Source organism: Capsicum annuum, chromosome 8 (genome assembly GCF_002878395.1).
Source record: "Capsicum annuum cultivar UCD-10X-F1 chromosome 8, UCD10Xv1.1, whole genome shotgun sequence".
Classification (NCBI taxonomy): domain Eukaryota; kingdom Viridiplantae; phylum Streptophyta; class Magnoliopsida; order Solanales; family Solanaceae; genus Capsicum; species Capsicum annuum.
This window is the reverse complement of record NC_061118.1, coordinates 55,872,474-55,942,212: the sequence shown is the minus strand read 5'-3', so window position 1 is coordinate 55,942,212 and position 69,739 is coordinate 55,872,474. Positions and strand designations below refer to the sequence as shown.

Here is a 69,739-nt window from a genome sequence, read left to right as displayed (position 1 = left end):
CCCCAACTAGTCCTGTACTTAAGGACTCTTAACCCTCAGAATTCAATGTACTTTTACACACTACAACATCAGCTATAGAAAAATCAGACAGAGCAAAAATCAGAGAAAAAGAAAACATTAGAAACAAAGAGAAGAAGAAAAGCATTGAATCTGAGTTTCGTATTTTCATTCGAGTTTCGTTTCCGGTAATAACGTTCAAGTTTCTTCCTTAGTTGATCAACAGGTTCTTATTCGGTTTTGTATTATTTATACTATGATTTTTGTAGTGAATCAAATCATGTTTAAAGTTATGTTAATGATTCCATAGTTTAACACGTGATGTTATTTATTTACTGTATTAAATAAAAAATGTATGCTTAATCAGTTTAACAGTGATTTTTAATTATTATGTTATGAATTGTCTTCTTATCTCCTTGTGATTTGTTTTCGTTAGTGATAGATATTAAAATTTCAAGATGAAACAACAACAACAAAAAATTTTTTTAACGTTTTTATTTTAAAATATCCATTTGCTATTTTATTTTTGTTTAATTTTAAGTATTGTTTTTAGTGAATTATATAAAAGATTATATTTTAATTAAAAAAAAAAAAAGCTAAGGCTGTAAGAGTAACAATTAGAATGGATACACTACCATGTCCACATCCGATGACATCATTGTTCATGCACATCTCCATTTTGTTTTTTTTTCTTTCTCAAATTACTCCACCAACTTTCTTTTCCGTTTAATATACTAAAAAATAAATATTTTCCCTTTACGTGTTTACTTTAAAAGATCATGAGAGAAATTATTGTAATTATTATTCTTAGTTTAATTTTTATTTTTTGTTAAAGTGAGTACTTTTTGAAATACTTTTAGTTATAAAAATTCAAATTTTCATAAGTATCATTAGTATACTTTCTGTGATTTTATGTTCGATTTGTCTCATAACGTGTAATTGGGATTTACTTTAATTTAACTAAAATAGAAATTGAAGATTTTAATAAAATTAAAATAATGTAGTTAGTTTCGGATTTGTAGTACTATTTAATTTATTATTATTATTATTATTATTATTATTTTATTATATTACTTTATTTCGTTTCATGTCATTAACAAATTTTGAGACTTATTTTTGTTAAATTAACTAATCACCCTAAATGAAATTTTACTTAAATTTATTATTAAGATTAAGTAGCATTTCGAACAGATGAATTATTACGAGTTTACAAAAGAAAAATCAATGCCTTTAACGCTAGGCAAGGTTAGGCGCATTTGAAATATTTGTCTCAATTAAGAATGCGGCATACGCGTCTTTCTGAGACAATTTAAAAATTTAAGGATGCAATAATGCAACTTGACAAATATTTTTCTAAAATTAATTTTCACCAATTTAATACGAGAGTTTTAGACAGATTTTAGATATTAAAATGAGTGAATCAAGGCCTTCAATCATAATTTATCAAATAATTTAAGTTAAGTATAAGTCGATAAAAGCGACCGTGCTAGAACCACGGGACTCGAGGGGTGCCTCACACCTTCTCCTCGGTCAACAAAAGTCCTTACCCAATCTTCTATTTCCGTAGACCATAATAAAGAGTCATTCCCTTTTGACTAGGGATTCAAAAAGGTGACTTGGAACACCATAACTCAATTCCAAATGGCGACTCTGTTAATAAACTAATCCCTATTCAAAATCATCACTTTAACTGGAAAAATCCTTCGACTCGACCCTTGAGCGAAAAAAAGGGTGTGACATCTCTAGCGACTCCGCTGGGGACTTAACTAGAATTCTAGTTTTTATATTGACTTATACTTGCTTTAATTATTGTTATATTGTGTTTGTTGACCTTATGTGCTACTTGTCGCTTATTTACCTCTTTGATATTGATTGAACTGTATTATATACTGTCTTCTCTTGCGCACCCCCTCTGAGTCTCTAAAATAGGATAGAAGGAATGCAGCGTATGCATCCTACTTTCTTTTTGAGATAGCCAAAGTGTCAAGGCACCTGGTGAAGGATTATAGTCACACATGTTAGGCGGGATTCAAATCGACAACGAAGGCGGTGTTGCTCTGCTACCGACCAAGTTGTCCCTCCCCGACTCGAGTGTCCGCTCGGGTAAGCCAGTCCATACACCTATCCCTATTAGGCTTAAACTTAGAAGAACTGAAAACTCAGAATCTGGTTATCCCTATTAGGTGCTGCTTTATTTGCATCATATGCATTTGACTTAGCGGGACTCAGAACAGGGGCCGGGTTTGTCTAAGACAGGTGACCTACTTTATAAAGACCAACATGTGCATCCTACGTGTTCTTTGACATTTGTTTGGAATCTGATTGTTGACCGGCTTTTAGGCAACTTTAAAATGCAAGAGATTAAATTATCCTCACATTTAGTGAATGATTTAAAAAAAATATTTTTAAGAGAAAGAAAAATTTTAGTAACACAGTTTTACGGTTCTCACATCTTTGTGAGATACGTAGGAAGTCCTTCCCAGGATACGACCCTATATTTTGAAAAATTATTCATAGATTTATTGAGGAATTTTTTGAAAATATGATTACTTTCATTATTATTTTTCTAATTCTTAAGTCCAATTTTTATATATCTTAATAGCCCTGAATCTTTATGGATCATGAGGCTAAATTTTTACAAAATAAAATATATCTTAACAGCCCTGAACCTTTAGGGGTCTTGAGGTTGAGTTTTGTACGACATAATTTTCAAGAACTACGCGCACCAGATTCTCATTTTATTGAGATACGTAGGCAGTCCTCAATGGATTCGGTGATCTTTTAAAAAATGGTTGTTTTTTCTTTTAAACTAAAAAAAAGAAGTTATTTTCAAAAATGAAAAATATATTATTTAATAAATAAATAAATTTCTCATTATTAAAAAAAAGTATATTTCTTTGTATCTCCAATTTTCGAGAACTACGCACACCTAATTCTTATCTTAGTGAGATATGTTGGCAATCCTTCTGGGGTTCGGTGATCTCTTCAAAAAATAAGATAAAGAAAAAAGAGTTTGTGAAAAAAATATTGCATTCTAACGCCTTTGTTATTTCTTATCACAGTTAGTTTAAGATGATTGGTTTGTCATATTTTGGTTGGTCCTCCACATCATACCAAATCTAAATGAGGTTTAGTTATGTCCAACAAGTATATAGAGAGTGACCTCATGAATCAAATAAAGGGTCGAAAAAATGAGAGTTTAAAGGAAGAGAATTTAATACTAAGGCAACAAATAATGGAAATGTACCAAGCTTGGGCCAGTGGGCATCCTCCTCCTCCGTTCCCCACTATTAAATACTGTGGCAAGTCTTCAAGTGTCAACCTTCTTCAAATCTTTGAGATATCGAAATTTAAGGAACATGATGAACATGAGGATTCTGTGAAGCATTTGGGACGATACTGCAATCGATCAAGGGAAATTGAAAAAGGAAAACGCATTTATTGACATGCCAGGGCCAAAGCAAAGTTTCAGAGGTTCAACTCACCAATATTGTCAGCTTCAATTCCGAGCTTATATATTAGATCCACACAACCACATGCAACAAGGTTTCTTTCTCCAAAATCCAAGAATTTCATTCCACTTCCTCAATATCCTTTGAACAATTTACAGTCGTACGCTCATTCGTCTTTCTATCCACAATGGCATGCTCCGGACCCTCGGTGTCGTCCTCGACACTCACAAATTTACCAAAGAGCCTCTAAATCCAAGTTTTATCCGAGGTCAGAGTTTGCAATGAGGAGGAAGGCAAAGGATAATTTCACACCAATTGGAGAGTCCTATACCAGTTTGTTCCAGACATTAAGGCATTGGGACATGATTACTCCCATCCCTGGGTATATTCCCGATCAACACTCTAAACCTTTTGATCCTAATGTACGATGTGCTTATCATTCTAATATGCAAGGTCACAGTGCTGAAGATTATCATATTTTGAAAAGAGAAATAGAGAAAATGATCCAAGAAAAATTAATTGTGGTGCAAAACGTTGGCACCTCAATCATCCCACAGAGTTCTTCGCCAGCACGTGGTACTGCACGATATGTGGGAAACAATGAGTCAAGTATGGGGACCTAGAACTTATTTGTTGAAGGGAATGTGTCTGATCGTGGTGGAAACTCTAGTCATGTTGATATGCAAATCAATGACTAAGTTGTTAGTCTGAGCAATTGAGAAGTCACCCCTCTCTCTACTAGGAAGAGGTCTAGTAGTTTGTTTTGTTTTCTTTTATATTACTCAAATTATTTTAGGGTTGTAGTTTAGGACCTATCTTGTCTGATTTTCTTATCGTTTTTGTTCAAACCCTTCTATTTTTCTGTCAATAAAAATGTGTGTCCCTTTTGTTTTTAATTTTCAATATATATTGTCTTTTTTTTTCTTCAAAGAGCTCTTTTTATGGTGATTTTGGTAATATGATAAGCATGTTGAATTTTCAGCCAGATCTTAAAACCCAATCTAATTCTGACATTCGATCAAGAACCTAGAGTTGAAAAATAAATGTAAGAAAAATAAGTAAAGTGTTGAGATGTTTTGGGGACCTAGTTACATCCTCACTTGAATGTTTTGAGGCAATCACTTTGCGAATAAAAAATGACTTGATCTTCAATGAGAAGTTCAACTCAAGCTTTTTTGAATGAGATCAATCAAAGGATATATAGTTTCTATTGTCAGAAGAAGCAAAAGGAAGTTAGCTAAAAAAGAAGAGTCAGTTGTTGTGAAGAAAGTACAATACAAGTAGACCTGTATGGTTTACAAGTTTAAAAGAAGTGACACACGTGCATGTGTTTAGTCACGATCAATATTGAAAAGATGCGTATAATTTTCATGTTCCATTCCTAGATTGTATGTTATGTACTTGTGTTTTTATGGATTGATATGACGAAGACATTTCATTCTGCTATCTAAATATTGTGTCATCCTTTGTTATCCTTTTTGATCTTTTGTTTTATTTCTTTTTTATCCCTCTTTTAGAATCAAAATAGAGTCTGAAAAAAAAATTCAAAAAAAAAAGTGTCAAGAAAAAGAATAGAGTCAGAAAAGTCTCAAGAAAAAATGGAGTCAGAAAAAATATCTCTCTCTAAAAAAGAAGAAAAAGAGAGAAAAGTCAAGAAAAAAAAAGAAAATCAAGCAAAAGAACAAGATTTCTGAACTACGTTTGACCTGATTCTTACGTAGGCAGCCCTACTCTGGGGTTCGGTCCAACCAAAAGAAAATTCAAATTACCCAAAATAAAATAAAACTGGGGCAAAATTTATTTTCTTTTAAAAAAAAAAAAGATTCCAAAAGTTGTATGTTTCACCCAATATTATGTAAATTTTTGAGCCACATGCCTCGCTTTCTTTCTAACCTTTTTCAAAAGTCAAGTTACAACCAAAGAAAGACCTTCAGATCGATCTTTGAGAATGTCAAGGCTAAACATATTATGGGTGCATGATTTTTCATATGTTGGGCATTATTTAAAAAAAAAAAAGTAAAAATGAGAGAGTCTTATTGGTGAAAACCGGTTTGGGCACTATAAGGCGACAGTGAGCTGAAAAAGAAATAAAAATGAGACAGGCATTGGCAAAAACCCATTGAGGTGCCACTAGTCGAAAGAGGATTATGATCTAGAGAGAGCATATTCAAGATTGATTTCATTTCAAACTCAATAAGTGGACAAGAGTTGTAATGATTAGTATGGGTAGATCAGGTTATTTAATTCAAAATGCATGTCATGATTGCTGGAATCGGCTACCATACTCAAATAAGTTTTCTTCTGTCGTTTAAAAAAAAAGGGCTATTATTTTTTTCTTTTCTTTTTATTTTTTAATTTTTAATTTTTGGTATCTTTGTCATCAAATAAAAATTATTGTCATTTTTCTCATGTCTTTGAGTCAAGTCCGTGTCATAACAAGTGAGAAAAGATTTTAAAACTGGCTACTAGCTTCTTCAATTGCACAAAGCAAGATAAAAAGCCAACACGTGAAAGAGACATGATTGTGAGCCGAAATAAGGCATGCAGAAAGTTTTATCAACAGACGAGTCTGGGAACTCATGGAAATACCAGGGTTCAAAGGGTTTATTTGAGGAACATGGCAAAGCAGAAATACTGTGTTTGTTTCAAAGTCACTTTTGATAATATGAGTTTTGGTCAATGATGCATCAAGTTGGTGAAGAATGCTAATGGTTGGAAGCAAGGTTAAATATGACGAGGGCAAGAGTGATTGCCACGAAAGCTAAAGCCACAAACCTGCCACCATATTTTTGAACTCACAAAATTTTCTTTGATGAAACAGGAAACATGTTTCTTTCAAATCAAGAACTTCAGAGTATAATATCAAGGGTTGCAATGCCTCATTTCCACAGATGCAGGAAGTAATGTTGCTACAAAGGTTTGATAATCAAATTATGGTAAAAATTCAATTCTTAGGAGATGCACTTCCTAATCTGGATAATTCAAGTTTCATTTGTTAGGTGAAACACTTCCTAACTTGAACCATCACTCCTAAAAGACGCACTTTTTGGTTGAGTCATTTCATTCAACCCCAAGGACATGCACTTCCTAGTCAGGATATGTCAGTTTTCATGTGTTAGGTAACACACTTTCTAACCTAAACCTTCACTCTTAGAAGACGCACTTTCTAGTCGAGTCACTTCATTTAACCCTTATGAGACACACTTCCTAGTCTGAATAAGTCAGTTTTTATTTGTTAGGTGAAACACTTCGTAACTTGAACATTCACACCTAGAAGATGCACTTTCTAGTCGAGTCCTTCAATTTAACTCTTAGGAGATACACTTCCTAATTTTGATCATCAGTTTTACTCGGACGAGACACATTTCTTTAGCAGGGCTTTGATTCACACTCTTTCTGTACTTTTCAAAAACTGTAATCAGATGATGCTCACAAAATTTTCTAGTACAAATTGGGGAAAAAATTTTGTTCATGTTTATTGAATTTTACTTTCTGCTCAGGACCCTCCTGAAGAATGGGATAGGACCCTCCTGAAGAATAAAAATTTATTTTTTATGATTAGGATCCTCCTGAAGAATGGGACAGGACCCTCCAGAAGAATGAGATGTTATTTTTCTGTTTTACCTTTTATTTTGAGTTCAGAAACATATTTTGAAAAATCAGAAAAGGAAATCCAAGAGATCGCCTGAAGAACAAGTTGAAGAAAAGAAAGAGTTGTAAATCGAATGTTGAAGTAAATTTCTATTCGAGTTTTTGGTGACGTCGATCATGCTTCTTGTAGTTAGTTCATTATTCAGGAACACATGTTACCTTCAAATCAATGATTTCAAAGCCTAAACATCAAAGGCCATAATTTCTCAAAGCGGCATTCGTGGGGAGACGAACTTCCTTATTTGGTAATTCAAGCAACATTTGTAAGGAGACGCACTTCCTTGTTTGGTAATTCCTTATTTGGTAATTCAAGCAACATTTGTGGGGAGACACATTTCCTTGTTTGGTAATTCAAGTGACATTTGTAAGGAGACGCACTTCCTTGTTTGGTAATTCAAGTAACATTCATGGGGAGACACACTTTCTTGTTTGGTAATTCAAGCAGCATTTGTAAGGAAATACACTTCCTTATTTGGTAATTCAAGCAATATTTGTGGGGAGATATATTTTCTTGTTTGGTAATTCAAGCGACATTTGTAAGGAGACGCACTTCTTTGTTTGGACAATTCAAGCACTATTTGTAAAGAGACGCACTTTCTTGATTGGACAATTCAAGCAACATTTGTAAGGAGACACACTTCCTTGTTTGGGTAATTAAAGAGACATTTGTTAGGAGATGTATTTCCTTATTTTGGATAATTCAAGAGGTATTTGTAAGGAGACGCACTTCCTTGTTTGGGTAATTCAGGCGGCATCGATAAGGAAACACACTTTCTTGTTTTGGTAATTCAAGCGGCATTGGTAAGGAGACACACTTCCTTGGTTTGGTAATTCAAGTGGCATTGAGATATACTTCCTTGTTTTGGTAATTCAAGCGGCATTGGAGCCCGCCTGAAGAACAGGGTGAGGAAATAACAAATCAGGAGCTCGCCTGAAGAATAGGGTGAATTTTTAAATTCAAGTCCCGAAGATTAGAATCAAAATTCTAAAGATTAGAATTTTCATTTGTATTTTTCATTTTTTTTGTTAGTCATTTGAATGTAAAAGGCAAAAGTCGTTAACCGAAAACTCGATGAAACTCACTCGACTTTAACTTTTTCTCTCACCATGTTACCTTTGAACTATATGTGACCTGATTCCCTTATAATCCGAGATATGTAGGCGGTCCAAAACCAGAACTCGATCACATCTTTTATTTTATTTTATTTTATTTTATCTTTACTTTTAGAATAATCAGAGAGTCAAAAATCATCTCTTTGTCTATTTTTTTGCATGAAAACTCTATGAGATTTCAAACAAAGAGGGGCAAAATGTAGACATGTGATTTTGACACTTCCCGAGTTTAATATATATATTTTTTGATATTAAATATTTATATTTGGTCTAATATTATTTAAATTCTTATTTTTATTTTAATAAATTTTTAGTTAAAAAATACATTTAATTTTGAGATGTTTTATTTTATTTTATTTTATTCTAATTTCTTAAAAATAATACAATTTTTTAAAAATAGTTTTCTTTTTAAATTTTAAACAAATAAGTTAGTAGTTTTAATACTATCTTAATTATATTTATTTTCTTAAATATAAAAATTAATTATTTTTTATTTTTTTATTATTTTTATTGTCTTTTATTGAAAAAAAAAAAAGAAAAATAATATTTCAAAACTTAAAATTCCCCTATCAGATAAGTAATTGTTCCCTCCCCCCTCCCCTCCCCCCCAACAAGTCCTGTACTTAAGGACTCTTCACCTTCAGAATTCAACGTACTTTTACACACTACAACATCAGATATAGAAAAATCAAACAGAGCAAAAAATCAGAGAAAAAGAAAACATCAAAAACAAAGAGAAAAAGAAAAGCATTGAATCTGAGTTTCGTATTTTCGTTCAAGTTTCGTTTCTGGTAACGACGTTCAAGTTTCTTCCTTAGTTGATCAACAGGTTCTTATTCGATTTTGTATTATTTATACTATGATTTTGTAGTGAATCAAATCATGTTGAAAGTTATGTTAAGAGTTAATACATAAAAATGACCCTAAACTTGACATCAAATTATAACTTTGACCTTAAACTTTGATAGTGTACAAATAGGACCTTTAACTATTCAAAACCTGAACAAATATGACCTCCGATTTTGCAACCCCATGAGTGAGTCTCACTCGCACCTACATGGAAAGGTAATCCAATCACACGGTGCTATGTCGTTAAAAGGGCTGACTTGGAGAGAGGTCATATTTGTGCAGTTTTGAATAGTTAAAGGTCATATTTGTGCCCTGTCAAAGTTTTACTTTTTGTGTTAAAACGAAGTCGTTTTTATTATTATTATTGTTAATATTATTATTATAATAATAATAATAATTTTTTTATTTATTTCTATTGTAGCAACACCTAACTTTTTTTAATTTAAAATTATTATTATTATTATTTTATTTATTTCTATAGCAGCAGCACCTAGCATTTTTTTAATTTAAAAAAAACAGCCACTAGCAGGGATCGAACCCGCACAATAGGCTGAAGGAAGCGCCCAAGAAGAGCAAATAACACCACTGGGTTATCTAAGTGTCTTGTTTCGTGTGGATCAACATTAATATACGTACATAAATGTACATTTTCTATCTTATATATATACAACGTAATTTTTTTACCAAGGGGGTTCGGGTGAACCCAATGGTAACCACGTAGGTCCGCCCCTCGTTAATTTAATAACACTTTAATAACGTTAATTTAATAACATTTTAATTACATTAATTAGATAACATTAATTTAACATACTGCTATTACTATCCTTAACAACATTAATTTAATAACGTTTTATTAAAACTATAATTTTTTTATTATTAGTATAGTTTCATCTTTAATTTAATATTTAAATAAATAATATTTAAATATATTATATAACTTAAATTCGTCCTCTGCTTTATAATATATATACATACCCGCTCAATTTTTTCATGTGAGGCCGACCCACCTAATTAATAAATCTTTAATATTGCTCTTTTTCCGCAATGACAAAAGAAATTAGATGTCATTTTTATCTTTGAGCCAAAAATAATGAAAAAATAATAGTGAAGAGTCATTTAAAGGTCATATTTGTGCAGTTTTGAATAGTTAAAGGTCATATTTGTGCACTGTCAAAGTTTAAGGTCATATTTATGTATTATGCCCTTAGATTTTAAGCTGGACGCGCCCAGTTTTGCGTGTTGAACATGCGTTTTGTCACGTAGGATTGGAGGTCATATTTGTGCAGTTTTGAATAGTTAAAAGTCATATTTGTACACTGTCAAAGTTTAAGGTCAAAGTTATAATTTGATGTTAAGTTTAGGGTCATTTTTATGTATTAACTCTTATGTTAATGATTCCATAGTTTAACATGTGATGTCATTTATTTACTGTATTAAATAAAAAATGTATGCTTAATCAGTTTAACAATGATTTTTAATTATTATGTTATGAATTGTCTTCATATCTCCTTGTGATTTGTTTTCGTTAGTGATAGATATTAAAATTTCTAGATAAAATAACAACAAAAAAAAATTAACGTTTTTTTTTAAATATCCATTTGCTGTTTTATTTTTGTTTAATTTTAAGTATTATTTTAGTGAATTATATAAAAGATTATATTTTAATTAAAAAAAAAAAAGAGAGAAGGCTTTAAGAGTAAAAATTAGAATGGATGCACTGCCATGTCCACATCCGATGACATCATTGTTCATGTACATTTCCATTTTTTTTTTAATTTTATTTTTTCTTTCTCAAATTACTCCACCAACTTCCTTTTCGTTTAATATACTAAAAAAATAAATATTTCCCCTTTACGTGTATACTTTAAAAGATCATGAGAGAAATTATTGTAATTATTATTCTCAGTTTAATTTTTATTTTTTGTTAAAGTGAGTACTTTTCGAAATACTTTTAGTTATAAAAATTCAAATTTTCATAAGTATCATTAGTTTACTTTCTGTGATTTTATGTTTGATTTGTCTCATAACGTGTAATTAGAATTTACTTTAATTTAATTAAAATAGAAATTAAAGATTTTAATAAAACTAAAATAATGTAGTTAGTTTCGTATTTGTAATACTATTTAATTTATTATTATTATTATTATTATTATTATTATTATTATTTTATTATATTACTTTATTTCGTTTCATTGTCATTAACAAATTTTGAGAATTATTTTTGTTAAATTAACTAATCACCCTAAATGAAATTTTGTTTAAATTTATTATTAAGATTTAAGTAGCATTTCGAATAGATGTATTATTACGAGTTTACAAAAGAAAAATCAACGCCTTTAACTCTAGGCAAGTTTAGGCGCGTTTGAAATATTCATCTCAATTAAGAATGCGGCGTACGCTTCTTTCTGAGACATTTTAAAAATTTAACGATGCAATAATGCATCTTGACAAATATTTTTCTAAAATTAATTTTCACCAATTTAATACGAGAGTTTTAGACAAATTTTAGATATTAAAATGAGCGAATCAAGGCCTTCAATCATAATTTATCAACTAGTTTAAGTTAAGTATAAGTTGATAAAAGCGATTGTGCTAGAACCATGGGACTCGAGGGGTGCCTCACACCTTCCCCTCGGTCAACAGAATTCCTTATCCGGTCTTCTGTTTTCGTAGTCCATAATAAAGAATCATTTCCTTTTGACTAGGGATTCAAAAAGGTGATTTGAAACACCATAACTCAATTCCAAGTGGCGACTCTGTTAATAAACTAATCCCTATTCAAAATCGTCACTTTAACTGGAAAAACCCTTCAACTCAACCGTTGAGTGAAAAAAGGGGTGTGACAACAATTATATGATGATGGCCGGCCACTACCAATGGAAGCTCATGAAAGGCTCATTAATTTGGCTCGAGGAAAATATTCTATTTATCCTTAATGACTCAGTATTATTTATGATAAAGTTTACTAAAATTTAGAAACTTCCAATAGTAAAGTTATAATACTCATAGCAAGGATTGATGAGAATAGAAGAAAGAAAAAAAGAAATCAACATTAAAGCGTATTTGCTAAAACATGTTGAAGCATAACTCATTTTCCTAAAACTAAAATTTCAATTGTTTATATCAACTCTTAAAATTAGAATGTGCATGCAATTAAAGATATCCATTAAGTGTGTGCAACAGAAATTTCTACGAATTGTGCGGTGCGTATATTATCTTTAACCCACAACCCTCTTGCAATCACATAATTTTTTATATGAAAAGATATTTGAACTCGTCATGTATTTGTATAAAGATAAACCCACCTGGAATTAGCTTAAATCCACCTCTCTCCCCTACATTTAGGGTTCTGCAAAAATCGAACCGACCGATAAACTGAACTGATAAAAATACTATTAGGCTATTGGTATTGGGTTATTGAGTTAATGGTTTTTTATTGATTTTATAAAAAAATTTATTGGGTAAACGGTTCGGTTTTAGCTTATTGGGTTATCGGTGTTAATAGAACTTTATTGAAAGAAAGAAAGGCTAAGGTTTACAATATAATCTGAAAAGCATAAAAAACTAACTAAAACAAAAGTAGGCTATATATATACATAGCCAATAACCTAAAGGTCCATAAACTAAAGGCCCAATAACATATGGGCTAACATCCCCCCTCAAACTCACAATGCAACAGCAATAAGCATTGAGAGTTTGTCACACAAAAAACGAAATCGAGACGCCGACTGAGCCTTCGTAAAAAGGTCAGCAATCTGCAAAGACGATGGAACAAAAGGAAGCGATATGGTCCCGAGCTGTAAATGATGACGGGTGAAGTGACAATCAATCTCAATGTGCTTCGTACGCTCATGGAAGACAGAATTCTTTGCAATTTGTACCGCACTTTTGTTATCACAATGCAGGGGAGTAGGCATAGAAATGTGAACCCCCATATCTGCAAGAAGCCAACGTAACCAAATAATCTCACATGTAGTCACAGCCATAGCACGATACTCAGCCTCCGTGGAAGATCTAGAGACAACATCTTGTTTCTTGCTCTTCCACGAGATTAAAGAGTCTCCAAGAAACACACAAAAACCAGTGGTGGATTTACGATCATTGCGATCTCCATCCCAATCAGCATCACTATAGGCTCGCAACTCGAGAGATGACGTCGAGGGAAACAAGAGATTCTGAAACTGAGTGCCACGAAGATACCTTAGAATACGAAGTACAGCTCCCCAGTGAACAGAAGTAGGAGCAGTAACAAACTGGCTAACAGCATGAACTGCATGTGCTATATCTGGACGAGTAACCGTAAGATAAACCAAACTACCCACAATAGTTCGATAAAGACTCGGATCTGATAATGGAACACCATCACTAGGAGAGTAACGTGCATTGGTTTCAAGGGGAGTATCTACAGTCCTGTTGTCAGAAAGACGCGCCCGTGTAAACAAGTCAGATATATACTTAGTCTGAGAAAGAAGATACCCTTTCTTAGACTGAGCCACCTCAATACCCAGAAAATAACGCAGCAAGCCCAAGTCCTTCATTGCAAATCGATGAGCCAAATCATGCTTCAATAACTCAATACCACTATGATCATCACCAGTAATAATCATATCATCTACATATAAGGACAATAGAATTCGCCCTGCACTTGTACATCTAACAAACAATGCTGAATCATGGTTACTCGGGACAAATCCAAGGGAAGTAATAACAGTGGAGAATTTCTCAAACCAAGCACGAGGGGCTTGTTTGAGACCGTATAAAGCTTTTCGAAGCCGACAAACTTCACCTGGCTGGTGGTCAATACCTGGGGGAGGAGTCATATAAACTTCCTCGTGGAGATCACCATTCAGAAAAGCATTCTTGACATCCATCTGAAATATCTTCCACTGTCGAACGTATGCAACAGCAATCATAGTGCGAACAGTCGTCATCTTTGCTACGGGGGAAAAAGTCTCCTCATAATCCATACCATATTGTTGTGAGTACCCTTTTGCCACAAGTCTTGCCTTGTATCGCTCAACAGACCCATCAGATTTTGTTTTTATCTTATACACCCATCGACAACCAATCGCATGCTTACCAGGTGGGAGAGTAACCAAATCCCATGTATGTGTATGATGAAGAGCAGCAAGTTCCTCAGCCATAGCATTCTGCCAAAGAGGATCAGACACAGCCTCTCTATACGACTCAGGTTCAGACAAATGATGTATGTTTGCAATAAAGGAAGCAAATGAGGCTGAATATGTAGAATAGGAAAAATCTGGCAGTTTGGTGGACTTACAAGGTCGAGTAGACCTCCTCAGAGGTGGTGGGTCTCCAGTCTCAACAGTCGAAGGAGCAGACTCAGGCACAGGCGAGGCTGAAGCACTATCAGGTGGCACACCAGAAGGCATGGATGGATCTGGAACTGGAACCTCTATGTCAATCCCAAAGGGATCAATAAGCCAAATATCTGACTTTGTCACATCATGGGTTTTAGCTGGAATGGAATAAAAAGGAATATGTTCCAAAAAAGTGACATGTCGTGAAACATATAATTTCTGACTTACAGGATCATAGCAACGATATCCTTTTTGTCCAATACCATACCCCAAAAACACACATATAGCTGATTTTGACCCTAACTTATTTCGTTCAACATGAGGACGAAGAACAAAGCAAGTACATCCAAAAACTCGTAATGCAGAATAATTCGGCGGGTGACCATATAGTTTCTCAAACGGAGACATCCCTGAAGTCAATGCAGTAGGAATACGATTAATCACATATACAGCAGTTAGGACTGCTTCTCCCCAAAAAATACTAGGAACCTCTGCAGACAAAAGTAAAGAGCGTGCTGTCTCAACAATATGACGATGTTTTCTTTCTGCCAGACCGTTCTGCTCAGGAGTGTCGGTACACGATGACTGGTGTATGGTACCATCAGAGGCAAGTAACTGAGTGAAGTCATTAGAGGTATATTCACCCCCTAAGTCACACCTGAAACACTTTATCACAGCCGAATGTTGTGTTTTAACAAGGGCTCTAAAGTTGTTGTAAATGCCAAAGAAATCAGATCTGCGTTTCATAAGATACACCCAGGTATAACGAGTATAGTCATCTATAAACGAAACATAATAGGTCGATCCACCCTTAGTGGATACTGGCGCTGGTCCCCATACATCAGAATGAATAATATCAAAAGGAGCAACAGAATAAGACACACTTTTATTAAACGGTAAGGCAGAAAATTTTGCCAGTTTACAACCACTACAATCTGAAATATCACTAGTGTTCACATGACCCAAAGCACCACTAGAGACCAAAAAACGTAAACGTGAAACTGACACATGTCCTAATCTGGAATGCCAAAGATAAAACTGAGAAGACAAAGGACTCAAACGAAAAGAAGATAAATCTATGCTAGAGGCAGCAACTGCAGACACTTTGAGATTCTCCAAGACATAGAGTTCCCCCAACCTATGGCCGGTCCCAATCACCCTCTGAGTGTGTTGGTCCTGTATAACACAAACAGAATCAGAAAAAAACACCCAATTACCAGCCTTACACAACTGACTGACCGAAACAAGATTTAAAGCAAGTTTGGGAATGTAATAAACATCAGAGAGGACAATGTGAGGGGTAGTAACAGAACCAACACCCTCGACTGACATAGGTACAGCACTCGCGGACATAACAGAGATTGGTGAAATGGGTGACAAAGAACCAAACGATGACAAATGAGGGGACATGTGATGAGACGCACCAGAATCCAATATCCACAAGGAGGAAGGAATACCTGAGGTACTAGAAGAAACTGAACCCGAATGAGACATAGATGCTGACATGGCCGTAGGATTAGAAACGAAGAACTGTCTGAACTGTTCGAAAACCTGGGGATCCAACGCAGAAGGTGGCATAGTGCTAACAGACTCAACATCTACAGATGGTGCAGCAGCAGCGAACTGTGGAGGACGAGATGACCATGGAGGAGCACCAGAGGAGCGTGACGGAGACTTTTGCTGCCCATATTTCTGTTGCTGCCCAGATTGAGGCTGTTTGACCTTGTTAAGTAACAACGGACACTGAGCCTTCCAATAATTTTTCTGTTTGCAGAATGCACACTCATCAAATGCAACGTTAGGAGATTGTCGAGTCTGAGTACGTGGTGGCCTAGACTGATCAGTTGAAGCAGCAAACACGACAGGAGTAGTAGTTACTTTAGACCCTTTATCCACTTGAGACTTGATACGAGTCTCCTCTGCAATCAGTTCATGAACCACAGAATCAACAGTAGGGAGGGGAGATCGATGAAGGATTGTTCCACGTAGGCCCTCAAAGTCAGAACGTAGTGCCATCAAAAACTGAACCAAGCGTTGCTCTTCTCGTCTAGCAATGTACGGCCCAAAACCTTTTAACTCTGCAGATTCAGTAAGTGCCAATTGATCCCACAAATCCGACATGGCAGCATAAAAATCTTGAATACTGAGATCATGCTGTTGAAGAGCACGGATATCATACTCCAACTGGTACTGCTTAGCAAAATTAGACTGAGTGTACAGTCTTTCCAAATGATCCCAGACCTCCTTTGCTGTGTCATACTTAGCCAATTGCATACCAATTGACTGAGTTACAGAATTGTTGATCCAAGTGATAATCTTGGAGTTATTAGTTTCCCATAAGTCCACCAACAAATCAAAATTTTCAGTTTTATCATCGATAGGTCTTAGTTTTACTCCAGTGATATAACCCCACATATTCTTCCCACGAAGAAAATTCTTCATGACATAACTCCAATAGGCATAGTTCTTACCATCTAATTGAGTACTAATGGACTGGAGAGAATCATCCTTTCCAGTCATTGTAAACACAGCAACACACAAACAATTCAAAAAAACAAAAAGATGCAAAACCCTAGGTTGAACAATTCCGAACGAACAACAATGGCAGCAAGCAAAAGAACGAAAGACGAACAATACCAGACAGCAAACGAATACAGCAGCACCTCAAAAATTCGGGGCTCCGCCCCGAACCCCGGACGGGGGCGCGCTGCCCCCCGTACCCCCCAGCGAACTCACCGCGGAGTTCGATCCGCGCAGTAGGTGCCTGCTACAAAATCTTCAACCAACAAATCAAAGGACATGGATCAAACTAGCTTTGATACCATGTTAATAGAACTTTATTGAAAGAAAGAAAGGCTAAGGTTTACAATATAATCTGAAAAGCATAAAAACTAACTAAAACAAAAGTAGGCTATATATATACATAGCCAATAACCTAAAGGTCCATAAACTAAAGGCCCAATAACATATGGGCTAACAATCAGTTAAACCGATAACCCAATAAGGATATACTAAGTTATTGTTTTATCCCTATTTATATTATATACATAAATATCTATATTACTTCTACGTGTGTGTATATATATATATATATATATATATATATATATATATATATATATATATGCACTATTTATTCACAATGTAGTGATTCACAAAGTATTAACTTATTTAGGGGAACAAAGGAACAATATAAAGCTTGGGTATTATCGTATTAGAAAGCTTGAAGCATTTAGTAGCTTCCAACAATTAGGATTTAGTTTTTTTTTCCGAACTAACATTCAGTTCAAGTTTGAAGATTCTTGTAAACTAAAGTGCATTGCGTAAGATTTTGGCGGTAACTAAGATTTCGTTTTTTATGTTAGTTGTTACTATTTCTATTTTATGAGTATTTTCTTATTGATTAAATCGAAAACCGAAAGTTAAGGACCAAAAACCGATAAGAAAATGTTTTATTGGTTGATTATTGGTTTTACATATTTAAAAGTCGAAAATCGATAAACCGAACCAATAACACATAACATCGAATCGAACCGACCGCTGCACACCCTAGCTACATTGCCAGCTGCCATTTCTATATGTCCTACCCTACACATGCATGTTAAAGATCGGAGATGTTTTACAACTTGCTCATTTATACTTGTTACTCTTACGTTCAAATTGTAGCTACTTTTTTGGTTATTACTTTTTCTATACAAAGTTGTTGAGTTGTTCAACGATGTACCAACTCATTTTGATAAAGATAACTTTTGTTTACCCCTATCTTAGAAGTTGATGTCAAATTTGGATCATTCTTAATTATTTAGATGGGGTTGGGTGAAGAGGCGTATAGGTAAATATTTATTCACATCAGATATTATATTGTGTATTAATTTAAGTGAGCATGGTTAAGTAGTATTGAAGAAATGAAAATGTAGATTATTAATCACGATTAGTTATTTATTCATATTCAATCGCATATCACATATTCAATTATTTAGTGTAAGCATGTAATTTTGCCTTGTAAGTCTCTCAATGTTATCCCTTGCCCTAAAAGTAATTAAGAGTAGAAAACGTGGAGTGTAGAGCTCACTTTTTCCTAGAAATTCCATGTATTAGAGATGGACACACTATGACTCGTTATTGCTTAGCGTGTTTCCAACATCATGGTAGCAGTTACATTACATAAGACCAGAAAGATGAATACTCTCTGAGTTACCCCATGAACATGGGATACATCGTTTAATTAACCTTTTATTTTCTTAATCAGAAGCTTGATGTGTATTACCATTAAACTTTCTTGTGGTACGGATGCCATTAGATAATATTATATCAATTATATGAGAGATATACATAAACCTAGTTTTACGGCTAGACCGCGGGTTCACATGTCCTATAATTTAATCTTAAACTCTGCTTTTATATGTCTCAATTTATATATCATACTTTCCTTTCTAGTTGTTTTAGAAAGAATGACATACATTTTTATTTTGATATAATTTAATTATAAACTTTCTATTTTACCTTAATCATGAATTTTAAATCACACAAATGACACTATAAACTTATCTAAGACCACAAGTAAAAAGTCTTTCCATACAAATGTCTTTATCTTGTCTTAAATCACAAACTTTCAAAATTATTTTCTTCTTTCTTAAATTCTATGTAATCATGATTTTTTTCTCTCTCTATATATATATAAAAAGAAAAATTTAACTTCAAACTTCGTGTTGGTCTGTGCTAAACCGTTGGCAATTAATTTTTATTTTGATAATCTGTCGCTAATCATCACTAGGTAAATAAAATTAGCTAAAAATTTTGCCGTTCAGCAACAAAATTTCGGTAGTGACGTAATTGGAAAGGAGAGAGCACTAATGAACGAACTCTATAAATAGAAGTCATCTTCCCATATACAAATGAGAGCAAAACTGCTAGAGAAATGGGGGAATCACCACCATTCTTGATCATTATTGTTGTTACTGTTTTGGTGTTGATGATGACCCAATTTTCATATGCAGTACTTTACACGAATTCAAGGTGGATAGTGAATGAGGGAGGTCAGAGGGTGAAGTTGTCATGCGTGAACTGGGTGAGTCATTTAGAAGTCATGGTGGCGGAAGGACTAAGCAAGCAGCCAGTTGACACCATTTCAAAATCCATTACGAACATGGGTTTTAATTGTGTTAGGCTTACTTGGCCTCTTTTCTTGTTTACTAATGATTCTTTGGTTTCCTTAACTGTACGTCAGTCCTTTAATAACCTTGGCCTTGTTGAGTCCATTGCTGGACTTCAAGCTAACAATCCTTCCATACTCGATCTATCCGTTCTCCAGGCTTACCAGGTATGTACGTAATCATTTATCATATTTTCAACTATTAACTTCTATACGCACATATATAATACAATTAAATGAATTTACACTATACTACTATCAACTTATAAAAGTTAAATTATTATTGTCTTTTTGTTGCTAGTAAGATGGTTGATGGTTTGTTTTCTTGACGGCTACCTCGACCTATGAGTCTGACTTTTTCTCATATGTTTTTGGTTTATTAAGGTTGTAAGAAATTTTAGGTTAGGTTATATATACTATAAAGCCACAAATGTCCTCTCTATATTGCTCAGCGGTAAACTAGGATTAGCAATATAAATTTTGCTGTTTAGTTAGAGAATTTATCGATGGTTGATTGATATTCTTTTAGTAGTGATAAATGACAAGAAGTTGGTTGGATGTCACCTCCCAATTTACGGAAATGTATATCTAATATGATTGTCACTCATATATGGTCAGCATTGTTCTGTTGCATGTTGCTTTTCTTTCTCCTTCTCCTGCCGCTATTTTGTCGCGATCCAAAAACAAGGATCATGATGACATTTATCGCAACAAACCTTAATAATAGTAAGCCTCTTATTCAAACTGATACACACAGAGAAAAGAAGACTGAAATGTCCCCAAGGTAAAGCTTCTAGATTAAAGTCGAACTACATAGATATAATAAAAGCATAAAGAATAAAATCAACACATGCAGCCATAACTTCCAAAACCTGGTGTCAAAGGTGTAAGAACTACCAATATTATTCAGGAGTTAAAATAAAGATATAATTAATACAGAAAGATAGAGGTGAACTCCGGACGTATGAATGTCCAACCACTACCTTGAGTAATCTGAAGGCGCCCGAAATCAATCAGTCTGAGGTGCACCCAAACCTGAAGCTGCACCGAAAGGTGAAGTAGGAGAGGGTACGGTCCACTTGTACTTAGTAGGTATCATAGGCCGATCAGATAAAGTAAAAAATAAAGCATACAAAATACATACTAAGGGCACGTCACCTGCAATCAGAAAATGTCCCACAATGGTAGCCCACACCGTTTGCACTACCAGTTCTAATATATCACATATATTGCAACAACACACCACAATAGGACACAAGTACGTATTATATCACATTTAAGTAGAACATGTATATATAAGATCATCAAATACAAGTAAAGGAAGATACAACAAATGCACAGATGACAAGTCAATATGGCAATACAATACAAGTAAGTGCAATGTATATGATGATGATGATGATGATGCACGAGGTCGACATACAACCTCCGGGACCGTCGCACAATCCATGTATACACCGCATACGGAGCTAAAGTTTTCTGACGTAGGATCCATGGGGGGTTCGTTAACCCATATACAATCCACATATCTCATATCTCCTTTCCGGCATATCCCTTAAAAAAGGTATTATAAGGTGTAACAATATCTCCTCCCCGACACATTTCTCGGGGAGGGTTTTAAAAAGTGCTGTCAGTATTTCTCAAATGTTATCACAGTGGTACTAATATTTCATGAATGAGTATGATATAAGGATGTAATGCTTGCAACCAATCAAAATAAGTATTTTCACAACCAACGACATGATATGTTTCCACTGTCAACCACATGTATATTTCCACAACCAACCACAATGAAGTATTTTTTCACAATCACGTGAGTCAATATCCACTCATTATTTTAGTTTCATCCACAAATTTTCACATGTCTCATATATCAGTAAAGTATGAATATAATCACAATGCACCAATGATACCATATTAAGCATCTTAACAACACAATACAATTATTCACATGTATTCAAGGCTATCAATATCAAATACGACCCAACAAGGTCACACATATCACATAATAACTCAATTTTGATAATTACATCATATATAAGCCCCCATACGGGCATAACACATAAATAACCATTTTTCATGATTAGTTCTCACCCTTAACATGCATTTTGAATCATCATTTACTACCCAACCCAGTCTGAAAGAGTTAAGCCATAACCTACCTCAAAAGTCAAAATCGGTCCGCTATCAAATATGAAATCTACGTGTCAAAGCAAAATCAACGACATGTATATTGACTACTTTTGGTTCGGGGTCAATACAGACCCCCGAAACAGATTTTTCGAAAAAGAAGGACAAAATCATAACTTTACTTTAAAAACACATTTCCCACATTTTTTGAAACCTACAGCTGAAATTCAAGTCAAATCGAGTAAAAAGATGAGGTTCGAAGAAAATCCATTTTTAAGCTTTACCGGGTAAAATCTTTAAAATCTGGATTAAAATCAAAGAATCAGAGTTGTTTTGAAGGTTAAATTGATGAAAAACTAGTAATTGTAAGATTAAAATATTATTCAAGTGAAAAGGAGTGAAATTTGGGTTTAAAATCAAGCCCTAAGATTTTTGGGGTTTTGAGAAATTAATCAAAAAATTATTAAGAATATGGTGAATTCTTACCTTAAATTCGTAATAGAATCAAAAAATAGATGTTAATCTAGCTATCTAAGTTCTCACAAGCTTCACTTTTAAGCTCCCTCACTATTTTAGGGTTTAACTCTCAAGAGGCAAAATGAAAAATGAGCAACATGGGTCCAAAAACTATTATTAATAGGGCAAATTTTCTGCACCAGCTATAGATAAAAAGTTGTTCTTTTTTTTTGTTTTTAAGTCCAATCCGGACTTCGACATGGTGTCCCGGATTTGTTTGGGGTCCAATATATGCAAACGAACTATATAACCACACTAAATTCGACGTTCTGAATGCGTTGGCGAATTTGCATTTTCAAAAAAAAATTATTTTCACAAAATTGATCCCCGAAATTTAAAATCATAATATTTCAAATCGAGGGTTGAAATGAGATTTAAAAAGTCGTAAAATCACATCAAATATCTTACCACCCTAAAATTAAAGTACTAGATTTACTGGTGATATCGAATTTTCCATTTGAGATCATTTCGATCAAATGTGGTCCCACACCCATATTTTCAATTTTCCAACTTTTTTATCAATAGGTCGAAATGAGCTCAAATGCACCGGAATCCAAATCAGAGATCTACCCAACCTAAAATTGATATTCTGAAGCTGCTGGCGTCGTCCGTTTAGCCATTCATCGCCCGAATCAAAAGATATCCACATAAGTCCAAAATAAGACTCTCGAAGCCATAAAAAACCATAATATCACATAAGTGGTTCCAAAATGCATCGAAAATTATGTCAATCACCCCCATACCACCAGAAATATCATAATGCAACTATGGGAAGGAGTAAAACAGTCAAATCACATAAAATCACAAATTTCACATATTTTATCAAAATTTTCAGGTCGTTACATATCCACCACTAAAAATCTAGTTTGTCCTCGAACTAAGGCAAAGAAATACCTGAACCAATGAAGAGTTGGGGATAGAAACTACGCATGTAAGATTCAACCTCCCAAGTAACCTTATCTACAAGTCGATGTCGCCACTGAACCTTAACCACAGGAATAACTCTAAAGCAGAACCGCCTAACATCCCTTGCCAAAATGGAGACCGGCTCCTCAACAAAAGACAACCGCTCATCTAACTGAACCGACTCCTAACGAATGACATGAGACTCATCAGGAAGATAACGATGAAATATCAAAACATGAAAAACTGGATGAACAGATGATAGATCAGAGGTCAAAGTCAACTCATAAGCCACATCACCAACAGTCAGAAGAATCTCAAATGGACCAATATACCTGGAGCTAAGTTTGCCCCTCTTCCCAAACCTCATCACACCCTTCATGGTTGAAACTCGAACAAAGAGACGATCACCTACACTAAATCTCAAGGCACAAAGTCTAAGATTAGCATAACACGTTTGCCTAATCTGAGCAGCTCTAAATCTATCCTAAATGATGTGGATTTTATCCAAAGACTCACAAAGGAAGTTCGCATCTCGAGGTCTCAACTCTAAAACATCAAACCAATCCACTAGGGAGTGATAATGCCTACCGTACAATGCCTCAAAAGGAGTCATATCAATAATGAAATGGTAACTATTATTATATGCAAACTCTGTTAAAGCCAAATGTTGCTCCCACTAGCCACCAAAATCCATCACACATTCGCGGAGTATATCCTCTAAAACCTGAATAATTCACTCTGGCTGGTCATCAGTCTGGGGTGAAATGATATGCTAAGATCAACCCAAGTACCCAACTTATCCTGAAAATTCTCCTAAAAGTAAGATGTGAACATAGAACCTCGATCTAAAATAATGAACATCGACACACCATATAGACGCACAATCTCACGAAAGCAGATACGGGCTAACCTCTCAACACTGAATGAGACCTGAACTGGAATAAAATGAGCTAACTTGGTCAATCGATCCACGATGACCCAAACACTATCAGAACCATGAGGTGTATGCGAAAAACCAGTCACAAAGTCTATAGTGATCCGTTCCCATTTTTACTTAGGAATAGGCAACCTCTAAAGCAATCCACCAGATGCTCGGACTTCACCTGCTGGCAACAAAGACAACGAGATATGAACTCTGCCACATCTCGCCTCATACCACCCCACCAGTAGTACTGCCTCAAATCACAATACATCTTAGTCACACCTGAATGGATGAAATATCTGGAACAATAGGCCTCTTTCAGGATCAACTTAAACCAATCATCCACTCTAAGCACACAAACTCCACCCCTAATTCTCAAAACTCCATCTGAATCAAGTGAGGCTTCCTTAGTCTCCCCACTTAACATCTTATCTCAAATCAACCTCAATTCAACATTGTCAAACTGATGAGCTTGAATCTGCTCCATCAAAGAAGATCTAGCCTCCACAAATGTCAAAACACTCTCAGGTGTCGAAATATCAAGCCTAACCATCTGGTTAGCTAAATATTGAACCTCTAAGACCAAAGGCCTCTTCTGGGTAAAAAGATGTGTCAAGCTACCTATGCTAGTCGACTTCCGACTCAAGGCATCCACAACCACATTAGCCTTGCCCGAATAGTAGAGAATAGTCAAGTCATAAATCTTAAGCAACTTAAGCCAACAATACTGCCTCGTATTAAGATCTTGCTGGATGACGAAGTACCGAAGGCTACAGTGATCTGAGAAGATCTCACAACGAACTCCATACAAGTAGTGGCTCCACAACTTCAAGACAAACACGACTGTGCATAGCTCCAAATCATGGATAGGATAATTCCTCTCATTAGGCTTCAACTAATCTTAATTAAATGTATGAATCTTTAACTATGTTTGTGCTTGTGAATTTGAAGGTTACACAAATACAAATTTATTCTCTAATTCGTGATCTCTTTTTATTTTTTTGAATCTTTTAGGTCTTCTGCTTGTTTTTCATCGAAATATCTTTATTATTAGTCAAGTGGAGCAAATATACCCCTGAAATATTGAAAATAGAAAAATCATGCCTCCGTTTACGTTTTTGCACAAAAATATTCTTAACATTAACCAAGTGAAGCAAATATACTCCTTTCCACCAATGGACTTCAGGTCAATATTTTTTGCTGAGTTAAAAATTTATGTTGTGAAAAAATAATCTCAATTACAGTATTACATAATTTATGAACAAAATCAGAATAACAATTTAAGTGATAATATAACGCAATTAGTGAACTGAATCAAATATTAAGAATTTTCAGTAATTGTAATGGCTTCGCTGAAATTGAATCTTTGAATTGAAGAGTTCAGCCGCAAAATTGATTTTTTAGATTGCTTCTAGTTGTCTCAATGGGTTCATCTTAAACGTTAAAACTTTGAATTGATTTTTTTTTTTTGCTGTTGAAATGGGTTAAGTTACAAATTTGAATCTTTATGGGTTCCACCTGACCACGTGATTGCTTATGAGTGTTTTGTTTAGTTTACTAATGGTGTTATATGGTTATTCATTTTATTATTTTGATTTAATCACTAATTGTTGTTTTATTATTGCTGAGATTATCTTTTTCAATTTGAATTTTCAGCTCGACAAAAGAAATATTATTTCATACTTATTTTCAGTGGAGAGAGATATTATATGCTTCACTTGATTAAGATAACGGCATTTTTAGGCCAAAAAAACGAAGAACGGGTATAATTGCTCTTTTACCAGTAACTTTGGGGCATATTTGCTCCATATGACTAATGTTAAAAGCATAGTCGTTACGCCAAATGGCAAATGAAAGACACAATTAATCTATCATGTAGCTTTTTCCCTAATAATGCCAATTGTGTTTCTTAAAAGTTCATAGATCAGTCTAATTAACTTTGGGACTAAAATTCTGTTACTGATGTTGGCAGGCAGTGGTGGCTAGTCTGGGAAATAACAATGTGATGGTCATACTAGACAATCACATCAGCAAGCCTGGTTGGTGCTGCAGCAACTTCGATGGAAATGGCTTCTTCGGCGATCAATACTTCAATCCTGATCTTTGGGTGCAGGGCCTTACCAAGGTTGCCACCACTTTCAACAACGTTACGAATGTCGTTGGTATGAGCTTAAGAAATGAACTTCGAGGGCCTAGACAGAATGTTAACGACTGGTACAGGTATAAAATGCAAATGTATACTTATATGACAAGAGAAAAGGACAATTAACACTAAATTGTAGAAAGCATTTAGTACTTCATTTTTTTTTAATTCGCCCAGAATTTCACTTTCCATGTTGATAGGGGGTTTGGCCTACTCCTATCGTCACCGTGTATATATCACACTAAAAACAAAAAGTACATTGGAGGGGGCTAAATACAAACCTCCAAAGTAAAACTATGCTGAGGTGCTATGTTTGCTCTGCCTCTTTTTGAAGAATTCAGCACGGGTGCAACAATATTTTTCATGAATCCGACCAACATAGCTGAGGGGCAACCAAATCGGCACCTGAAAGAGGTCTATTGACCATTTAAGGCATAAAAAAATGGGAAAACACACACACACAAGGATTCTATCAATAGTTAGAATCCTGCTATATTAAAAAACCTCAGCTAATATTTTCTTGTGACTTCTAATTCTAAAATTGGCGAGGCCAGCTCTATCCATATTATAATCTACCCTCACATTTCGAGGGAGCTTGCTCAAGTTGAGGAAAATCCTCGAAGTGTCTTGTACTGAACCATGTTAGATTAGCGATAACAATGAGTGACTTTGACAATTTCAACCATATATTACTTACTAAAGATTGTTTTCGAGCTAGGTACATGCAGAAAGGGGCTGAAGCGGTGCATGCAGCTAACCCTGATGTTCTTGTCATTCTCTCTGGCCTATATTTCGATAAGGATCTTTCTTTCCTGAGCAAGAGACCACTTAACTTGACTTTCTCTGGAAAGCTTGTCTTTGAGATTCATCGATACAGTTTCACGGATACAAAATCTTGGGAAACAGGCAACCCCAATCAAGTTTGTGGACAAATAGTGAATGACATAATGAGCAAAGGTGGTTTTCTGTTAGGCCAAGGCTATCCATTGTTTGTGAGTGAGTTTGGGGTGGATCAAAGAGGCATCAATGTAAATGACAATAGGTATTTCAATTGTTTCCTTGGGCTAGCAGCTGAACTTGACTTTGATTGGGCACTGTGGACACTTGTTGGAAGCTATTATTTGAGAGAAGGGGTTGTTGGACTCAATGAGTTCTATGGGGTTTTGGATTGGAATTGGTGTGAACCTAGAAACTCAAGCTTCCTGCAAAGGATCTCAGCCGTCCAATCTCCTTTCCAAGGTACTCCATTTATTATGTTAATTAGATTAGACATAACGGGCATTGGAAATGATCTAAAGTTACCCTAGTTCCACCTATTGAACCTCAAATGCCCTAAATGTTAGTATTTGAATCCAATAGGTGGAAGGATGACAAATTAATTTTTCTCCAATACGTTAGAACCATTTTGACCTTTTTCTTAGCAAATATGGAGAGTTTACCTTGGTTAGGAATGCAGGGCCAGGATATAACGAGTCTCGCTCCCACAAATTAATCTTCCATCCAATGACAGGGCTTTGTGTTAGAAGAATTTCATTGCTGCAGCCATTGGAGCTCGGTCCATGCTCTGAGGCCGACCCGTGGGACTATGCTCCAACGAAAACGCTGACATTAACAGGAACTTACTTTTGCCTACAAGCAGATAAGTCTGGGCAGGCAGCAAAACTTGGCATAATGTGCACCAACTCCAACTCGAAGTGGCAAGCTATCTCTGACTCCAAGATGCACCTATCTTCTAAGCTACAAGATGGCACTAGTCTTTGTTTAGATGTTGATTCCAAAAATGTTATATTCACAAACACTTGCAAATGCTTGAGCAAAGATAAATCTTGTGACCCCGCAAGCCAATGGTTCAAAATCATTGATAGCACCAGGCAACAAAAAACTACAAAATCCTTTCTCCAGAGGAAGCAAATCATTCAATTTCTAGGAAGTACTTTAAGCCATATCTTGTAAGTGCTACAGTAGATGGATAGTTCATTTAGACACAGAATGAAATTTATTTTTCACGCACTTCATAAAATCATATTCATGGAAACTGTACGTGTAACAAAGAAATAAAAATAGATAAGTCACTGAATATAAGTTATTCATCCATGGAATCTCCAGCTTCAAATGGTGTGTAATATTTGTAACGCAAGAAGAATTAAAGCACATCAGTAGCACAATTGTTAACCATTGGGAAAAACCAACTTTCACTTATGATATTAAAGATACTTCCTCAATCACATAGAATGCGAATGAGATCTATGACCAGTCTTTTTGGGGAATGAACGGAGTACCCTTCTGTGAATTGGTGCGCAGATTATGCAACAAATGTTTTCTTAAGTACTTTGTGTGTCTCTACAAATCATCCGTTCGATTAGAAGCCAGATTTTGGTAACCATAAGCATTTCAATTTATTGGATGTAAATCCATAAATAGTTTGTGTAAAGTTGTCCAGAAAAATCACTTGCACACTGAAACTTCACAAGCGACACTTGCCCCCTACCCTTATTAAAAGTAGAACTAGAATCCCCTCAGACATACAAAGCCAGTAGGCAGTAACTTTTTGATAAACTAATCTAACTTGAATGACTTCATAGATACAAAATAAACATAAGTGACTTTGGTAGAAAATTTGCTATAATTAGATGACCATTTTAAGTAATCCAGTCGCGTCAGATCTGTTTAGTCAACAATGTCACCTTGAGGGTGATGCCAACATTCTTAACACAATGCCATTCAAGCTTGATGAATCTGCTTGGGCTGCCTTATACTAACGTAGTAACATAATTATTCTCTCATAAAATGGAATGTGATTCTTGAAAAATCTTAGGCTACTAAAATTATTCTCAATAAGCTGAACTGTTTGACAACAACAACACTTGTAGAAAGCACAAGAAGTGGTGGCAAGTAATTGGCAACCAACATAACTACACAAACTGCTATATATGATAAATAAAGTAGTGCCCTGCTGGTTTTTTGTACAATCATTTGATGCCCAAAGTTCACTGCTTTTCATAATTTGGACTTCCACCGTAAAAAGCCCATACTATGGGGTTTTGTAGTCCACCCTACCAAGGGGTTGCTTTCCCGTAGATCAAACCCGAGACCTTTGGTTAAGAGTAGAAAACCTTTACCATTCTACCGCAGCCTGCGGTGATAGTAAGCTTTTCTTTCCTTAATTAAGAAACCTTATTAACATATACACCATAATTATAATATATGTCTAGAGAATGAATTAACAAATTAAAAGTTGGAAGTTTAGGTTGTGAGAATGGGAGGAAGAAAATCTGATTTGGTACCAAGAACAGGTGCCTTGGTGTCAGGAAAGCATTGTGCTCCAGGTAGTTCAGCGACCTCTCCATTTTCAGTAACACCAATAGGGTAAGTAAGAAGGTGTCCAGGCAAATCATGAATGAGGTTCTCACTTGAATACATATCCCAATATTTGTCAGCAACTTTGTTCACCTTCCGGATGCATTCCACGCTCTCTGGATTAAGGAAACTGTTATCTAACATGCCCAAGTGCTCATACCATAACGCCATCCGGAACCCATGAACCTGACCCCTTGCTGGCTCCCCCACACAGAGATGAAATGGTTGGTAGGCTCCCATTGCTATTTCTGAGTCTCTGGCACCATCCATTGATCTTTGATTGATGTTAGCTGATCCAACAATAATGTATTCATCATCCACTGCAAATAAAACACACAAAAATAATAATGAAGTATTTAATTTGGAAATATATAATAAGATATGCAATGATTTCTAATTGAACTTGCCTATCATCATTTTGGCATGTACATAAATCATGAAACGTCTGGCTTCTTGAGCTTTTGTATAGTCCGAATCGGGTTCAGGTGATTCAGAAGGCTCATATTCTCCTCTCTTCTTTGTTTCCCTATTGCCAAGGCAAAAGAAACTCAAGTAGTCCTTGGGATTTGCTACAATTCCTTTGGATTTTAGAGCTTGAAGTATATCAGTGTACATCATTTGCATGGTCCTCCTTTGCCAATCCAGTATCGCTTGTACAGATGCACTCTCAGGAAGGCCCTCTGGCCACATTGGAACCACAACATAAACCGTAAACCTTTCCCCTGCTTCAATTTTGCTAACTATCTTCAACGACAGCTCCTTTGGGATCAACTGTAGAGCATTAATGTCTTCATCCTTGATATCATCAGAGTACCACGAAAAGGAGCTTCCTAAGAAGTACTGGTTTTCAATGTAAATGAAATTCTTTGCTCGGCGAATGGCATTAATATATGCATCCTGTATGCTTCGATCAATGATGTTGTCCTTGCCACTTATAAGACCAGACTTGGCTGCCTCCTCAGGAGCATCAGGAAAGCCAAAGGCTGCTCCCCCATCAATTGATCGAAAAACTTGAACATTCCATGTGTCATGATCATCAGGAAACATAATCGGTGATGGTGGTATAATTATATCATCGATATCCCTCAGGTTTATAAGCAAGTCCTTCCCACCTTGCTTCCTCCACCTCTGTTCAAAATTGAAGAGCACATCCCAAGCAGCTGGCCCTTCTAGTCGGCAATGGATATCGTGCCAAGGCTCTCTTGGTCCCCCTTTTTGAATTGAAGTACCAGTGAAATTTGGTTGGTGAAAATCATCATGATGTGCTGTGTCCAAAGTCCTGAAAAGGGGGTGAAATTGTGTATCATATCTGCCATCACAAAGATCAATCCCACCAATATAACTCACAATTCTCCTCCTCTCCCTGTCTCCATTAGGCAATTCTCCATCAACAATTACAATCTTTTGATGATGAGTAAACATTGTCCCAATCTCTATGTTTTGAATAATGCTCCTTCCATCATCAGGATTTCGAGGACACAACACACAATTTACTTCAGTGTCTCGAAAATAATTTGCAGTTTCTTCATCATGTGTAGCCATTAGCCCATCTTGTTTCAACACAGGAACAGATGTTCTATCATCCCAGACCAGCATTAGAACTCTCACACCTTCATTAGCTTTCTTCTTAAGCAACTCCCCGAGCGTTATGTCTCCACCAGGCTTAGGCCTCCTCTTGTCCCTTATCAAGGTGATCTCGGTATAAACAGACCATCCAGTTATGTAAATCAAATGCCTGGCATTAGTTATGGCGTCAAAAATATCTTCCCAACATCGCTGTGGCTCATAAAACTTGCCACCAGTAAGAGGGATTTTCGGGATGAAATTATCAGGAACATGAGTATCTTGGTAAAGGGTGACCCTGCATCCTTGTCTTTGACTAAAGAATGTGTAAGGAACTCCAGGAAACCTTGTGACTTTTATCCCTCTGTTCCAATTACATTCCCTTGTGACATCGAAGTACTGCAACTTCACATGAATTTTAGAGTGTCCATGCACGGGTTTTCGTTCTGTATTGAGAATTTCAAGCCATTCATCAACAATTTCTCCATGTATCAGCTGTTCAACCGGCAAGTAAGCTCTTCCTATGAGTTCTGCTCCAATTGGATTATCAACTTTGACAGTGAATATGACATCAGAAGCCATATGGGCACAGTAAATGTGGAAGGACTCATACCACCGCGGATTTTTGTGTTCATCCAGCAATCTGGTTCTGCCAACTCTAGCTTTTTCAAGATCAATGGTTGCATACAGTCTTGACGCTGTCTTGTTGAAGCCAATAGCTCCCTCAATACCTTGCACCACCTACAAGAAAATAAGTACATTATGAAACTGCTAATAAGCAGACTATTTTGTTACTGTCTCGTGGACAGTTAATTTGACCATTATTGGAAGCTAAGTTGGACTCATTAATTCATTTATTTTACATTAAAGTTATATAAAGAATAGATATCAAAAGTACTAACATAGAACTATAACCATGCCTCATTTTCAAACTTCAAGTTTGTTTGGGTCAAGAATGAAGGTACTATTTCTTCATTTTTATTGAATTGTTGATAAGCAACACTACTCCAACCTCTCTATAATTCCAAGTTCCTCTTATAGAACAAAAAGAACTACTCCCTTCGTTTTGGAATAAGTGAATTATTGGGATATTTATTGGTGTTTCAAACAAGTGAATCATTGAATTTTTTTTTCAAATTTGTCCTTATGATTTGACAACCAATTAACTTTTGAAAAGATATTTTAAGTTCAACTTTTTCTTTTTTGGGGTAAAAATGAAAAATTGTGTTAAATTTATGTCTTTAATGTTTTTTCCTTAATACGTGTGTCAAAATCCAACAATTCATTTATTATAAAACAGAGGGAGTAATACATTATATAAGTTAGCAAAAAATTACTTAATTTAAACTTTTGAAAGTAAAAAGTATGAATATTTGGGGAAAACAAAAATACAAACAACAACAACAACAAACCCAGTGTATTCCCACTTTGTGGGGTCTGGGGGGGGTAAGATGTACGCAGTCCATACCTCTACCTCTGATGAAGTAGAAAGGCTGTTTCCGAAAGACCCCCGGCTCAAGTTACGAGATATCAAACAAACACATAGTACAGCACAGAAGCAGATGACATAACATAGATACTGCAGCCATAAGGAATATAAAACAGAGTAAAGCAGGAATGCAGGAATATAAAGCAGAGGAAAGCACACAGATTCGTAACAAACATAGAACACGGAACACGGAACAGAACATTGAATACGGAATCATACCAGGAATACACCCCCACCAATTACCTCCCTACATTAGCGACCCGAACAGGCCCTAATCCTCTGCCGTAATTCGCGTCTTCCAGACCTTCCTATCTAGGGTCATGTCCTCGGTAAGCTGTAACTGTTCCATGTCCCGCCTAATCACCTCACCCCAGTACTTCTTCGGTCTACCCCTACCCCGTCTAAAACCATCCAACGCTAGCCTCTCACACCTACGGACCGGGGCATCCATGCCCCTCCTCTTCACGTGTCCGAACCATCTCAATCGTGCTTCCCGCATCTTACACTCCACTGAAGTCACCCCAACCTTCTCCCGGATAGTCTCATTCCGAGCTCTATCCCTTCGGGTCAGTCCACACATCCAGCGCAACATCCGCATTTCTGCCACCTTCATTCTTTGGGTGTGGGAGTTCTTAACTGGCCAACACTCCGCTCCATACAGCAAGGCCGGACGGACTACCACCCTATAGAATTTACCTTTAAGCTTGGGCGGCACCTTCTTATCACACAGCACCCCCGATGCAAGTTTCCACTTCATCCATCCCGCCCCGATACGGTGCGAGACATCCTCGTCAATCTCACCGTTACTCTGGATCACGGACCCGAGGTACTTGAACTTATCCCTTTTCTTTACCTCCTGCGCTTCTAGCCTCACCACTACCTCATTCTCTCGCCTTACGTCATTAAACTTACATTCCACATACTCTGTCTTGGTTCTGCTCACCCTGAACCCTTTAGACTCCAGAGTTTGCCTCCACAGCTCTAATTTGTCGTTCACACCCCCTCGCGTCTCATCTATCAGGACTACATCGTCTGCAAAAAGCATACACCACGGCACCTCCCCTTGGATACGCCGCGTTAACACATCCATTACTAGCGCAAACAAAAAGGGACTAAGAGTAGATCCCTGATGCAATCCTGTCAGGACAGTGAAATGCTCTGAGTCTCCTCCCGCCGTCCTCACCTGGGTTTTCGCTCCCTCATACATATCCTTAATTACTCTGCTATATGCCTGCGGTACTCCCCTCACCTCCAAGCATCTCCAAAGCACCTCCCTGGGGACTTTGTCGTACGCCTTTTCTAGGTCGATGAACACCATGTGCAAATCCTTCTTCCTTTCCCTATATTGCTCCACCAACCGCCGTACCAGGTGAATTGCCTCCGTCGTCGAGCGGCCGGGCATAAATCCGAACTGGTTTTCCGAGATAGACACTATCCGTCTCAGCCTCACCTCGACCACTCTCTCCCAGATCTTCATAGAGTGACTCAGTAACTTAATCCCCCTATAGTTATTGCAACACTGAATGTCCCCCTTATTCTTATAGAGGGGGATCATGGTACTCCACCTCCACGCCTCGGGCATCTTTGCTGTAGTTTCTTCATAACATTTTCATTTAGCACTTAAAAATGGCTTTGACCAAAGTCTATTCAAATATGGTAGAGTAATTTGAGACAAACGTACCTATCACTAATTATTGGAGAATATCGCGGATTAACTAGCACAAAATCACACATAAAACAAATAGAAGGGAAGATATAACACGCGAAATTAATGATGTTCGACGATTATATTCTGCACGCAGAAGCAGAGAGAATTTTCAATAATGAAGAACAATACAAAAGATACACAATTCGAAACCCCTTTATTTTATATATCCCAAGTGAGTCCTAAACCTACTTGCTAAATGGAACCAAAAATATAAGAAAATCTAATAGAATTGGGTTCCGAAAATGCAGATCGCTACATTGCGATTGCACTGTATTCAGAATCTCTACCTCTATTGTGCACTGACCCCGCCAGAATCGCGACAATTTCAGAACTTTTGCTGTTATCTCGGCGTGATAGCACTCGAATAAGACATGAGCAATAACCAATTGTAAGACTTCCTTTTGAGTCGGGTCTCAATTCGGATCCACAAAATTCGAGGAATAAACAAAAAATTTTCTCATTGGCATGAATTGTCTTCATCAAGAAGAACAAAATCTCTTTTCTTTGTCCTCAACTTTGGCGAAGGTTTTGAGTATTTTTGACATCAATATAGCCTAGTGATGCCTGAATTTATTGACTAGGGTTGCTCCAGTCATCATATCAACTGGATTATCATGTCTAGATATTTTTGTCATATCGATTCTCTCTTTTTATATAATGTCTAGGATAAAATAATACCTTACTCATCTATATTTCTATCTTTTGTTGGAACATCAAACTCTTGGTAAGATAACTGACTCAATAATTATCACAAATAATGAATTCTTCTTCTGAGTCGAGATAAGATCACTTCCAAGCTTTTTAGCCAAGTAACCTCTTCCATTGCTTCTAAAATGCGGTATATTTTCCAGTGTTTACGGAAGATATGCAACAACAAACTGTAAAGTCGCCTTCTAAAAGTATGATATTACTATAAATAGAGAAAACATAATACGTCTGAGATCTTCGTTTATTCAAGTCTACCGTAATCTGAATCAATATGGCCAAAATCGAGTCTCCCACTTGTCTTGGTCAAAAGTCAAGCCCACATTTATAGTATTCTTAGGGGTCGTTTGTTTGAAAACTAGTTATACGGGATTAATTATGTTGGAATTAGTAATCCTGAAATAAGTTATCCCGTATTACTTTTTACTGATTGTTTGATTTGTGGTACAAAAAATAACATGTAGTGCATTGTTTGTAAAAATATATTGTTTGTTTACTAAAATACTCTTCACAATATTTAGTTTAATTATTTTCCTTCATATTAAATCATACAAAAAAAAATAAAAAGTTACTAATTTTTTTTTAACTTTACTAATTTCTTTTTCCTAAAAATATATATTAAGAAATTTATGTTGATATTTCTTAAATGTGTATGAAGCTCTAATATTTCATGTTAAATTACTTATTTTGGTCTAAATTTCATAAAATATTGATAATCTCATTTTTTGTCAAAAAAAATCATCATAAAAAAAATGTGAAAAAGAATTATTCTCATTTTTCATTATTTAGTATCATTAATATTTGGAGAGTCAAATTGTATTTTTTAAAAAAAAATCAAATATTTTTAGCTAAATATAAAAATATTTTGTAATTTAATAATTAAGCATGTATTAAGCTATATAAAGGGAATGTTAACATACTTTAATAACTTGTCCATGATAAATTTGTTAGGAAAAATGAAAATCTATATATGTGTGAAATAAAAATATAGAGTTTGAGGGTACTTTAGTCATTTTATATTTTATACCAAGGATAACTTAAAGTTGGGATAATAATCCCACCATATCTTTAATCTCGGAATAAGTTATTCCAGATATTGACAATCAAATGAGTGCATAAAATTTTTATCCCGAGATTATTATTTTATCCTGAAATTATTTACATTAATACCGCAAACCAAACAGCCTTTAAATTATTCCAAGTTCCACTTTCACTGCTTTCAACATTAGGAACATATGAAAATGTCAAGGAGACTTACATAATGATAGAGAGATTTTGGAAATGGATTCAATTTGTTGAAGATAATATGAAGAAGGTAGAATAAATTTATTGTCAGAAATTCGATCAAGGGGAAGAATTCTTCGATACAACAACATACTTATTATGGATAAGTGTACGCAGTTCATATCACTACCAATAAAAAGTTGTTTTTGATAGATTCGGGTAAAATTCTTGGGTGTTTGTCCTAAATTTTTTTAATCATTAATTGAATTTTTCACATTTGACTAATCCTTTCTATTGTTACAAAAGATTTATAACTCTATAAATAGGGTCCATTCCTTCCACTTGGTAGCATCACAGTGTTTTGGGGAGAATTTTGTGAGGCACAAGCATTACTGTGTTCACTTATGTTAGCCTCATTTTATTCTGAGAGTCCGTTTGAATTGGCTGAAAAAAGGTTTTTAAAAAGTACTAAAACACTTCTTTAAAATGCTGAAACTAAAATAATCGGTTGTGTTTAGATAAGTGTTGAAGTTGAAAAAATATTATTGTTGTATTTGGTAGACAAGTGCTACTAAGCAATTTTTTTATCAAAATTTCTGAAATATCTTGAAACTGTTAACATTATAAAAAATTGATTACAGTAAGAATTTTATTTCAATATTTAATATTTATTAATTACTTTTTTAACCAAAACCAGCTATAGATCTCTTTGTCGAAACAAATTACAGAATTTTTCATGCAATCCAAGTTTTCATATTACGGAATCATAAAACCACGAGGAATGTGAAAGTTAGAAACTTAATCTTTCATCATTTTAGTTTATAAGAAGCTAACAAATAAAATAAAAGGAGAAAAGATGAGAAGAAATGCAGAGCGAAGATGCGGAGATGGCAACTGTGAAAAAAATTGAGAGAGAAATTTCTCAGCTTTGGTAATTTGGGGATTATAAAAAATATTGAGGATAAAAAAAGTAAAAGGATTGATCAAAATTTTAAGCCAAAAAGAAAAAGTAGGGATACTCCAAACTTTTAACTTTTTGTTATAAAACAAGAGTTTAAGTAGGTGCAACGTCGGTGTAGTTTTTTTTTACACCATCAGGTGACATTTGTCTGTTGTACCAGGTCATTCATTTTTATATTTTTACCTGAGAAATGAACGAACTACTACAGCAGGTAAAAGTTACATGATGGTGTCAAAAAAAACCACATCGATGGTGTACCAAACTTAAATTCATAAAACAATAAACAAGAAGAAGAGTAGAGAAAAAAGAGAGTGATTCTTATTTCTTCTCTTGATGGATCATTTACAATGAAGGAAGTCCTTCTATTTATAGGGGGAATTTGCCCCTAGTTTCACACTAAAAGATAAATACATCAAATACTGATAGACATCAAATAGATCTTGATAGACATTCACTATAATTGATATATATCATAACACTCCCCCTTAAATGTCTAACAATACACATATAGGCTACCTCATTAAAAACCTTACAAGGAAAAAGAGTACAACGCATATTAACTCTCCCTAATAAGAACATCCTTGAATCTTTGTATTCCGATCTTGTGCACCATCTTCTTGAAAGTTGCAGTTGGAAGAGACTTAGTGAATAAATCAGCCACATTGTCACTTGAACGAATTTGTTGTACGTCAATATCACCATTCTTTTGGAGCTCATGTGTGTAGAAGAGCTTTGGCGAAATGTGTTTCGTTTTATCTCCTTTTATGAATCCACCTTTCAATTGTACTATGCATGTTGCATTATCTTCATATAAAATTGTGGTACTTTGTCACATTTCAAGCCACATTTTTCTCGAATGAGATTATTATGGACCTTAACCACACACACTCTCGCTTGCTTCATGAATAACTATAATCTCAGCGTGATTCGATAAGTGGCTACGATAGACTACTTTGTTGATCTTCAAGATATGACAGTACCCCCACATATGAATACATAGCCTGTTTGAGACCGAGCTTTATGAGGGTCAGATAAGTACCCACCATCAGCATAACCAACAAGATCGGAACTGCAATCTTTAGAATAAAATAAGCTCAAATCGGTAGTCCCCCTTAGATACCGTAATATGTGTTTGATCCCATTTCAATGTCTCCTAGTAGGATCAGAACTATACCTTGCTAGCAAATTTACTGAAAAGGCAATATCAAGCCTTGTAGTATTTGCAAAATACATTAATACACCAATTGCACTAAGATAAGGTATCCCAGGACCAAGGAGTTCCTCATTCTTTCCTTGAGGTCGGAATGGATCTTTATTCGCATCAAGTGATCGAACAACCATTGGAGTACTTAATAGATGTGCTTCATCCATATAGACTCATTTCAACACCTTTTTTAGGTACGCAGGTTGATGGACAAAGATACCGTTTGTCAAATGCTCAATTTGCAAACCAAGGCATAACTTTGTCTTTCCGAGATCTTTCATCTCAAATTCTTTCTTTAGGTAATCAATTGCCGTTTGAAGCTCTATTGGCGTTCCAATAAGGTTTATGTCGTCGACATAGACAGCAAGTATAACAAACTCCGACGTCGTTTTCTTATGAAAACACATGGGCAAATTTTATTATTCGTATAACCTTCTTTAGATAAATATTTCACTCAGATGGTTATACCACATGCGTCCAGATTGCTTCAAACCATACAATGATCTTTGCAATCTAATGGAATACATTTTTCGAGGCTTTGAACTATATGCTTTCAGCATTTTAAATCCTTCGAGAATTTTCCTGTATATCTCATTTATCAAGTGATCCATATAGATAGGTTGTTACCACATCCATCAAATGCATTTCAAGTCTCTCATGGACAGTGAAACTAATACGATAACGCAATGTTACTGCATCCATAACTGGTAAATATGTCGCATCATAATCGACACCAGGCCGTTGTGAAAATTCTTGTGCAACAAGGCGTGCTTTATACCTTTGTATTTCATTTTTCTCATTTCTTTTTCGCACAAAGACCCATTTATAGCCAACAAGGTTAACACCATTAGGTGTTTGAGTTATAGGTCCAAAAACTTCACGTTTGGCAAGTGAATTCAGTTCAGATTGAATTGCTTCTTGCCATTTTGGCCAGCCATTTCTTTGTCGACATTCTGTGACAGATCGAGGTTCAAGATACTCTCTATTTTTCATGATTTTTGTTACAACATTGTATGCAAAGATATGATCTACTACTATTTCATATCGATTCAAATTAGTTTCAACATCACTTGAATTTATGGATAGTTCCTCATTTTCTGGAGTCTCAGGCTCATCGATTCCTTCAGGAATATCAACATTGCTCAAATCTTGAGCTTCCATATGAAGATCTTTCGTAGTGTCATCTTGACCATTTGTTTTTCTTTTTTTTGAATTTCGATCCTTAGAACCTTATGGTCTGCCACGCTTCAAGCGTGCTTTAGATTCATTAGCTATGACACTAGTGGATGGTCCTTTAGAGACATCAATTCGAATTGGGACATTATTCTCTGCAGGAATATGTGATTTGGTGATCCTTTTCAAATCAGTAAATGCGTTCGGCATTTGATTTGCAATTTTTTGCAGATGAATAATCTTTTGTATTTCTTGCTCACAAATAGAAGCACGTGGATCAAGATGAGATAGTGAAGAATTTTTTCACAAAATTTTTCTTTTGATGTCACTATCTTCTCCCTATAATTTTGGAAAAACTATTTCATCAAATCGACAATCTGCAAATCGAACAGTAGTGAACATATCTCTCGTTAATGGTTCAAGATAGCGAATAATGAAGGGTGATTCAAATCCAACATAAATTCCTAATCTTCTTTAGGGGCCCATCTTGGTGCGGTTTGGTAGTGCTATAGGCACATATACACCGCACCCAAAAATTCTCAAATGAGATATATTAGGCTTTTGACCCAAAACCAATTGCAATGGATAAAATTTATGATAATTTGTCCGTCTAAGACGAACAAGTGTTGCGGCATGCAAAATTGTTATCAACTGCAGACGTTTAATTAATGATTCAGCAAGGCTATTTTGAGTGGAACATGGGGTATAGGATTTTCCACTCTTATCCCAATCGATAAGAAGTAGTCATTAAATTCTTGTGATGAAAATTTTGCAGCATTATCAAGACGAATAGACTTAATTTGATTATCGAAAAATTGTGTCTGTAATCGTATTATTTGTACCAACAATTTTGCAAATGCAAAGTTGCGAGATGACAAAAGGCACACATGAGACCATCTAGATGAAGCATCTATTAGGACCATAAAGTATCTAAATGACCCACTAGGTGGGTGAATGGGTCCACAAATATCCCCATGTATGCGTTCCAAGAATGCGGGGGACTCAATCCCAACTTTTGTTGGCGATAGCCTCACAATCAACTTGCCTTGATAACAAGCATTGCATGAAAATTCACCATTCAAAGGAACCTTCATGTTCTTTAATGGATGCCCATTTGAATTTTCTATGATTCGTCTCATCATTATTGATCCTGGATGTCCCAGACGATCATGCCAAAGTACAAAAGTATTGGAATTAGTAAACTTCCGGTTTACTATAGAATGTGCCTCAATTACAAAAATCTTTGTCCAATACAGGCTAGAAGATAAAGCAGGAAACTTTTCAATAACACATGTCTACCCAGAAACATTCTTTGTGAAACCAAGATATTCAAGATTTATCTCATCAATTGTCTTGATATGATAACCATTTTCACGGATATCTTTAAAACTCATCAAGTTTCTCTTAGACTTAGGAGAAAACATGACATTATTTATGATGAGTTTAGTTTCCTTGGGCAAGATTATAATGATTTTTCCGAAGCCTTCAATCAAATTAACACTACCAGAAATTGTAGTGACATTAATATTGCCCATGTTTAGATAAGAGAAATATTTCTCGTCTTTGAATATCGTATGTGTAGTGCCAGAATCAATCAAACATCTATCTTCATAATTTGACAGCTTACTTTGAAAACTATCCATATCTTCAAATAAAATGACATACACCAAATAAGATATATATTAAATTTTTTTACAAAGTGAAGGCTTATACTATAAAAAATTGTTAATCCGACATTACTAAGCAATTGAAAAAAATATGTCCAAAAACTATTGAAACAATATAATATTTGATATGGAATCTAATACGTAATATATTATTTATAATTAATAGTATGGAACAATATCATGCAATACCTACAATAATAATATAATATTATTATATTATATTTTTTTCAGTACATTAATATACAAATATAATATTATTATATTATATTTTCTGAACACTTAACACTATAGAGGTATTAAGTTGTTGAGTCATACTATGAAAGTTTGGGAAAAGGTGGTAGAGTTGAGGATGAGGAGGATCGTGACGATCTCTGAGAATCAGTTCGGTTTCATGCCTGGTCGCTCGACCACTGAGACCATTCACCTTGTGAGGAGATTAGTGGAGCAGTTTCGAGAGAGGAAGAAGGACTTGCAGATGGTGTTTATTGATCTAGAGAAGGCATATGACAGAGTTCCCAGGGAGATTCTGTGGAGTTGCTTGGAGGCTAAAGGGGTGCCCATGGAATACATTAGGTCGATTCAGGATATGTATGATGGTGCGAAGACTCGTGTGAGGACGGTAGGTAGAGATTTGGAGCACTTCACAGTTTTGATAGGGTTGCACCGGGGATCAACTCTTAGCCTATTTCTATTTGCCTTGGTGATGGATGTTTTGACGCGACATATTCAAGAGGGGGTGCCTTGGTGTATGTTATTTGTAGATGATGTGGTTCTGATCGATGAGACTCGGGGTGGAGTTAATGATAAGTTGGAGATTTGGAGACAGACGCTTGAATCTAAAAGTTTTCGATTAAGTAGAACAAAGACGGAGTAATTGAAATGTAAGTTCAGTAATATGTTGCAAGAAGATGGAGTGGTTGTGAAGCTAGACTCTCAGGCCATCAAGAAAAGGGAGAGTTTCAACTATCTAGGGTTTATAATTCAGGGTACTGGTGAGATTGATGAGGATGTCACGCATCGTATTGGGGCAGGGTGGTTGAAGTGGAGGCTCGCTTCGGGAGTCCTTTGTGATAAGAAGGTGCCCTCGAAGCTTAAAGGTAAGTTCTACAGAGTGGTAGTCCGGACGGCTACGTTGTATGGAACAGAGTGTTGGCCAGTTAAGAACTCCCACATCCAAAAGGTGAAGGTGACGGAGATGCGAATGTTGCGATGGATGTGTGGACATACCAGGAAAGATAGTGTGAGGAATGAGATTATTCGGGAGAAGGTGAGAGTTGCCTTAGTGGAGTATAAGTTGCGAGAAGTGAGGCTACGTTGGTTCGGGCATGTGATGAGGAGGGGCCCTGATACTCCAGTGCGGAGGTATGAGACTCTGGCTATAGATGATTTTATTCAGGCTAGAGGTAGACCGAAGAAATATTAGAGGGAGGTGATTAGGCATGATATGGAGCAATTACAGCTTACAGAGGACATGACCCTTGATAGGAAGGTGTGGAGGACACGGATTATGGTAGAGGGTTAGGGGTGGGAGCGCGGCGGTAGTAATAGGAGAGTGTCCTTTGGGTCTAGAGTTTCTGGTTCGTAGTGTTGGGGCTGTATTTTTTGGGGTTAATGGTGTTGGCTTTTTTGCATCCCGTACTAGTTCATTATCACTTATCTTTTGTGTTTGTTATACTGTTAGTTTGTTTTGTATACAATACTAGTTTGTATCCGCTTACTTTTTGTATTTGTTATACTGTTATTGGTCCTAAGCCGGGGGTCTATCGAAAACAGCCTCTCTACTTTTCTTGAGATAGTGGTATGGTCTGCATACACTCTTAGTCTTTGTTGTAATATACCCTCCCCAGACTCCACTAGGTGGGAATACACTGGGTATGTTGTTGTTGTTGTTGTAATATATAACTCTGGAAGGAGTGAACTAAATTAGTCTTAGGGTATGTAATGAAGGAAAATGTTTTTCGAGAAAATATTTTTTTCTCGAAATATAAGTGAATGAGATTAATTGTTCTTTTACGGAAGTTGGGATTCCACAAGCTGGAATCACTAAGGTCTTGTACAATTTGATGTTGAATGATTTCGATCGAAAATTTAAACAACTATACTGTAGTCTTTCTTATTATCGCTATTTAGCCAACCGTTACGTATTATTTTCAATGTTTATTCTCCAAAGCAAGCCGCAACGTGAAGAAGTTTCTCACTTACTTTTCTAGAGTTTGGATTAGGGGTGTATAAAAATCGATTCAACTGATAAATCGAATCAATAAAAATGTATTGGTTTATCGGTACCAGATTATCGGTTCGATTTTTTATTTTAAGATTTTAATTAATTGTTAAACTGACAACCCAATAAGATTATATTAAAATTATATTTTTATTCATAATTCTATATAGTGGCGTGAGATTAAATATATACCTTATTTTCTTTTGCATTTTGTAGTTATTGTCTTATTGCTTATAATTTGTAGACCCTATGAAGATAGTATAGAACAATGAAAATAAGAGAAAGTAAAAAAAAAATAGGAGAGTATTTTCTTATCAGTTAAATCAAAAATTGATAACAAATATTTTATTGGTTTGATTGTCGGTTTAACGTGTTTATAAATCGAAAATCGACAAAGCAAATCGATAATACACAAAATCAACAGATGTGCACCCCTAGTTTAGTTAATAAGAAGAAAATATTATCTCAAAATCATTTAGGTATATTGTAGGGAAATACTAATGACATTGGACCCGATAGCGACCTGAGACCCCAACCACAGATTCAAGTTCCAACCCTGACAACCCACTACCAACAGCGACCCCTATATGAGAATTAATTTTCAATCTCGATCAAGTTTTGACTCTCGCCTCGAAACCTGAGACCTAAGATTTGATCTCGACCTGAGACCTAACTCTCAAACTTAACCACAACACCGACTCATGATCCAAATAGGGGGCTTCAAGCCCGTTAGTGGCATAAAGCTAAAAAAAAAAAAGAGGAAAAATCGAAGGCTTTAAGCTTTTGAAAAAAATATATTTTTAATTTAAAATCTATTTTTCTAAATTTTTAAAGATGCAAAGTTATAAATATGTTTCTTACAAAAGTTTTTTTGAAATTCAAAGGTAGAGTGACATCTTATATTTAATATGTTATGAAAAATACATAACACCACAATTTATCTTTACTAAATTTAATAAAATCCCTATCCTTCTTACTAATTACCTAAATCCCATTTTTTTCTTAAAACAATTAGATACATCCACAAATTCATAAATTTTTAAATACATTATTTTAATTACGTATCTCTCTTTTGTCTAGTTAGTTTATTATGTATCTCGACTAAATAGTTTCAGAAATGGATGTATCTCAGTAATCAAAATTACGTATCTAAACTTCAAATTATGTATTCAGATGCTAATTATATATTCAAAAATTACAAAATAAGAAATTATTTATAATTTAACGAAGAGTAAGGATACAAAGTAATTAGAGGTAAACTTGTTGGGATTTAGGTAAGTTTTACTTTTTTTTTTTAATCTCTACATGATCGTATCCGATAATTTGTTCAATTTGGCCAATGTCAACCTTAATAACTTGAAGCAGATTAAATTCTAGCTTTTATAAGATTAAAGAGTAGGAAAATACAACGATATCAATAGTTTTTAATTGTTGATAATAATAATAATAATAATAGCATTTTCTTTTGTACTTTGCATATATTCCCATGGTTAAGACTAAAAAGATATTGCATACCCTCTATTTCTTTACATTAGTTATAAGGTGGGAAAACTGATGTTGACAAATATTGAAATGACTATAGAGGAAAGTACCGTTATTTGCAATCGCCAATAATCAAAATGTTGATTATTAAGAATAAACAATTAAAAAAAGAAAATACTTCTTTCATTCTAATTTATCTGACATAGTTTGATCAAATATAATTTAAGATAAAAATGAATTATTTTTTAAAATTTATCGTCTAAAATATGTCATATAACATTTATTATGTGAGTGTAAATTTTTTGAAATTTATAACCTTAAACAAGTCATTATATTTGTGTGATTATAATTCTAATTAAAAATAAAATAAAAACTAAATTTAAATTGTTTTCAAATTATTAGTGTCATTTTCTTCAAAACCAACTAAAAATAGCTACATAACTACAATGGAGTTTGTAATATACGAGTACCAAAGTGTTGCAATTTTATTTTATTTTTTACTAAAAAGACGCAGAAAAAGGAGTTGGTGGGTTGGGAGAATGGGCAAGGGGAAGATTACACTAGTCAAATCAAAGCTTAAAGTAGCTTTAATTTAAAAACAAAAATCATTCATTTCTTGGGGCCTTGTTGAAAAAAAGTTGTGGTGGATGTGCAACCACATCCAATCAATACGCTATTGTTTTGTCTTGTTTCTTTTGTGATCTTTCTTGTAATGATAAATGGCACATTGAAGAGATTGTTTCTCTATTTGAATAAGTATTTTAATTTGATTATATACAAAATTAAAGAAAATAAGAAAGATTGTTAAATTTTGTGATTTTAATTTATGTGTGTGTTAGAATTAGAGAGTTACTAAATAAAAAAAATATATTATATTTTGAATACTTTTTAGTATTTAAAACTAATCTCTATGCAATCTTTTATACTCGAATCAGAGGCGGAGCCAGCCCTCTTGCGGAAAAATATACTATTTATACATGATTAAAATTATTTTTATATGATTATAGTAGATATTGAAATTTCCTTCGAATTAATTTTTTTTAATATTGAATCCCTTTACTTGAAATTTTGACTCCACCTCTGACTCTAATTAAAATGGTTGGAGTAACCCCATGTTTACTAACCTTAATTTTCATTTTACATTAGTCGTATGTTTTTATTGTTTACATTATGACATACTAAAAGTTAAATCACAATGATCGAAACTTAGATATCGTGACCAGTTAAATATTCCCATTCTCCCTCCTATCTATTTGTCAAATATTGCCATCCTCCCTCCAATCTATTACGTGTCCTTTAAAATTTTAACACATCCACGATAAAGTCAAATGGTAACATTAATTATGAAGAATTGAGTGACTGAATTACTCTCTCCATTTTATTTTAATTACTTCTCTAGCTAAAAATATTTATTTAAATATTTTTTTATAGAAGTAAGAGAATTTTGTTATTTCTTTTAATAATATTATTTTCTATAATTAAATAACTATATAAAATGTATATACTTAAATTTATATTTTTAAAATATAATTAATAAAACTAACTCTAATAAATATTTTATTAAGAGGAGTGTCAGTCAATAAGACCAATTATTTTTAAAAAGGGAAAATATCTTTTTATCTTTCCTCATACATTAGATTTTTCAAAAACTGAAGAAGCTGTATAGATCATTTTTGAGCAAAATTATTATATTTGAAAAAAGGAAATAATACTGCTATGATTTCTCAGTATAAAATAAATTATGTACCAAAATTAAATGGCTAAACATCTACTCCCACCGTCCAGTTTATTTCTTCACAATGAAATTTCCACTTTTTAAGAAAATAATTAACAAAGTGCATAGATTTTACTATAATACTTATGATTATTATCAATTTAAATTTTTCTAGAAAATGATTTGTGGATTTACTAATTACCTCCTCTAGACTAGTATTAGTAATAACTTGTTGGCACTTTTTTATAGGCCAAGACAAATGGATTTTTTTAAAGCTCAAAATGTATTTTTTTTTTTTTTCTTTTTGAGAATTACCTTATTGTTTTTCCGAGGCCCGATCACCTTACTGTGTAATGTGTCCAGTGACAGATCACCAACTCAATGGAAATTTTTAATTACTTCTACAACAATAATAATAAATTCAGTGTGTTCCCACATAATAAGGTCTAGAAAGGGTAAAATGTATGCAGTCCATACCTCTACCTCTAAAGAAGTAGAAAGACGTTTCCGTTTAATTACTTTTAAAATCAAATAATGACTATCACTACATGTAAGAAGAGTTTGAGAAGAATGAAAAGAATATTATTAACAAATTACCTTTTGATTAACGTGTTCATATATTTGGGGTATATCACAATCTAATAATTTATTTATATTAGACTAGATGGAGCAACTTTAAAATTTGAACCACCCACCACCCAAATATTTGCAATAACTGAATTCATGTTATCCACATACTCCTTATCGATAACTGACCTACCTGTCGTCTACAAATAAATCACTCTAGCGCACAAAATACACGCTTCCTTTCATTGCACAATTCACTAAATCAAACCATTTGACAAGAAATAAGGTGACATTCCTAATATTTATGTTCTACACATATGTTGGTTGCTGTAATTTAATGGAAAGTTGTCAATTGTTAGTAGATGGAACTAATCATCAGTTAAGAAAATAACTCAAAAAATAAAGTATACATGTTTTCTGGGACACCAATAATTTGAATGACTAAAATTTTTACCTTATTGAAGATGTCTTTGCCAATATTAGTTCGGAGCTTATCAACCTCAAATATAGTAACATGAAGTGTACCATGTAGCAGAATTTGTGCCATCTTCCTCTCCTACAATCCACTTCTCTGACAAATGTCAACCAAAAAACTATTGTATTAGTAGATCAGAGACTTCAAGAAGGAAATCAGTAAGTTCGGTTCAAATCCTATATTTATATTGAAAAAATTGTTTGATATAATTCAGTAAACAAAAATAATTGTAATTCAGAATTCATAAACTAAAAGTTTTGCTTCGCCTCAGTTAGAGAGGAGTCTAAGCTGAATTTGTTGCATCAAAAGAAAGATGAATAATATGAAAATAAGAAGAAGAAAACTTCATTAGCATAGGATATATACCTTAGATTAAAATTTGAGCTGAGGAAGAAAATCTTTAGATAAGAAAACGTTGAGAGGACATCAATAGAAAACGTAGGTATATATAGAGAGGTATCTTTTGAGAATCAACTACTTAAATGTTAGATGTTGACGTCCATCTTCCGGGTGAACTAAATAAATACTCCCTCCGATTCAGAATAAGTGAATTGTTAAGGTATTTATTGATGTTTCAAGATAAGTGAATCATTGAATTTTTTTTCAAATTTATCCTTATGATTTGACAACCAATTAACTTTTGAAAAGGTATTATAAGGTCAACTTTCTCTTTTTGTGGGATAAAAATGAAAAGTTGTATTAAATTTATATCTTCAATAATTCATTTATTATAAAACGGAGGGAGTACTACTATAGTAGAAAATAAAAAGAATTTTATAAATGTATTTACATTATAATGAATGTCTATCAAGATCTACTTTGATATCTATTAGGATTTGAAGCATCCGTCTTTTAGTCTGACTAGGAGTAAATTTCCCCTATAATAGAGAGGTTTTGCTCATTATATTTATAATGTTATGATCTCTCATCCATCAAGAGAAATAAGAATTACTCTCTCTATTTCTCTCTACTCTTCTTATTTATACTTTTTTATTTTATAACACATTATCAGCACGATGATTTAACTTGCGGAATAGATTGGCTACTAGTCCTTTGCTAATAAATCAGGTAACATTGAAATTTTAATTTTATTGATTATATGCCAAATTTTGTGGAAATCGATCACTAAGCAATGAAAATTAATTATATATATCAAAGTTTATCTTGTATTGAAGTACTAGAGAAGCATGGCCCGTTTCAGCACGTGTCTAACATTAAAATATTTATTTATCTTTTCAATCTTGATATATTTAAATAATTTTTTTTAATAAAAGGATTGCATATGTTTTCTAGGATTCATCCGGAATCTAGCATGAGTTCAACATATATTATTTTAATACGTATTTAGATAATTTAAGTTGTTAACTATTTTAATTTATAATATTTTTTTATGTAATTTTTAAATTAATATACGTTACTTTTCTTGTCCAAATTATTGTGGCATTGATAGTCAATTATATTTTAAAAATAATTTAAGTTTTTAATTGTTGTGATTTATAATACTTTTCTTCTATTCCAGTTTCAGTGACACTAATATAATTTCAAGAGTCGACCAAATATTTTATATCTTTTAAATTTTTTAAGTTGTTAATTATTGTGATTTCTAGTATTTTTCATGTAATTTTTTTGAAATATATAACATATTAATTTTTTTTAGATATTTTAAGTTGTTAACAATTGTAATTTATAATACTTTTTATGTAATTTTTGAATAATATATGCTACTCTCCTTGTCCAGAATTTTGTGTCGACGACAACCAATTATATTTTTTAAATAATTTAAATTTTTGATCATTGTGATTTATAATATTTTTTCTATCTCAACTTATGTGGCACAATGCTTAAATGACCATAATAATTAATTAGGGGTGATATAGTAAAATCACGACTGAGGCAGCTGAAGTATAAATCAGTCAATTTTTAATTTTTCTTTTGTTAATTATTGTTATTAACATTACTTTTTATTTCATTTTCAAATAATATATGTTGCTTTATATCTTCTTCTGTCCCGTCCCAATTTATGTGGCACTAATATAATTTTGATAGTCAATCAAATATTTTATGTTGACGTATCATTTTGTTATTCTTATTTTTCTAATACATAAATAACTTATAATAAGGAGTGATATAGTAAAATTATCGTTCGAAAGACGAAAATTTAATTTAAAAAATTAAGAGTTAATTTCGTATTTTATGTCTATTTTATTTTTCATTAAATATTATTTATTTTCTTAATACTTAGATGACTCATAATAATTAATTAAGAGCGATTAATTATGTTATTAATATAAAAATTAATATAATTTTATCATATCCAAAAGTAATCATCGATAATTCACCGGAATAATATATTAATTAAATACAGGATGCTATATTTGCATATGCAAAATATGATATTATTAAACATTATTGGATAGTGCATTATATTTATCTTTCACAATAATAAAATTTTACTATATATTTTTCTTTATTTCTTTTTAACTTGATACATATTGACCCAACACAAATTCTAAGAAAATATTCATTAGAAATTTTTTTTATTAAATTAAATTTATTAATTTATAATTTAAAAATTTAAAGTTAAGTTTAAATATTAGTATTTCTATATAAGAAAAAAGTAATTTTAAAATTTAAATTTACTTAAATAAATAAAAAGATTATTTTTTATATAAAAGTCAATTAAAATAATAAAATTGATTTACTTTAAATATTTATTTGCAATTAATTAAGATAATTTTTTATTTTTTCATAATTTATGCTGCACTGATAAAATTTTGAGAGTTGAATAGAACTTTTATCTATTTTTAAAAAAATATTTTAACTTGTTAATTATTGTGATTTATAATAATTTTTACGTAATTATCAAATAATATATTTACTCCTTGTGTCCCAATTTATGTGGCTTCGATACAATTTTGAGAGTCAACTAAAATTTTTATGTATCTTTTAAATATTTTAAGTTGTTAACTATTATGATTTGCAGTACTTTTTCTTTTATCTCAATTTATGTGGCATTGCTAAAATAATGAGGGTCAATAAAATTTTTATATGTCTTTTAAATATTTTAAGTTATTAATTATTGTGATTTGTGGTAACAAATTAGTTTTGAACATGATAGCCAATTAAATAAATTAAAAAATTTTACTTCGAATATGTAGTTATAGTTAATTAATATAAATTAATAAAATATATTAAATATTTAAATCATTATCATGAAATAATGGAATTATTATATATTGGGGCATGACATGTAATTAAGTGGAAGTAGAGGGTTTTTTTGGTAAGAGTCAATAAAATTTCGATATGTTTTTTAAATATTTTAAGTTATTAATTATTATGATTTGTGGCAATAAATTAATTTTGAACATGATAGACAATTAAATAAATAAAAAAAATTTACTTTCAATATGTAATTATAGTTAATTAATATAAATTAATAAAATATATTAAATATTTAAATTATTATAATAAAAAAATAAAATTATTATATATTAGTGCATGGTATGTAATTATGTGAAAGTAATTGGATTTTTTGGTAATCGAAAGAGGTGGTCGAAACCACCTCTTCTATATATAATGGAAAATCTATATGTTACTATACAGCATAATGCCATGGCCCATGTGATAGTTTATATTTTCTTTTCATGAACTCCTATGTTCATTCATATAATTTGTTCACTCCAGAAATAAAACTATAGAAAAGTATAATATAGGAAAAGTTATTATTGACAACAATGTTATTGTGGAGTTGTGCTTAGTAAGTGCACGTTTTGCTATAAAAGAATAAATAAATAAATTATGTTACAGTTTTGACTTATCAACTAAAAATGATTGATCTCAATTTCAGCATATTTTTGATATATTTTTTCTTTTGTAAAATAAAGATTGTGAACTTTTATTTACTGACTGACTTTTGAATAATTTTTTTGATTTATTATATTACTGATTGAGGATAAGATGATGGATTTAAATTTAAGACATCGAGTTAAAATTGTGATGCACCATGATTATTAAATATTGGGTTTAAGTCCCATTAATTTATAGCATAAGACGTCTTTATATGGATAAGACGTAGAGTCTGATTCTCAATGCACCATATTGATGATATTATGATGGCTAAGGAAAAATAATAGGTATTGGGTGAAAAGTCATGAAATTCAACGCATTGAATATGCTCTATTCCATGAAGTGAGTGTGGTAGCAATATATGATAAGTCTGAAATATGACAACTTACTTCATTCTTGAGGTGTATTTGGTAGCAGTGCATAATATGTCTGAAAGAAGACAAGTGATTAAATGCACGAATGTACGCGTGAAGGGACAATATGATAATGATAATCAAAAGTGATGATATTTTCACACGCTTATATAATTATAAGATATACTAGAGAAAAATTCTCTACATCATATGTATGCCTCGATTTGCTTCTGAAGTAGCAAAATCTTGAAAGAGGTTATAAGCTATCATAATTTGATAGGCTTAAAACATGATTATATTTCATTTCTGGGGAATTAGAAACTTATTAATGCAAACGTGCACTTGATTGTGATTGTGTCACAACTCACCTCCGAAAGAGGTTGAATAATTTTGAAATCTACTTCTGAAGTAGTAAATTTGAAATTTATTCATGCAATAGTAAATCTGAAATTTACTGAAGAAAAAGTACATGTCATGGTAAACTTGAGTTTACTAAAATAAAAGTTCATAAATTGATATGAACGATTGTGACATCTTGAAGATGTGCATGTATTGAAGAACTAGAAGATTCTTCAAGAATTGTTTATGTCGTTTGTTCTCATGATAAGTTGGTTGGACCAACTAATATTGGGATTGGATCCATTCAAATCTGAAAATTATAAAAGATGAATAAGGGTTCGTTCACCTATCATGTGATATGTTGAAAAGATGCATCAATAAGATGATCACATGTACATTTATTGTCAATTTGCAGTTTGATATTCATAAAGTTGCTTTCTCAATAAATTGAGTTAAGAACATAATTTTTAGATTGTGCAATCAAGAAAGTTATCTTGATGACGATGGTTTGGCATTGAATGCCTTCGATAAATAGCTAAACCATCACTAATGAGAGCAAAGTTTCATGTGTTGGTCTGAAATATGATATGTTGCATACAATAACACTTGTATGCATTAGACCAATAAATTATGATTATTTCTTCCTCCTCAATTGGTTCAAGGTCATGAACCAACTATTCCATCTAATAGTTTTGATGTGCGGTATATGATTAATGAATATACTATGATGCACAAAGATGTATTCCTCTAGGAAGATAGAGGATGTATGTTAGTTTTCCTAACATAAAGAGGAGATTATTAAGCGTAAGTGCTCTTATTTTGTTTTCCTATAGGACAAAGTCTATGCATGAGTGAAACATGGTAGACTAATCGGTTCCAAATGAAATAGTCCTTGAAAAATAAAGAGCAAATAATCATAATAAGAAGGCAATGAGCTCTTGAAGAGCCTACGACATAACACTTCATGAAACCTTATGAGAGGTTCATGTACCTGAAAATAATGAAGTGATGAGATCTCAAAATGTTATGTCGCATTGTGAACCGATACTAAATGATATATTATCAATATCTTTGACACAATATTGACGCAATATTGTGAAAGATTAGGAGAATCTTAATTCTACGTTAATTTAAGCATGCTGACGTAGAAACATTTATCAATTGACATGAAAGGATGCATCTTGGTAAGTTAAAACTTATTTGATTTGCAGTCCAGACACTTGAAGATGTCACACATAAAATGTTGAATATTGTCACTTTGACAAAATTTGTATGAAAACTTCTTTAAGGATTCAAAATATAAAAGTTTCTGGGAAACTTATTGATAATCCTTATATTGTATAAGCTTACAGCTTGAAAATTATTGAAACTCTTGGAGAGTTTTCAAAACCAATAAGATTATTTGCTGAAATGAGAAATATACCAATTTGGATTGGTTATGAAGTACCATATCTTAGTACACTTGGTGCACTCATGTATCTTGTAAAAAACTACAAGATCCAATATAGCCTTTCGCTTAATTTGTTAGCAAGGTATATTTCTACTCCTACTAGGAGACATCGAAATGGGATAAGATACATGAGTTTATTTTATTCTAAATATTGCAGTCCCGATCTTACTGGTCATGCTGATGTTGGGTACTCATCTAACCCGCATAAATTTCGGTCTCAAACATATAATGTGTTCACATATGGGGATACTACCATATCTTGGAGATATACAAAACAGTCTATCGTAGCCACTTCATCGAATCATGCTGAGATAATAGCTATTCATGAAGCAAGCCGAGAATGTGTATGGTTGAGGTCCATGATACATCTCATTTAAGAAAAATGTAGTGTGAAATATGACAATCTATCCACAATTTTATACAGAGATAATTCAGCATACATAGCACATCTTAAGGGAGAATTCATAAATGGAGATAGAACGAAGCATATTTTGCCAAAACTTTTTTACATACATGAGCTATAAAAGAATGATGATATTAACATGCAACAGATTCGTTCAACTGACAATGTGACTGATTTATTCACCAAGTCTTCTCTAATTACAATTTTTAAGAAGATGGTGTACAAGATTGGGATGCAAAGGTTCAAGGATGTTCTCATTAAGGGGAGTTAATACGCGTTGTACTCTTTTTCTCTTACGAGGTTCTGTCCCACTGGGTTTTACTTGTAAGGTTTTTAATGAGGCAGCCGAAATGCTATTATTAGAGATGTGTACTCTTTTTCCTTCACTAGATTTTTTTCCAACTGGGTTTTTTCTAGTAAGGTTTTAGCGAGGCACATTATCTACCAATTAGACATTCAACGGGGAGTGTTATGAATGTCTATCAAGATCTATTTGATATCTATTAGGATTTGAAGCATCCGTCTTTTACTCTGACTAGGAGTAAATTTTTCCTATAAATAGAGGGGTTTTGTTCATTGTATTTATAATCTTATGATCTCCCATCCATAAAGAGAAATAAGAATTACTTCTCTATTTTCTCTCTACTCTTCTTATTTATTCTTTCTTATTTTATAACAAAGAAAAAGAACACCAATATATAAGTTTGAAGATAAATACTGGAAAAAGTAAAGAAAACCTTAGGCGGTTAAAAGAAAATGTCAAAATGTCAGTAGCACAGTTATTTGATTACTTAAATTTTTTCTTTGGTCATCAGCGTTTGATTTTTTTTCTTGTAATTTTTTTAAAAAATACAATGCTTAATTAGCTTACGTTATTGAGCTCCATATTACTAATGCTTATATCTATTATGCGTTGAAATTTAGATATTATTATTAGACGCTGAAATATTAGTAATACATGACTTAGAACAACTAAAGATTAAAAAAATACCTTAATAAACTAAGCACACATAATAAATTCTTATATAATTGTTTGCTGCATTACTATTTTTATATATTTTTAATAAGAGAAACTTACATAATCGCTGAATCTTTAAGTAATATTACATTTTATCCCAACTATTTGGTTAATTATATTTTATCCTGATTTTTTAAAATTGTGATACATATGTTATAAGGTGATACATATGAAAAGTGATACATTTAAAATAGAATAAATATTTATTTAAGGAAGTAATAGATTCTCTTTTATTCTGTGGAGCAAATTACGCACAATCAGTTACACAGTGAATTAATGAGATTCACAAAATCAGCAATAATCCCAATCAACTTTCAAATTTAAACAAAATTTTTAAAGCTAAAAGTGAACAAATTCTACCTTAGACTTAGAACTAAAAGAGGATTCTGAATACGGTTTTCTCGTCGTAGAGAATCCACGATTTAGCGTCTCAACCACTGCTACCTCCGTCGTGAAAAACAGCAAACAACGACGTCAAAACAGTTTCATTCGAGAGGAAAGGAATTTTGTTACGATTTCTGGAAAAAACGTCAACATAATACCAGAACCACAATGGAGAGCGGGGGCAGTATAAGTTGCACCACCGCCGAATACAAAGGAAATGGAGTACGTGAAGAGCCTGAAACTGTCAGTTTGGTTAATGGAGCAGTTTCCAACAGAGGAGATGCGAAGCTCTATTCGACAGCAACAACAAGACGGTACTACGGTTAGAGTTTGTTCGAAATTGAAGGATTTAGAGGAGTTTCCGACTTTGAATTTAGCGAATAATTTGGGTGTTTATGCACAGTTCTCTGCTCATGTGCAGACTAGTACGACGTCATCGACGGAAGTGAATGAAGAAGAGAAGAAGGAGAAGAAGAATTACTATTTGAATACGTGCATGATACATCTGAAATCTGAATTGTTATTTGAATTATTATTTGGTGACGAAGGATTACTATGTGATACATCTGAAATATGTGTGATACATTTGGTTGTATTTTTATGATTTTTTTTTTCAAAATTAGATATTCAATATATATGATAAATTTAGCATACTTGACATATAAGTTGAAGTTTGAAATTTCTGATTCATATTTAAAGAGTGTGAGTTTGAAATTTAGATGATTCATATTAAATGTTTATAAAAGTTCTGTGATTCATATTAATATTGTCTCCATTAGTTCTAATAGGTTATCTATTATATTAGTGATGCATTTTTGTAGTTGAAATAAATGTGCTGAGAAAAACACAATTTAAAAGATAATTCATTTATTCATATGTTAAATGTATCACCCATTTATAAATTAATCAAAAAATATAATAAATATAGAAACATTTGCGACATATGTATCACCAATAATCTGATGACAAATGTATCACTCATACATTGTCAATAAAATGTATCATTGATAATCTAACAGCAAAATGTATCACTCATGCAGTGTCAACAAATGTCTCACCCATATACTGATAACAAAACTATCATTCATATGAATCACTGTTACACTATAAAAATGTATCCAGAAAATTAATATTTTTATATATGTATCAAGCGGATTAACTTAAAATCCATTTAAACAATTAACTCACCTTTTTGAAATAACCAAAAAAATTATAATTTAATGCAGTACATTGACGATTTGAAGAAGATGGAGCAATGGAGATGGAAGATGTTTTAACTAATGATTATAATTTGGGAGAGTTGTAAGGAAGTATGTTAATATTATAATTTGGGAGATATGTTAAGGAAGTAAATCTTTGGAAAAAAAATGATTTGGAGATGGAAGATGTTTTAATTGATTATAAATTGAGAGAGATTTTACGGAAGAAAATTTTTGAAAAAAAAAATATCTTGCATGAGTTAACGGTGGATTAAAAATAGGATGTGGTGGTTTTGTTGATATGTATTAAGAGTAAAGTTGAAAATCGAAATTTAATGTAAATTTTAAAAATGTAAGAAATATTGGATAATATAGTCTCTTAAGTTTGGATTTTGTGTAATTTATCCTTTTAATAATCAAGAAATTCACCTGGGGGCCAACTCATAGAATTAACCGCAACCTTCGAAATATAGTGGGTTGGTCATTTTTATCCCTTTTCACCTAACTAAATACCAAGTTTAGGTGAGCATGACACAGGACTCAAAACTCTTAACTTAAGCACAAGTTCTTGAACTTTTTCTATGTTGAACTAAAACATGCTTGTAACTATTTTTACATTATTATTCCCTGAAAAAACCACTTATGACGGGGAGAAGGTTCTAATACATCTCTAGTGTTTGTGATTCCTCCTTTGTATACTTTTCGTTTACCTTTCATTACACACGAATGCCAATCGTTATCTTTCCTCTCAAATATGCTTCTACTAATAGTTTTTTATTCTACCTTGAAATAATTGATTTGATTGGATGATGCAGTGGAAGCAATTAAGAATATATATATTTGGTCTTCTTTATAATTTAGGAATATATTTGAAGATTTCAATTGCTCAAGAGTGTGCTATAAATTTATATTTTTCTATATATTAGAAGAGTGACTTTAGAATATATATATATTTGGTCTTCTTTATAATTTAGGAATATATTTGAAGATTTCAATTGCTCAAGAGTGTGCTATAAATTTATATTTTTCTATATATTAGAAGAGTGATTTTAACATGGCAGCTTAATGTCACTGAACAAAAGATTGAGGGCATTATAGTCTTTTTAAATAATTTACAAGATAAAATTGGTTGAATTGTCTTTGTGTTTCTTCATTTGTACTCATGCAACAACTTTAATAAGAAGTCCATTCTTTTCCATCAAATTATAAATTACACCATAATGAAATGGCCACCTTTTCCTACCAAATTACAACTCATGCCCTCTGTCATTAAATGCAGTGGGGCCATTGAACTTTTTTAAATCTTTAACTATTAAGAAAATGATTAAGTAATTTTACAAAAAACATGATTTGTATTAATAGTTGTAATTATATTTTAAAACTAAATAAAGACTATATATTTATTTATATTTAGATCTTATACTACAAATAAAATTTATTTATACTTATTTATTTTAGAAAATTAAGAAAATAAAATTATTTTCTTTTAATATTATATCAAATTTAGATTTTTAAAATTTATTAATAAATTAATTTAGTAAAATAAATTTCTAATACGTATTTTTTGGATCCATGTCAAATCGACATGGCTCAAGTAACAAAACTTAAATAATATTTATTATGTTGGTTTAAATAGCTAATAGATTTTGCCTACACGTCGGGTAAATATAATTTATATCAAATGTATATTAATAAAATTTATTAACATTAAAAGGATATAAATTTATGATATCATGTAATTTAATTAAAAATATATCTTTTTACATTTAAATTTATATGATGTAAGTTGACTAAATATTGACATGCAGTTTTTTCACTCTTTGATATATTAAAGAATTATACTTAAAAGAAAAAAGTTTGTAAGGATTAATTTGGGTCCACAATTAAAGAGTTCAACATATAGTATCTTCCTAAAATTAAATATTTAAACTGTAATTATTTTAAAATATAAATATAGAAACTCTTTTTAAAAAAAATTGAAAAACAATATACTATAAAATTAAATGAAAAACGTAATAAATTGAACTTTTTACTCTTGGGAAAGAATCAATAGTAAAACATCTTTGATATAAATCTATTTGAAAATTATGTAAAAGTATTATAAATCATAATAATTAATAATTTAAAATATTTAAAAAATATATACAAATTTCGTTAACTCTCAAAATTATATTAATACCATATAAATTGAGACAAAGGAATAACATGCCACAATAATAACAACTTACTATACCACAGTTTTTGTTGGCTTTTAAAATTTTATTTGTGCCACATCATTGAGACAAAAAGTGTAACACATATTATGGGATACAAAAAATTTGGTTGACTTTTAAAATTTCATTAGCGTCGCATAAATTGAGACATAGTAAGTAACATATATTGTTTGAAAATGACAAAAAAAAGTATCATAAATTTCAATAATTAACAACTTAAAATATTTAATAGCATATACAAAGTTTGATTAATTCGCCAAATAGTATCGCACTCACATAAATTGGGACAAAGATAGTAACATATATTATTTGAAAATTAGTAAAAATTATTATAAATTAAAATAATTAACAACTCAAAATATGTAGAAATTATGTATAAAAAATTTGGCTGACTCTCTAAATTCTATCTGTGAATTGAAATAGATAGAGCTGCATACATTATCTAATCTAAAGATTATGTAAAAGTATTATAAATTATAACAATTAACAACTTAAAATATTTTAAAATAATACAACAACCTAAACATTATATTAAAAAATTTGTTGGACTCTTCAAATTCTAATTTTAGAATGATACAACAATCTAAAAATTATATTAAAATTTTTTGTTGGTCTCTTCAAATTTTATCAGTGTCACCTAAATTAAAACGACAAGAGTAACACATATTATCTAAAAAAATTATAAAGTATCATATATCACAATAATTAACAACTTAAAATACCTGTAATACTCCGTATTTATCTTAGCTCAATTCAGCCCATAGTGCATGTACAAGGGGCTTAGAACTTAAAAATCTAGCTAAGTGTAGGAGACTTAGTTTTATTTTTGGCCTCTTAACTTTAATAATTTTAAAGTGACCTTTTTGATCCCGAGACGTAAGTTTTTGAGTTGATTTATATTCAGGGGTGTAAGTAGCATGTCTCGGGTAAGTTTTAAATTTTTCATACAAGGTTTGAACCACGTTTGGATTTTTAAAACAGCAAGTGACCGCGATTGTGGCGTGTTGCGGTGGAATAGCGATAGAGGCCTTGGCGCATTGCGGTGAGGGATCAATCGGCATTTCAGTTACGAATTTTAATTTCAGAGGGACAGTCTGGTCTTTTCCTATGGCCCCAGTCCGTAAAAACGCGAGATTTATCATTAGATAAGGTATTATATACCCTATTTCCATAATTCCTCTTTAAAATAAACCCTAGCCATCACCCAAATTCATTAAGTTCAACCATTATTTCTTCAAGAAAACTCAAGAATTCAAGCTTCAACACCCAAGAACGATCAAGAACGTTCAAGAACGTCAATTCTCTCTTAAGATTAAAGCCTTAAGGTATGTTGAATGTTTATCCATGTGCCCTTTTCACCTATGGAGTCCACGTACCTATTTTTGTGTTCTAAATCATGAATTCACATGTTTACAATGAGTTAATTTTCATGAAGCGTTTGAGAATTTCGATTATGCATGATGTTTACAAGTATTTTTAGTTGGAAGTAGCCTTTACAAGTTTAAAACATGAAATTTCATGTTAAATTCCCCAATGTATGATTTTAGTGTTATGATTATGTTATTCCCACATGTTTCAATCATTCCTATGCCTAAGTTCATGAATTTCAAGTGTTTGATGAAATGCCTAAGAGATGAATATTGAGCAATAATTACTTATTATGCTTTTGAAGCTTTGGTATGCTTTTACTATTAATGTTATCGAGTTCTGGGGGTTATGAATACCCAAAATTTAGCTGTTTACTTAGTATTAGTATTTTCAGAATGATTTTCAGGCATATATGAGTATTATTAGTTCAGTCAGTTATCGTATCAATCAAGTTTAGATCTGTTCAGTATTCCGAGTCAGTTCAATTGAGAGTAGGATTTAGCACCGAGCGAATCCAGGGAAGGGTGCTCACCTGCTAGTTAAGGGTGTGACCTTTAGTAGCAGTCCCTGCATTCCAGAACTATGTAGCCAGTGTAGGTTAGAGAGGTTAACCTGCCAGTTGAGGGTTAACATATATCTCACTAGAGCACCTGCCAGTAGAGGGTGACTCTTTAGTCCTTCGGGACTTTACTTTAGTGGATCCACGCAGCCAGTGTTAGTACCCGTGGTATGGTACTAACACGCTTCCAACCAGGGTCACAAGTTGGACCCCAATTAGCTCTTATTGGGCCATGTCAGTTAGATGATAGCTCTCACAGTCTTAGTCCAGTATTCAGTTCAGAGTTTAGTTTTAGGCTTGCTTGACCATGGGATACAATTATTAGTTATTTAGTATCAGTATTTCAGTATTTTAATTTACAAACTATCCCAATATTATATCATATGCTTGGTAATGCATTCTCAGATTTTACAGCTTTCTCGCATACTATACATCAGTTATCTCATACTATTTATTCAGTCAGTTATTATTCATACATATGAGCCATGCATATCAGCCTAACCTCATTTAGTATACCAGTATATTCAAAGTACTGATCGTATACTCATTTCTTGCACTATGATGTCTCATATCCTAGGTTCGGATGCTCAGGTTCCCGACCGTACCTAGACATCCCAGCGCACCAGCAGCAGTAACAGTGGTGAGTCCTCATATTCCGAGGATCGTTTATTTTTATTTTAGTGCTTCAGTTCAGTAGTCATCCAGAGTTAGTTAGGAATTTATCCCATCAACTCCACAGTCAGTCAGTTAGAGGCTTTCAGACACTTACTGATAGTTAGTCAGTTATTAGTTGTTATTGCCAGTATTTACAGTATTATTTTTAGATATGAGTATTTTAGGCATATTAATAAAGAGATATTTTTAAATATTTAAACCTTATGGTGTATCCAGCTTTGTTTTTCGCACATGTGTACCATTTTTAGTTTGTTCAGTGCTCACAGCAGGTACCAGCTCATGGTTAGCTTGTGGTCACTTGTGACTGTAAGCACCGTGTGACATCCAGGGTGTACTCCCGGGGCGTTACAAACTTGGTATCAGAGCTTAAGATTTAAAGTGTCTTAGGGAGTCTGAATGCCGCATTGAGTAACATCTTGTGTATGGGTGTGAAGTGCGCCACACTTATGGACAAGAGGCTACAAGACGTTTTAGGAAAAATTTCCCTTCTTTCAGTATTCATGTCATGCGAGTGAGCATGATCTTAATTTATACCCTCTTTCTAATTCAATCTTCTTTCTGTTTACAGAGCATGTCTCCTAGAAAGAATAATGAAAGGTGAAATGGGAATCAGCCCGCACCTCCGCCTGTTCAAGAAGATCCCCTGAACGAGCATGTCTCACATGCAGAATTTAGAGCTGCATTCACTACTATAGCTCACTCTGTAGCATTCCAGAATAATTATCCAGCTGCCATCCTAACCATTTCAGTGGTTAATACTGCCGCATCTAGGATTCGGTACTTCACCCAAATGAACCCTATTCTATTTTTGGGATTTAAGTTTGATGAGGATCCATAGGAGTTCCTCGACATGGTTCAGAAGGTAACTGATATTATGGGTGTGACTTCTTGTGAGATTTTAGAGTTGGGTGCTTACTAGTTGCAAGATATTTCTCACACCTGGTATAAGTAGTGGAAGATAGATAGAGGGGTAAATGCAGGGCCTATTGAATGGGAAGAGTTTGCAACGACCTTTTCTAGATAGGTTATTTCTCTTGGAGTTAGGGAAAGCTAAGGTGCAGGAGTTTATTAATTTGAGGCAAGGAAACATGAGTGTGAAAGAGTATTCTCTTAAGTTTACTCGGCTAGCCAGGTATGCTCCTAATGTGGTGTCTGATGACAGGTCTAGGATAAGTAAGTTTGTCTCTGGTGTAGCTGATAGCGTGGTCAAGGAGTGAAGAACCGCGTTACTGATTAAGGAGATGGACTTGTCTAGGTTGATGGTCCATGCTCAATAGATTGAGGAGTAGAAGTTTAAGGAGAAAGAAATGGAGAATAAGAGGGCTAGAACAAGTAGTTTTAATTTTGCTCAGCCAAGGTCAGAGGGTGGTAACCATTCTCAATTTCATTAGATATCTTCAGCCCCAGCTCCATCTTCAAATAATGCGCCAGGACCTAATCCCCAGGAAAGTGCAAACAGTGGTCATACAAATCCTCTTTGCCAGAAATATGGTAGAAACCATCAGTGTGTGTGTAGAGCTCATATTGATGTATGCTTTGGGTGTGGCAAGCTAGGACACAGGGTCAGGGATTACCCATAGAGTGGTTAGCAGGGTCAGTCCAGTCGTCCCTCAGTTCCATTCGGTCGCCCGACTCGGTAGGGTGCCGCTTTCAGTGCCACTAGTGGTCAGCGCCCAAACAGATTGTACATACTTCAGTCTCGACAGAATCAGGAAAATTCTCCTAATGTGGTTACTGGTACGTTGCAGGTCTTTCATTTACATGTTTATGCTTTGTTATATCCCGGAGTTTCTCTTTCTTTTGTAACCCCTTATATAGCTGTTAATTTTGGTGTCAGTCCTCAGACTTTAGCAAAGCCCTTTTCAGTGTCTATCTCAGGAAGGTATACAGGAATTTTCCAATCACAATATCCCAGAAAGTCACGTCAGTTGATCTTGTGGTGTTAGAGATGACAAATTTTGATGTCATTCTCGGCATGGATCAACTCCACTCATGCTATACCTCAGTTGATTGTAGAAACAGAGTTATTCATTTTCAGTTTCCAAATAAACCAGTCCTAGAATGGAGGGATAGTACCTCATCACTTAAGGGTCAGTTTGTTTCGTACCTTAAAGCGAGAAAAATGATATTCAAGGGGCGTGTCTACCACCTTTTTCGGGGTTAAAGACTCTAGTTCAGAGACTCTCAATCTTAAGTCAGTTTCAGTAGTGAGGGAATTTCTAGATGTGTTTCTCAAATATCTTCCCAGAGTTTCTCCCGAAAAAAATTTAACTTTGGAATAAATCTCCTTCCAGATACCCAGCCTATCTCTAGTCTGCCCTATAGAATAGCTCCAGTAGAGCTTAGGGAGTTAAGAGAACAGTGGAAAGATCTCTTAGAAAAGGGATTCATCAGGTCCAATGTTTCCCCATGGGGTGCTCCAGTCCTTTTCGTACATAAAAAAGACGGTTCTCTCAGAATGTGCATCGATTACCGTCAGTCGAACAAAGTCACAATCAAGAATAAGTACCCACTCCCTAGAATCAATGACTTGTTCGACCAAATTTAGGGTGCCAATTACTTCTCTAAAATAGACCTCAGATCCGGCTATCATCAGCTTAGAGTCAGAGAATGTGACATTTTGAAAACCAATTTTAGAACTCTATATGGTCACTTCGAATTCCTAGTCATGTCTTTTGTTATTACAAATGCCCCGACAACTTTCATGGACTTAATGAACATAGTGTTCAAGCAGTACTCGAACATATCATCAAAGTCTTCATAGATGACATCCTTGTCTATTCCCGTGATGAAAATAATCATGACCATTTCAGAATAGTATTGCAGACTCTTAGAGCCCATAAGTTGTTCTCCAAATTCAGTAAGTGCGAATTTTTGTTAAGTGTAACGACCGGGACTACCCCTTAGTCGTCACACGGTGCTAAAGGTCCCGAGGGACCACAAGCTAACCCATGAGCTGGTTTCTGCTGTGAGCACTAAATAACATAATCATAAATGCGGAAGAATAATGAAATGCCATAAGGTTTTAATAATGAAATGACTACTGAATTATGAATCTGGCATAATATTGAAATCTGAATGGCTAAATGTAGTGTCTGAAAAGCCTCTAAACTGAATACTGTGATTTGATGGGATAGGCCCCAACTAACTCTACTAATTACTGAGATAAAGACATGAAATAGTATAATCTGTCCCCGGATGATGAGGACTCACCACTGCTACTATACTGTTGATGATCTGAGGGACTAAGTGTGATCCGGGAACTGAGCATCAACACCTATGATATGATACATCATAGCGCAAAAGAAAAGGTGTGAGATCAGTACTTTGAATATACTCGTATGCTAAATAAGGTAGGCTGATATGCATGGTTTCATGAACAGAACTAATAATTCGCTGGATATGTATGTAAAGCATGGAGTACTAAATAAAGAGCATGGAATCTGTAGATACTGAAAATGTATGAAAATATGTAAATACTGAGGATGTATGACCAAGCATATAACATGAACTGAGTAAAATCTGTAAACTAAAATTTGTATGCTTTGGTCAAAAAACACTAAGAATGAATAACTAAGCTGGGACTGTAACTGGGACTATATCTGAGACTGTGGGAGGTATCATCTAACCGATATTCCCTAATTTAAGCTAATCGGAGTTCAACCTGTAACCCCAGTTGGAAGGGTGTTAGTACCATGCCACTGGTACTAATAATGGCTGTGTGGATCCACTAAACTGATATAATATCCAAAGGACTAAGGGTGCCAAGCCTGAACTAACGGGTGACCCCTACGAGATAGTCTAGCCTAATCAGACGGGTGACTTTTCATATCCTATGCTGGCTACATAGTTCTGGCGTATAGGGACTGCTACTAACGACTCTGCCTATCTGATGGGAAAGCCGCCATCTCTGCACTCGCTCGATGCTAAATCCTACTCCCAACTGAAAGACACTGAGATACTAGACTGTTCTGAGTTTAATGACTGATATCTGACTATTCTGATAATGCTCATAATATAATCTGAAGACTATTCTATAATGTACTAAGACTAGACTACATAAACAACTGTGGTTTTTGGGTATTCGATACCCCCAGGACTTAAAACAATTATAGTAAAATGACACTAAAACTTGGAGATCAAAACATGAAGGCTCTTATTAAATAAATCTAAAACTTAGAGATCAAAATATGAAGGCTCTTATTAAATAAATTACTCTTGTAGGTATTTATCAAACACTTGTAGTTCATGGTTTAAAACAAGCATAGGAATGTCATGGAACGTGTAAAAATAACATGAATTCAACAATATAGATCTAAATCATGGTTTAATTCAATAACTAATAATATTAAAACATGGAGGATTGAATAATAATAATAATTTCATGGTAACATGGTATAGAATCATAGTTCAGGGAGATTCATGGGTGAAATCACAATTTAAAACATAAAAGATCACAATTTTATAATTTAAAAGAGTTGCTTGGACTCTATGGTTCAAAGGGATCCATAGATGAACATCTAACATACTTTAATTGATGGATTTCTTGAAGTTCTTGGTGAATTCTTGAGGATTGACCTTGAATTTGAGAGCTAGGGTTCTCGATTTAGAGAGAATGCCTTTTGATTTGGGGGAAATTAATTAAAGAATTAATTTAAAAATATTTTTAGGGCTTAAATATCACACCTGGGCGGACTAAAATAATGCGAAAAAGACTGTTTTATTCCTGAATGAAATATTATTTTTTCATCAAATTTTTCTGAAGTGGGCACCTGGCGCGACGCGGCGCTATCGCTCCGTGTCACTAGAAACTGACACTGGCAACTAGGCTAACGGAGCGATGCACCATTATTGGGGTAAGCCTTTGGATGCTAATTTTTCCACCTTCGCGATGCGCCAACATCGCGGAGGCCTACTGGAAATTGACAAACGAGAAATTGGCCTGCTCCGCGACGTGCCATGATCGCAGAGTCATACTGGAAATTGAAAATTATCATTTATGCTGGCTCCGCAATGCGGTAAGGGTTAAAATGATGGTGTTTAACGACTGAAACTTAAAATCGCCATAACTTCTTACCCGATTGTCAGATTTAGGCAAATTTTATATCGTTAGAACGCTAATTGAATTTCCTACACAATGACAGACTCTAAACTAGAAAATATTAAGTTTTTTTTAAAAGTTATATATGAATACTCATGTATTGGGACTTACATTATGCTAAGGAAATACAGAGTGTCCAATATGTCCCCCTTAGGATCATTCATCCTCGAATAAGACTGGTTAAGCTGGGGAAAAATTGATGGACTAAGATTACACACTAAACATGTATATTTGATGCATGGAATGCATGACTGAACTGACTCATGAATGTACAATTGACATGAATATGACGTGCAATTGAAACTGAGCATGATAGAGAAAAATCTTAAAAAGATTTGGTACTTTATACTGAATTTGGATTCGCGGAGAAAAGATGAGGGTACTTGGTCCGCATATCTGCCTCTGCTTCCCAAATGGCTCTCTCAACGGACTGATTCCTCCAAAGAACTTTGCGTAAAGGAACTACTTTGTTCCTTAGTCTACGAACTTGATGATCAAGAATTTCGATTGGAACTTCCTCAAAGGAAAGACTGTTCTGAATATCTGCACTTTCTAAGAGAACAACTACCGCTGGATCACCAATACACTTTTTTAACAAGGAGACATGGAACACTGGGTGTACTGAGGCTAAATCTGAAGGCAACTCAAGCTCGTAAGCTAGTTTTTCGAAACTACTGAGAATTCTGAAGGGACCAACATATCAGGGACTGAGTTTCCCTTTCTTGCTGAATTTCTTTACTCCTTTCATGGGAGAAATTTTCAAGTACACAAAATCACCGACCTCAAACTTGATATCCTTTCTACTCACGCCTGCATACAATTTCTGTCGGGTCTAGGCAGCCCTAAGCCTTTCTTTGATCAACTAAACCTTTTCTAAGACATCAAACACCAAGTCAGGCCTTACTATAATGGCCTCGCCTACTTCAAACCAACTAATTAGAGATCTATATATCCTACTATAGAGAGCCTCAAATGGATTCATACGGATACTAGAATGATAATTGATATTATATGCGAACTGAATCGAAGGCAAGTTGTTATCCCAACTACCTTTAAAATCAAACGCGCATGCTCTTAACATATCTTTAAAAGTCTAAATGGTCCTTTCTACTTGACCATCTATCTAAGGGTAGAAGGCGATACTAAGATAGATTTGGGTACCAAGACTCTTTTGGAATACTTTCCAGAAATGAGAGGTAAACTAGGTACTTCTATCTGAGATGATAGATAAGGAAACATCGTGCAACCTGACCAACTATCTGAGATAGAGTTTGGCATAATCCTCGGCTAAATAAGAGGTATGGACTAGCTAGAAATGAGCTGATTTGGTCATCCTGTCTATGATAAACCAAATAGAATCATGCTGATGACGGGTATGAGGCAAACCTGTCACAAAGTCTATGTTCACTTTCTCCCATTTCCATATGGTATTATTGAACTCCTGCATAGACCCACTATGTTTCTTGTTCTCAATCTTAACTTGCTGGCATGTAGAGCACTTAGCTACAAACTCTACAATCTCTTTTCATCCCACTCCACCAATAGATGTTCCACAAAACGCGGTACATCTTAGTAGCCCCTGGATGAATAGAGTAATGTGCACCATGCATTTATACAAGAATTCATTGCCTCAAATCATCTACACCAGGAACACATAATCTACATGACAACGCAAAACACCATCTCCCCCATAGGAGAAAACTCTACTTTTTGGTCTCTGACTGATTCTTTTAACTTAACTAGACTGTGATCTCTATCCCATTTTTCCTTTGACTCAGAAACTAGAGATGATTCTGAGCTACTCTGCACCCATACACTACCCTCTACTGAGTCGACTAAGCGAACACCTAGTCAGGCAAGCCGATAAACTTCCTAAACTAACTTCTTCTTACCATCCCCAACATGAGCAACACTATTCATAGACAATCTACTAAGAGAAACAACCACTATATTGGCCTTGCCTAAATGATAAAAAACACTCATGTCATAATCCTTTAATAACTCTAACCATCTTCTCTGATGTAGATTCAAAATTTTCATCCTCAGACAGATGGTTCGGCAGAGAGTACCATTCAAACCTTCGAGGACATGTTGAGATCTTGTGTTATCGAATTTAAGGGCAGTTGAGATAATCACTTGCCATTGATTGAATTTTCTTACAATAACAACTATTATTTTAGTATCCAGATGGCTCTATTTGAGTCTCTGTGTGGAAGGAGATGTAGATCTCTTATTGTTTGGTTTGAGGTAGTTGAGACTGCATTGATAGGGCTAAATTCAGGGTTTAATGCTTTGGAGAAAGTTCAGTTGATCAGGGAGAGGCTTAAGATAGCCCAAAGCTGCCAGAAATCCTATACGGATGTGAAAAAAAAGATTTTGAGTTTGAGGTTAGAGATTTGGTATATTTGAAGATCTCTCCTATGAAGGGAGTGAAGAGATTTAGAAAAAATGCGAAACTCAGTCCCCGATATGTAGACAAGATCTTGAGTCGATTTGGAAAGGTAGCGTATGAGCTTGAGCTGCCCGTAGATTTGGCTTCAGTGTATCCAGTGTTCCATGTGTCCTTGTTGAAGAAGTGTATTTGGGACCCAGCTATGGTTGTTCCTTTAGAAAATACAAGATGTTCAGGACAACCTTTCTTATAAAGAGCTCCCAATGAAATCTTAGATTGCCAGATTCGCAGACTAAGGAACAAAGAAGTTCTCTTGGTCAAAGTTTTTTGGTGGAATCTGTCCGTTGAGGGAGATACTTGGGAAGCAGAAGCATACATGCGTACCAAGTACCCTCACCTTTTCTCTGCGAACTCAGACTCAGCTCAAGGTAACAATTTTTATTAGATTATCTCTTTTCCATTCTCTGTTCCATCCATGAGGTTATCTTCACGTCATTGCATGTATTTATGAATCAGTTCAGTTAGTCACCATGTTTCAGACTCAGTCATGTAATCATGATTTCAGTTATGCATATTCAACATGAAATCTCAGTACCTCTGTATTTTCTCAGCTTAATCAGTCCAATTCGAGGACGAATGTTCCTAAAGGGGAGATATTATAGTACCCCGTATTTATCTTAGCTTAATTCAGCCCATAGTGCATGTACAAGGGGATTAGAACCTAAAAATTTAGCTAAGTGTAGGAGACTTAGTTTTATTTTTAGCCTCTTAACTTTG

The 69,739-nt window shown here is 33.9% G+C and overlaps 2 protein-coding genes across 3 annotated transcripts; one reads left to right on the top strand and one right to left on the bottom strand.

The window, feature by feature from the left end:
- Positions 1-19,269: 19,269 nt before the first annotated feature.
- LOC107852339 (glycosyl hydrolase 5 family protein) lies at positions 19,270-28,246 on the top strand. Of its 2 annotated transcripts, none has more exons than XM_016697400.2 (4): positions 19,270-19,703; positions 25,982-26,229; positions 26,871-27,391; positions 27,663-28,246. In XM_016697400.2, exons 1-4 carry the CDS (start codon positions 19,302-19,304, stop codon positions 28,103-28,105), a joined length of 1,614 nt encoding a protein of 537 aa, XP_016552886.1. In that variant the 5' UTR covers positions 19,270-19,301; the 3' UTR covers positions 28,106-28,246. The 2 variants fall into 2 exon arrangements, with proteins under 2 accessions (XP_016552886.1, XP_016552885.1); XM_016697399.2 differs by having other exon boundaries at positions 27,609-28,246.
- Positions 28,247-28,947: 701 nt separating this feature from the next.
- On the bottom strand, positions 28,948-48,182 carry LOC107852337 (phospholipase D alpha 1). Its single transcript, XM_016697398.2, has 4 exons — positions 48,029-48,182; positions 47,642-47,758; positions 29,917-31,813; positions 28,948-29,829 (listed from the first exon to the last, which is right to left on the bottom strand). Exons 2-4 carry the CDS (start codon positions 47,732-47,734, stop codon positions 29,396-29,398), a joined length of 2,424 nt encoding a protein of 807 aa, XP_016552884.1. The 5' UTR covers positions 47,735-47,758; positions 48,029-48,182; the 3' UTR covers positions 28,948-29,395.
- Positions 48,183-69,739: the final 21,557 nt, after the last annotated feature.

What these genes read in the sequence shown, in the direction of transcription:
- LOC107852337 (XM_016697398.2), bottom strand. Translation starts at nt 47,734, where the DNA reads ATGGCACAAATTCTGCTACATGGTACACTTCATGTTACTATATTTGAG. An exon ending in GCAAAGACATCTTCAATAAG is followed by an intron (nt 31,814 to 47,641) that starts GTAAAAATTTTA and finishes ATTTTCTTGTAG; the next exon opens with GTGGTGCAAGGTATTGAGGG. An exon ending in ACATGCCAAAATGATGATAG is followed by an intron (nt 29,830 to 29,916) that starts GCAAGTTCAATT and finishes TTTTATTTGCAG; the next exon opens with TGGATGATGAATACATTATT.
- LOC107852339 (XM_016697399.2), top strand. Translation starts at nt 19,302, where the DNA reads ATGGGGGAATCACCACCATTCTTGATCATTATTGTTGTTACTGTTTTG. An exon ending in CCGTTCTCCAGGCTTACCAG is followed by an intron (nt 19,704 to 25,981) that starts GTATGTACGTAA and finishes TGATGTTGGCAG; the next exon opens with GCAGTGGTGGCTAGTCTGGG. An exon ending in AATGTTAACGACTGGTACAG is followed by an intron (nt 26,230 to 26,870) that starts GTATAAAATGCA and finishes TTTTCGAGCTAG; the next exon opens with GTACATGCAGAAAGGGGCTG.